A 72089-nucleotide genomic window follows, 5' to 3' on the forward strand; every position below is an offset into this window, starting at 1 on the left:
ACATACCCACCCACACACCAAAACAACAAAACACAAACAAGGTTGAACAAGTTAAGGTAACACTTTATTTGGATAGACCATCTGTAGATGTGACTATCAGAAACATTTCAACTAACTATCTACTAACCCTAGCCCTAACCTTAACCCTTATCCTAACCCTAAACTTATCCCTTACCTTAACCCTAGCCCTAACTCTAACCCTTATTCTAAACCTAACCTTGGCAAGCAGTTGTTTATCAACAGATAGTTTGTTGGTAGTATGACCATCTGTAGAGCATCTACAGATGGACTTTCCAGACTATCCAAATAAAGTTTGACCCAAGTTAAACATTTGATGGCACACTTCATGGGATTCTAAGAAAAGTGAGAGGGATATAAACAACTCCAGTCTAAGAAAAGTAAGAGGGATATAAATAACTCCAGTTTCCAAACCCAAAGACATTTGCGGCTGTTAAATTCTCTGTGTTCAGGTAAAAAGTGTTGTGTTATATCTGAGTGTTGATTCTAGTGGAGTTAACACCAGTGGGATTGAAATTGATGCCACTTGTGGTGAATAAATGAAGTGTTAACCAGGTGGTTGGTGTTGTTACTCGACTGTGTTCAGTTAAATTCTGTTAAACTCTCAGCTTGAAAAAGACATGGGAGGGGTCTCATTATCATACTTCCCAGCATGCTTTGTTGGAAGTTGCTTTTTAGAATAGTTTGTTTCAGTATCTAACTTTCTGCATGCACATTGATTGATTAATTGAACGTATACTACACAAAGTAAGATAAATAACATAAATGTTTATAAATTAATCCAATCTGTAAGTGGTTGGACTAAGTTGAGATAGTTGTTCCAGTTTAGATGGTTTAGGTAGTCTCATTTACCAATCTTCCCTACCTTGGCAGTCATTCTAACTGCACATTGTGGGTGATTTTCAAAGTTCCAACTTTGGCTGGATTCCAATAGGAATTATATAACACGTGGAAAGCCAGCATAATACGACTGGCTGATGTGTCCTGCAAACCAGGAGTTTCAGACCACTATGTTAGGGTAAAACTAGGCTGTCGAAGTATGGTATTGTAATAATTATATTTTTATGATAAAATATTATCTTAGGCAGTCGACTACAGGACTGAAAGCCATCGAATACAACAATCATGTCTGTCACTAGCAAACACAGTCATGGGTGGTACTGGTACCTCTATAATTCACTCGAAAGGCCCCCTGGGAAATATACACTGCTCAAAAAAATAGAGGGAACACTTAAACAACACATCCTAGATCTGAATGAATGAAATAATCTTATTAAATACTTTTTTTTTTACATAGTTGAATGTGCTGACAACAAAATCACACAAAAATTATCAATGGAAATCAAATTTATCAACCCATGGAGGTCTGGATTTGGAGTCACCCTCAAAATTAAAGTGGAAAACCACACTACAGGCTGATCCAACTTTGATGTAATGTCCTTAAAACAAGTCAAAATGAGGCTCAGTAGTGTGTGTGGCCTCCATGTGCCTGTATGACCTCCCTACAATGCCTGGGCATGCTCCTGATGAGGTGGTGGATGGTCTCCTGAGGGATCTCCTCCCAGACCTGGACTAAAGCATCCGCCAACTCCTGGACAGTCTGTGGTGCAACGTGGCGTTGGTGGATGGAGCGAGACATGATGTCCCAGATGTGCTCAATTGGATTCAGGTCTGGGGAACGGGCGGGCCAGTCCATAGCATCAATGCCTTCCTCTTGCAGGAACTGCTGACACACTCCAGCCACATGAGGTCTAGCATTGTCTTGCATTAGGAGGAATCCAGGGCCAACCGCACCAGCATATGGTCTCACATGGGGTCTGAGGATCTCATCTCGGTACCTAATGGCAGTCAGGCTACCTCTGGCGAGCACATGGAGGGCTGTGCGGCCCCCCAAAGAAATGCCACCCCACACCATGACTGACCCACCGCCAAACCGGTCATGCTGGAGGATGTTGCAGGCAGCAGAACGTTCTCCACGGCGTCTCCAGACTCTGTCACATCTGTCACATGTGCTCAGTGTGAACCTGCTTTCATCTGTGAAGAGCACAGGGTGCCAGTGGCGAATTTGCCAATCTTGGTGTTCTCTGGCAAATGCCAAACGTCCTGCACGGTGTTGGGCTGTAAGCACAACCCCCACTTGTGGACGTCGGGCCCTCATACCACCCTCATGGAGTCTGTTTCTGACCTTTTGAGCAGACTCCTGCACATTTGTGGCCTGCTGGAGGTCATTTTGCAGGGCTCTGGCAGTGCTCCTCCTGCTCCTCCTTGCACAAAGGCGGAGGTAGCGGTCCTGCTGCTGGGTTGTTGCCCTCTTACGGCCTCCTCCACGTCTCCTGATGTACTGGCCTGTCTCCTGGTAGCGCCTCCATGCTCTGGACACTACGCTGACAGACACAGCAAACCTTCTTGCCACAGCTCGCATTGATGTGCCATCCTGGGTGAGCTGCACTACCTGAGCCACTTGTGTGGGTTGTAGACTCCGTCTCATGCTACCACTAGAGTGAAAGCACCGCCAGCATTCAAAAGTGACCAAAACATCAGCTAGGAAGCATAGGAACTGAGAAGTGGTCTGTGGTCACCACCTGCAGAACCACTTCTTTATTGGGGGTGTCTTGCTAATTGCCTATAATTTCCACCTGTTGTTTATTCCATTTGCACAACAGCATGTGAAATGTATTGTCAATCAGTGTTGCTTCCTAAGTGGACAGTTTGATTTCACAGAAGTGTGATTGACTTGGAGTTACATTGTGTTCCCTTTATTTTTTTGAGCAGTGTATATGCAAATAAGGTTTTATACCCTACAGTGTTAAAACAACACCCAAAAACGAGTTACTGTAACACCAAATGTGTTAATTCCCTAACACTGAGAAAGTGTAACAGCATCAGCTCTAATTATGTGTTAATTTGAGTTGGAATTTGCAACATTGGGGTGTTAGTTTATCAACACTTTGATTAGCTTAACACTATTTTGGTGGGTCACATATACACACTTAGAAAGTCTTACATTTAACACAGTGGTTGTCAAAATTTTGATCTGTGAGGAAGGTAAACCAGGCAGGCCCAATCACTCATTCACCAGTAAGCAATTTGGCCACAGCCAGTGTCTTAAACCTGGGATTTACAGTAGGTCATTTTCCCACCTGGTTCGTTTGAAATGAGATTATGCCAACTCTTGTTTTGTTTAGTCCCCATTGTGAAAATGTTATTTTTTTAAAAAATTCAGGTCCACACCAGAGAAATGGTTTCCATGATTGTTTGAACAAGGGGTTCTTGTGTCTGCTTCAAATGGACTATGATTTGATTCAATTGGGGTCTCCACTTTTTAAATGTAATCTGCTCCAATTCCCAAAATAAGTGTTTCAGCATCCCCCCCCCCCAAACATTTTATCTCTGCAGTTCTTTTATTTGAAGGAAATGTTGGTTTAATTGACCCTGGTCAGTCAATCAACTGCTCTTCCCTCTCCCAGCCTCAAGTTGGCATGATGGAAGATCCATCAATTCTAGTTCAACTTCTTGTTTTCATTTCAACAATTGTCTACTTGTGATGTACTAGACACCCTGCTTAAGATTGATATTTTAAAAAATCCACTGGGGCTGATTTGCTTGATCCGTTCTTGCTGAAGCTTTCTGCTCCCTTAATTGTGCACATATTTTTTACCTGACAATTTCTCTCTCTCTCTACTGCAGCAGTCAGTTAAAATTGCACATATCCATGACCTGTGACAATCAGATCCGAGCCAATGAACCATGTGTGAAAACAACCTAAAACATGCCGGTCTGTTCACACACACACACACACACACACACACACACACACACACACACACACACACACACACACACACACACACACACACACACACACACACACACGCACTCCCTTTGCGTTGTTTTGTGATCACCAAACGTCTGTAGCTGTCTTAGGTCAAGCCACATCTCTGTGAGTTGACATGTGGATGGGGGGGACGTGTTCAGAACTGCCTGGTTTTGTTTTCTTTCTGTACACAAACAACATCTAACTTTCATCACTTCCTTCCTCATCCTGAGCAGGGGTCCTCTGAGAGTGGAGTGTCTGTTTTGGCCTCAAATGAGGCCCCATCACTTCTACAGGAGTGCAGGGATCTGAGGGTGTGTTGTATACTCTTCCAGTCAAGAGGTTGACAGTTTCCTGTTATCCAGACTTACGGTAAGTAGCGACAAGAACAGGAGTCAGGTTCTCCACCAAATGGCCTCATTGTGTAGGCCTATTAATACAGCCCCTCATGAGGAGAAGGCTGTGAGTGTTACTTTAGTACAACTGATCAAATGTCATATGTAAATGGTCAGCCACAAAACGTTTACAGTCCAGGTGAAGTTAAAGGTGCTTCTTGCTTCCTAGCAGACGTGGCACATGGTTTTAACCCTCCCTTCATGTGACATTATGTTCCGATTACACCCTGACTGACATAGCAGAACTTTCTCCCTGACGTTACTTTACGGCTGGTAGTCAATCTCTCACTCTATAAACCCACTGTGCTGCAAATGTGTGTGTATCTGCAAGTGTTTTCTCACAGGTTATCACTTTCGCCTCCATTTCCCAGCTGTAATTTAAGCCACTCTAATAATGGCTTTTAAAGGTCTCTAACCAAGTAATAAGCAGATGTAATCTCAGTCTTAAAATCATCTCAGGTGGGCTTTCTGTTTCTACTACCTAAACCTCACCTGAAGGTCTTGTTCCCACCCCTTATCTATGCATCACCTGATATTCCTGGCTCCTCCCTTCTACCATGAACTTCACCTAAGAATTATGTCCCTGCTCACATTTGTAGACTTTGTCCCCGTCATCATCATCTCACATCATCCTCACTCTGACACTACTGCTCACCAGTTAAGTATCTCGTCAGGCCCTTAACACATTCCCTCCCCTAACCTGTTCTTTACCTAAGAGTCCCGTCTCTCTCCTGTGCAATCCTTACCCTCAAACCTACAACATCTGAGAACCTAAACCCTGAATCCCCCCCCCCCACACACACACACCTCTTAGTCTCACCTGTACCCTACTTGGAAGACAGCTACCTCCAAATTTCTCACCTGACAGGTACATTAACGTAACGGTTCACTGAGCCGCTGTCAGGTGTCGTCTCCAAAGAGGATTAATGGCAGAAATGATTTAACAAATTGACCCGCCGCCAGCCATGAATGCTCCTGGGAGGCCACAATTCATCCTTGTTTTGGTTTATGTATGATATTCAGCCTGTAGGTTCTCTGTGGAATAAATGCTGACACTGTGTGAAGAAAATGTATTGCAGGTCAATGGATTCAGCACATTTCACCTTGGATGTGGAGTGACTAGTCTTCGCCAACACTTTATTAAGCAAAGTTAGATTTTCTACACCTCTAAATGTCTGGGAAGTTGAGCAGCCTCCCCTCTTAACCCTCTCCAGATGTGTGGGTCAGTAGGAGAGTGAAGAGAATAGCGGGGGTGAACACACCATTAGAGAAGAGAGGAGAGATGTGAAGCCATAGTGAAAAGAGAGGGAGATGGAAAGAGCAGTGGGAGAAGGAGAGAACAAGGGATGAGTAAGGGGAAGGAGGTTTTCACTCCCTGCAGTGTTGAGGTACAGTAGGAGGGCCGGAGGTGAGAGAGACGGGGGTCTCCACTGTCTGGATGGTGGTGGGACCACAGGGACTGAGAGCTGTAGGAGCATCTAAGAGGAAATAATAGTGTAGTAGTAATGGTAGTGTAGACAGAGACCCCTAAAGCGCTGGAAAACTGTCTAGACAAGCAATACATTTGGGTAAAACAACCTGTGACCCACCGAATGAAGAAAACCAATGTTTCTAACCATGTCCCAGACTCTATACACACGCCGTAAGGAATTTGTTGCAAACCACAAATTGGGAAACACTGGGAGTAAATTACTGAGATTTAAAGAAGATGTTCTGGATATTGAATCAGAGTGGTCTCGGGCTGAGCTGCAATTCCTCATACCTCTGTTTTCCCACAACACAAACACACAAGCCTGCCCAAAGAAATACCATACAGGTACAGTACAGATACAGATCTAGATATACAGATAATATACAGAGATCAGATACAGATCTAATTTAAAAACAAACACAACAACAACAATGCCTGAATGTCAGCCCCGTTCTCAGTGTATTTAGAAACCATACTTTTTCATTCATCAGCCCTGTTCCGGCCTGGTTTGTTGTTGTTGATACTAGGATCTCTGACTCTGTGTGGGTGGCTTATGTGTCTGTTGGGTTCTGGGTTTCCTGAGATGTGTTGACTAACAGATGGAACAGGCAGCATCGAACAGTCAGCGCTCTCAAACTCAATACCTCCACCGGCTAACCCATTCATCCACTCCTTTAGCTGCCCTGAGACATCTGAGAGGGAAGGAATGAATGGCATGGACAAGACAAAGAGACAAGAGGGAAGAGCCTTTGAAGAATCCTGTTCATACAGTATGTCACGGTCAGGAGTCTTCTGCCAAAACAAACTGGAACCCTGAGCAACACTGACAAACTTGACAAACGTCCCAAACATCCTCGAAAACCCTCATTACAAGGCCAAGGAGAGAAATTAAGCAGTTTTTCTCTTGAATTGTGTGAGACAGCGAAGACAGTTATATGGCTTCCTTTTCTCCCTGCTTCTTGGCTTTAGCAACCACAGACGAGAGTGTTGGCATGTGTTACTCAGGATTACAAACAGAAACATTATGGGAAAGTGGGGACACAATTAGGAAAATGTAAGAAAACTGGGAATCAATGCTCTGGCGGGTAGGAGCGTGGGGCAAGTAACCGAAAGGTTGCTGGATCGAATCCCCGAGCTGACAAGGTACAAATCTGTAATTCTGCCCCTGAGCAAGGCAGTTAACCCACTGTTCCCTTGGTGCCGTGGATGTCGATTAAGGCAGCCCTCCGTACCTCTCTGATTCAGAGGGGTTGGGTTAAATGGGGAAGACACATTTCAGTTGAATGCATTCAGTTGTACAACTGACTAGGTATCTCCCTCTCCCTTTCTTTTCCTTCCCTTAAGTGGGTAATAATTTTTTTGTGGTCTGCTTGTCTGGGCGTAGAGATTGAAATGTCTGTATCACAGCAGGCAAGAGCTAGTTGTTTGCCTAATGTAGTTTTCATGTCCCTGAATGACTCAGTATTAATGAAGATAAATTAGTTTGCTAATGCATCTTGCCCTGCCATCAGGAAATAACTTATGACATTATCTTCGCTTTGTCACTACCGTTATACTGCCACACAGAAGAGGCTTTCCAGGATCAGCCTGAGAGCTACTAGCATCAACAGATTGCATGTTACACAAGGTTTTTGGTAAACACACTCCATCTCGAAGGGGTACCAGTCTGCATTTGAAAATGTCAAGTTTTTTTGCCTATCTTTTGGTTTGAGGCATACAGTGCCTTGCAAAAGTATTCATCCCCCTTGGCGTTTTTCCTATTTTGTTGCATTACAACCTGTAATTTAAATGGATTTTTATTTGGATTTCATGTAATGGACATACACAAAATAGTCAAAATTGGTGAAGTGGAATTAAAAAAATAACTTGTTTCAAAAAATTCAAAAAAATGAATAACGGAAAAGGGGTGCGTGCATATGTATTCACCCCCTTTGCTATGATGCCCCTAAATAAGATCTGGTGCAACCAATTACCTTCAGAAGTCAGATAATTAGTTAAATAAAGTCCACCTGTGTGCAATCTAAGTGTCACATGATCTGTCACATGATCTCAGTCTATATACACCTGTTCTGAAAGGCCCCAGAGTCTGCAACACCACTAAGCAAGGGACACCACCAAGCAAGCGGCACCATGAAGACCAAGGAGCTCTCCAAACAGGTCAGGGACAAAATTGTGGAGAAGTTCAGATCATAGTTGGGTTATAAAAAAAGAAAAAAAAGAAATCAGAAACTTTGAACATCCCACGGAGCACCATTAAATCCATTATTACCAGGCAAGGAAAGCATTAATCAGAGAGGCAACAAAGACACCAAAGATAACCCTGAAGGAGCTGCAAAGCTCCACAGCGGATCTTGGAGTATCTGTCCATAAGACCACTTTAAGCCGTACACTCCACAGAGCTGGGCTTTACAGAAGAGTGGCCAGAAAAAAACCATTGCTTAAAGAAAAAAATAAGCAAACACGTTTGGTGTTCGCCAAAAGGCATGTGGGAGACTCCCCAAACATATGGAAGAAGGTACTCTGATAAAATGAGACTAAAATTGAGATTTTTGGCCATCAAGGAAAACGCTATGTCTGGCTCAAACCCAACACCTCTCATCACCCTGAGAACACCATCCCCATGGCATGGTGCCTGGTGGTGGCAGCATCATGCTGTGGGGATGTTTTTCATCGGCAGGGACTGGGAAACTGGTCAGAATTGAAGGAATGATGGATGGCGCTAAATACAGGGAATTTCTTGAGGGAAACCTGTTTCAGTCTTCCAGAGATTTGAGACTGGGACGGAGGTTCATCTTCCAGCAGGACAATGACCCTAAGCATACTGCTAAAGCAACACTCGAGTGGTTTAAGGGGAAATGTCTTGGAATGGCCTAGTCAAAGCCCAGACCTCAATCCAATTGAGAATCTGTTGTATGACTTAAAGATTGCTGTACACCAGCGGAACCCATCCAACTTGAATGAGCTGGAGCAGTTTTGCCTTGAAGAATGGGCAAAAATCCCAGTGGCTAGATGTGCCAAGCTTATAGAGACATACCCCAAGAGACTTGCAGCTGTAATTGCTGCACAAGGTGGCTCCACAAAGTATTGACTTTGGGGGTTTTCTGTTTTTTTGTCTTATTTCTTGTTTGTTTTACAACAAAAAATATTTTGCATCTTCAAAGTGGTAGGCATGTTGTGTAAATCAAATGATAAACCCCCCCCAAAAATCAATTTTAATTCCAGGTTGTTAGGCAACAAAATAGGAAAAATGCCAAGGGGGGTGAATACTTTCGCAAGCCACTGTACTTAGCTCCTGGAAGGAGGTACTGAAAATAGTTAAGGAATGGTTCCTCCCTTGTGCCAAGTGCTTTGCAGAGACATGAAGTTGTGCCCCATCCAGTATTTGTACAAAGTCGTCAGTTGGTTTAACGAAGCATTTAAAAAAGTGATGGCTTGGGCAAAGCTTGTTAGGGAGAAATGCCCAAAATGATCCGTGACATTGCAAGTTAAGCCATATTGTACCACAACTACACACATAGAGTGGGGAGAACAAGTATTTGATACACTGCCGATTTTGCAGGTTTTCCTACTTACAAAGCATGTAGAGGTCTGTAATTTTTATCATAGGTACACTTCAACTGTGAGAGACGGAATCTAAAACAAAAATCCAGAAAATCACATTGTATGATTTTTAAGTAATTAATTTGCATTTTATTGCATGACATAAGTATTTGATCACCTACCAACCAGTAAGAATTCCGGCTCTCACAGACCTGTTCGTTTTTCTTTAAGAAGCCCTCCTGTTCTCCACTCATTACCTGTATTAACTGCACCTGTTTGAACTCGTTACCTGTATAAAAGACACCTGTCCACACACTCAAACAGACTCCAACCTCTCCACAATGGCCAAGACCAGAGAGCTGTGTAAGGACATTAGGGATAAAATTGTAAACCTGCACAAGGCTGGGATGGGCTACAGGACAATAGGCAAGCAGCTTGGTGAGAAGGCAACAACTGTTGGCGCAATTATTCGAAAATGGAAGAAGTTCAAGATGACGGTCAATCACCCTCGGTCTGGGGCTCCATGCAAGATCTTACCTCGTGGGGCATCAATGATCATGAGGAAGGTGAGGGATCAGCCCAGAACTACACGGCAGGACCTGGTCAATGACCTGAAGAGAGCTGGGACCACAGTCTCAAAGAAAACCATTAGTAACACACTACACCGTCATGGATTAAAATCCTGCAGCGTACGCAAGGTCCCCCTGCTCAAGCCAGCGCATGTCCAGGCCCGTCTGAAGTTTCCCAATGACCATCTGGATGATCCAGAGGAGGAATGGGAGAAGGTCATGTGGTCTGATGAGACAAAAATAGAGCTTTTTGGTCTAAACTCCACTCGCCGTGTTTGGAGGAAGAAGAAGGATGAGTACAACCCCAAGAACACCATCCCAACCGTGAAGCATGGAGGTGGAAACATCATTCTTTGGGGATGCTTTTCTGCAAAGGGGACAGGACGACTGCACCGTATTGAGGGGAGGATGGATGGGGCCATGTATCGCGAGATCTTGGCCAACAACCTCCTTCACTCAGTAAGAGCATTGAAGATGGGTCGTGGCTGGGTCTTCCAGCATGACAACGACCCGAAACACACAGCCAGGGCAACTAAGGAGTGGCTCCGTAAGAAGCATCTCAAGGTCCTGGAGTGGCCTAGCCAGTCTCCAGACCTGAACCCAATAGAACATCTTTGGAGGGAGCTGAAAGTCCTTATTGCCCAGCGACAGCCCCGAAACCTGAAGGATCTGGAGAAGGTCTGTATGGAGGAGTGGGCCAAAATCCCTGCTGCAGTGTGTGCAAACCTGGTCAAGACCTACAGGAAACGTATGATCTCTGTAATTGCAAACAAAGGTTTCTGTACCAAATATTAAGTTCTTCTTTTCTGATGTATCAAATACTTATGTCATGCAATAATATGCAAATTAATTACTTAAAAATCATACAATGTGATTCTGTCTCTCACAGTTGAAGTGTACCTATGATAAAAATTACAGACCTCTACATGCTTTGTAAGTAGGAAAACCTGCAAAATCGGCAGTGTATCAAATACTTGTTCTCCCCACTGTATACAACCTGTTTTTTGGGGAGAAAAAAATTAACGGAGTAAACGTCATTGCATGAGACAAGCATGAAGTTTGTGGATATCCGTGAAAAATAATGTTTCTGCTCCTTGCCACACATGCAACGGTATCCTTTGCATTTTAAAAAGCATGTACAACATAATATAAACTGATGGTCAACAAAACTCTCAACAAAATAGCTGGAGGGGGGCTGAGACCATTCATCCGAGACTATTATCTTTAGCCATCTCAAAAGTAATATTATTATTTTTTTACAGGTGACCACCGGGGCACTATGAAGGAGAGGTAATTGAATTTCCAGCCGGGACTGCGTATAGAGCAGCTCACTCTGCTTGGAGCAGATCCTCCAGGATCCCCTGCCAGGATGTAAAGATCACAGGCCTGTATGGACGCTCTGCTGGGACCACAGGATGGGGTAGCCCCGAAAACAAAGAGGCCCTGTTCTGTATACCAACCCAGGGGTCCATACAACCTCCGAAAACCTCTATGTATGTATGTAAACTTCCCATATGTGCATGTCTTAATAAGTCAATAGGGACTCAATATAGGATATTGCTATTTTCTTTGTCATTCGGCACATGGGTGGGAATCAGCCATATCTTGCGAGTGAGGTAAGATAATTATACCCCTGTGTAAGACAAAAGATAATTCCTTAGAAAAAGTGTTAACAGGTCAATCGGCCAATAGACTTTTACTATATAAAAACATGAAGCAAAAGTTATTAATTACAGCACTGGGTATAACTAACAATCACTCCATTGTGAAAGACACACCCTTAGGCTCCATGGTTTGACTGGCAGTTGGTTTGATTGCATTCTGGCCAAAGTCCCAGGGAAATGTTCAGGGATTGCCTATATCTGTTTGGGTTAGGGGTTGACTCTGGCTTGTCCTATAGAATTAACGCCTGGACAGACACTTTCCAAAAGTGAGACCTATGAACAGCAAGGGGATTGTAGGAGACTGGAGGTTTACTGCAGGGCCAGCTGCAGCTGTGACGCTATGGGGAAGCGGTAATCACACCTACTATGGGGACTCACTAACGCAACAGAGAGTCTGATTCAGGACCCAAAGGCAGATGTTTACAACTGGATGCTAAGGTTGATCAATTCCTCTTCATACACAATGGATGTGTAAAAGTGGCTTTACAAAACGTACCAAGGGGAACACCCAGCTAACAATTCTAGGGAGAGTAAAAAAAAAAGTGTAATGTTACCTGTAATGTTCCCCTAATGTTCGAGTGTCCATTTTTCCGTTAGTTAGGGGAACATTCTATGTTAACAAAAACCTTCTGAGAACCTTTTTAGCATGTTCCCTTAATGTCAAGCAGAACTTATGTACATTTTACATTTTAGTCATTTAGCAGACGCTCTTATCCAGAGCAACTTACAATTAGTGAGTGCATACATTTTCATACTTTTTCATACTGGCCCCCCGTGGGAAACGAACCCACAACCCTGGCATTGCAAGCGCCATGATCTACCAACTGAGCTACACGAGGCTAGAACGTGGTTACAATGTTCTCAGAATATACAACAATATACAAAGCATTTTATGGGACATTGCAAGAACATTCATGTGTCCAGTTTACCGAGGGTTAGGAAAATATTCCATCAATGTTCCAACAAACACACACAGAACTTGGTTGCCATGTTCTCACAATATTAGATATTAATGTTCTAGACACGTTTCATGAGAACATTGCAAGAACATTCCTGTGTCCAGTTTTCTGAGGTTAGGAGAATATTCCATCAATGTCCCACCAAACATACAGAATATGGTTGCCATTTTCTCAGAATGTAAGATATGAATATTCTTGACATGTTTCATGGAAACGTTGCAAGAACATTTCTGTGTAACAGTTGTCAAGACGTCACCTGACGGTCCCAAAGAAACGTTCTCCCCCCCCAAAATGTCAATACACCTTGTTACTGTTGCCAAGTCCATCAAGACCCTGATTGGTGAAACGCTGATCCATTCAACGCTCTTTTTCTCTGTTGGCAAGGTTAGAGATACTCACACACAATGCTTTTAACATACAGTGTTTTCAACATACATATTTGACACACTTTGACATACATGATAAAATTGTGCATGTTCATTTATACAGTAATTGCTCATCATCATGTCCTCAACTGGGATTTAAACTCACAACGCCACCATGTCTGTGTCAGTTATCAAGTAGTTTGAATATTCTCTTATCATTGATTTGATTGCCTTACAGTATTTCAACAATTTAAGGGCTTTCTGTATAGTTGTCTAATGTTGGTGGGGCATATTAACCTGTTTTAATGATACTCCTGAATCATTATGATCTATAAAATATTTTATTGAGTGTACTTTTAACAGAGCTGAGATTTACTTCAAAGTGCATTCACCCTATTGCTTACACCTATCAAGTTATTTCAGATCTACACAAGTGCCTAGTGAAAAGGGGTTAGGTTTCTTGACAGGGCCTAACTATACTGGTCCAATACACACATCCCCTAGAGATGTCCCTTATTGGGAAAGGGTGTTCATCATTGGTGCTGGTGGCCTGGGGTCGAGACCCGCTATGGTGAATCACCCTACCCGCACAGTCTTAGCAATATATGTTAATGTCATTATTTGGCAACAGTTACAACACACCTATCTGATCTAATTAACATTTGTTTATCATTGAAGGATGGGAATCGGTAGAATTGTAGATAGCTGAGCATCTCAAAGATAACTCTCTGATGTCTTTTTGAAATCCACACCACATATACAACGTAGAACCAAGCTCTCGTCATTGCATTTATATCTGTAACATTCCTAATTTGTTGCTGAAACATGGCCCAGGTGGTAGTGTTGCTTCTGATAGAAACACACCCAAAACATGGTTGACATTTTCTCAGAATATCGGAAATGTGTATATTTGAAGAGTTTCATTCCAAAACGCTATGTATACATTTTCGGAAATGTTGGTAAATTAGCTTCTATTGTTTAAAGAATTTATGAAAGAGATTGGTGTGCTTTTTCACTATCTAATCATGGCATGGGGTTGTTCAATGACAGACATGTATTTGCTTGAAATCTATCACGCGATGGTTTCATTTCAGAAAGACAAATAATGATGTTTTTTTGCAAAACGCTATATATCTGCCTCTCTCAGAGAAGTAGTAGCACTGCTAGATTTTACACAGTCAAATGTAACAAATAACTACATTTTTAATAAAGAACTGCACAAATTATACATTTGTGACATCAATATATACAGTACCAGTCAAAAGTTTGGACACACCTACTAATTCAAGGGTTTTTCTTTATTTTTACTATTTTCTACATTGTAGAATAATAATGAAGACATCTTCATGTAGTAACCAAAAAATCGTTAAACAAATCAAAATATATTTGAGATTCTTCAAGTTAGCCAGCCTTTGCCTTGATGACAGCTTTGCACACTCTTGGCATTCTCTCAACCAGCTTTACCTTGAATGCTTTTCTAACAGTCTTGAAGGAGTTCCCACATATGCTGAGCACTTTTTGGCTGCTTTTCCTTCACTCTGCCGTCCGACTCATCCCAAACCATCTCAATTGGGTTGAGGTCGGGGGATTGTGGAGGCCAGGTCATCTGATGCAGCACTCTATCACTCTCCTTCTTGGTAAAATAGCCCTTACACAGCCTGGAGGTGTGTTGGGTCATTGTCCTGTTGAAAAACAAATGATAGTCCCACTAAGCCCAAACCAGATGGGATGGTGTATCTCTACAGAATGCTGTGGTAGCCATGCTGGTTAAGTGTGCCTTGAATTCTAAATAAATCACAGACAATGTCACCAGCAAAGCTCCCCACACCATGACACCTCCTCCTCCATGCTTTACGGTGGGAACTACACATGCGGAGATCATCCGTTCACCCACACCGCGTCTCACAAAGACACGGCGGTTGGAACCAAAAATCTCAAATTTGGACTCCAGACCAAAGGACATATTGCCACCGGTCTAATGTCCATCGCTCATGTTTCTTGGCCCAAGCAGGTCTCTTCTTATTATTGGTGTCCTTTAGTAGTGGTTTCTTTGCAGCAATTCGACCATGAAGGCCTGATTCACACAGTCCCCTCTGAACAGTTGATTTTGAGATGTGTCTGTTACTTGAACTCTGTGAAGCATTTATTTGGGCAGCAATTTCTGAGGCTGGTAACTCTAATGAACTTATCCTCTGCAGCAGAGGTAACTCTGGGTCTTCCATTCCTGTGGTGGTCCTCACGAGAGCCAGTTTCATCATAGTGCTTGATGGTTTTTGTGACTGCACTTGAAGAAACGTTCAAAGTTCTTGAAATGTTCCGTATTGACTGACCTTCATGTCTTAAAGTAATGATGGACTGTTCTACAAACACCCTAACCCTGTCCCAATAATGGATATCGCTGAGGCATTTGCTTATTGGGCCAGTATAGTTACAGTGGCTTGCGAAAGTATTCTCCCCCCTTGGCATTTTTCCTATTTTGTTGCCTTACAACCTGGAATTAAAATTGTTTTTTTTTGGGGGGGGGGGGGTTTATCATTTGATTTACACAACATGCTTACCACTTTGAAGATGCAAAATAAAAAATTTTGTGAAACAAACTAGAAATATGACAAAAAACTGAAAACTTGAGCATGCATAACTATTCATGCTATTCATGCTTCACTGTGGGGATGGTGTTCTCAGGGTGATGAGAGGTGTTGGGTTTGCGCCAGACATAGCGTTTTCCTTGATGGCCAAAAAGCTCAATTTTAGTCTCATCTGACCAGAGTACCTTCTTCCATATGTTTGGGTAGTCTCCCACATGCCTTTTGGTGAACACCAAACGTTTTGCTTATTTTTTTCTTTAAGCAATGGCTTTTTTCTGGCCACTCTTCCGTAAAGCCCAGCTCTGTGGAGTGTACGGCTTAAAGTGGTCCTATGGACAGATACTCCAGTCTCCGCTGTGGAGCTTTGCAGCTCCTTCAGGGTTATCTTTGCTGTTTTTGTTGCCTCTCTGATTAATGCCCTCCTTTCCTGCTCCATGAGTTTTGGTGGGCGGCCCTCTCTTGGCAGGTTTGTTGTGGTGCCATATTCTTTCAATTTTTTAATAATGGATTGAATGGTGCTCCGTGGGATGTTCAAACTTTCTGATATTTTTTTATAACCCAACCCTGATCTGTACTTCTCCACAACTTTGTCCCTGGCCTGTTTGGAGAGCTCATTGGTCTTCATGGTGCCGCTTGCTTGGTGGTGCCCCTTGCTTAGTGGTGTTGCAGACTCTGGGGCCTTTCAGAACAGGTGTATATAGACTGAGATCATGTGACAGATCATGTGACACTTAGATTGCACACAGGTGGACTTTATTTAACTAATTATCTGACTTCTGAAGGTAATTGGTTGCAGCAGATCTTATTTAGGGGCATCATAGGAAAGGGGGTGAATACATATGCACGCACCACTTTTCCGTTATTCATTTTTTCGAATTTTTTGAAACAAGTTATTTTTTAAATTCCTCTTCACCAATTTGGACTATTTTGTGTATGTCCATTACATGAAATCCAAATAAAAATCTATTTAAATTACAGGTTGTAATGCAACAAAATAGGAAAAACGCCAAGGGGGATGAATACTTTTGCAAGGCACTGTAGGCCCTGTCCAGAAAAAATCCTAAACCCTCCTTCCTAGGCACTTGTGTAGATCTGAAACAACTTGATAGGTGTAAGCAATAGGGTGAATGCACTTTGAAGTAAATCTGAGCTCTGTTGAAAGTATACTCAATAACATATTTTATTGATCATAGTTGTTCTGGAGTATCATTAAAACAGGTTAATATGCCCCACCAACATTAGACAACTATACAGAAAGCCCTTCAATCGCTGAAATAAGTCAATAAAATCAATGTTGAGAATAGTCAGATTAACTGATACCTGACATGGTGGCATAGCAGGAAAATCAGAGTACTGTGCACCATGCGGTTGTAAGTTCAAATCTCAGGTGAGGACATGGTTAATAATTATTACTGTCTACATGCCTAATGTAAACAGGTCAAATATGTAATTTGAGAACACTATGTGTGAGTATCCCTAACCTTGCCAACAGACAAAGAGCTGTGAATGGATCAGTAGTTCACCAATCAGGGCCTTGATTGGCTTGGTAATGAGATGTGAACAGTAATGAAGTTTTCTTTAGACAAATAAATGTTCTTGCAAAGTTCCCATGAAATGTGTCTAGAACGTTAATATCTTAAGTTCTGAGAACATGGTAACCACTTTTCTGGGTAAGTCCTATTTGACATTATGGGAATGGTCTCTTGGAAACATTCCTTGCACATCACAGGAACATTCCTATGAAAACTTTAGTTAATGTTTAGTTGTTGTTAGCAGGGCACTTGTTTACTCCAGATCACAATACAGTACAGCTGGAAAGCATAACTGAAATAAACTGATACTGTTGGGAAGTGATCCTTATTTTTCAAATAAGAAGGATCATGCAAATTGGCGAGGTTAAGGTTGGTATTTGTTATCTCACCCTAGTCATATTATTAAGAGAGGATCAGGTGTAGAAGCGTGGGGCAATATGGGTGATTGGTAGTTTAGACAAAAAAAGAGACAATTCCTGACCTGATATTGCTTCAGAGCCTTCTGTTATTGGATGGATGGAGTAGCAGAAGAGGCTTAATGTCACGCCCTGACCTGTAAATGCCTGTTGTTTCTCGTTGGTTTGGTCAGGGTGTGAGTTTCTGTGTATATCTATGTGTCAGTGGCGGCTGGCCGATAGAGGGCGCTAGGGCGCCGCCCCCTTAAATAAAATTATTTAAACAAATAAAATGAAAAATAAATAAAAATAATAATAATAATAATAAAAACATCAGTATGTCAATATTTGTGTGTTTGAAATATGGAATGCACACAGTAATATGTGTAAGATATGATAGAAAATCATATTCGCAACCTTTCCTCTGCCTGTCAAACGCCTCGTCAGCTCTGGGCGATACAGAAAGTGCCCCGAGGAGGCGGGTCTACGTAGCAGTTAAGCCAATTGCTAATTTAAGATATGAATGTATGACATAAAATGTAGCCAATCAGCGATCTTAAATCGAATCCAAGGAGGGCGATTATTTTATCGCCCCAAGCTCGCCCCTGATAAAATAAGGACCGGGCTCCAGTGGCGCCATTTTTACTAGACGACAATGGCGAGCGCAAACGTTACTCCTCCAAGACCCAACCCTAACTCGGTGAAATCTCTCCTCCAAGATCCGTTTGAGAGGAGAACTTTGTCAGAGAAAGTTCGGGTGAAAGAGCTGGGCCCAGATCAACCTGACCTCTCAATCAGACAGCAGGCTAGCGAGAAAGGGAAGCAGTATATGCGCGGCTTCTCCCGTAGCTGGTACACCAGGAAGGCTTGGCTAGCTGGGTGCACTGATGCTAATGCTTTATTTTGCTTTCCGTGCTTGCTTTTTAAAACGACGGGGTCAGATTCAGCATGGACAGGTACCGGAGTGAGGGATATGAAGCACCTGTCAGAGAAGGTAAAGAAACATGAGAACACCAGGGCACACATGGACAACTCTGTAAAGCTAGCTGTATTAGGAAGGGTGAACATTGCTACGCAGCTGGATGACGGCCACAGGATTGCGGTGAGGAAACACAATGAGGAGGTGGATAAAAACAGGCACATTCTATCCAAAATTATCGATTGTGTGAAGTTCTGTGGGGCTTTTGAGTTGGCCTTGCGTGGGCACGAGGAGACTGACTCCTCGGACAACCCCGGCATTTTCCGGGGCTTAGTGGATTTTGTTGCCTCCCTCGACAGTGTGCTGGAGGAGCACCTGAAGACAGCTACCGTTTTTAAGGGCACGTCAAAGACGATACAGAACGAGCTGTTGGACTGTATGCTGTCAGTGCTTAAGGATTACATCCTGGAGGAAGTAAAGAGTGCTGATTTTATCGCCATTCAAGCTGACGAGACGACTGACGTTTCCACCCACTGCCAGTTGGTGCTTGTGATACGCTACATCGATGCTAAAAGTAACGTCCAAGAGCGTTTTTTCGAGTTCATTTTGATCGAGAACGCAACCGCCGACACCATCGCTACAGCGCTGCTGGAGAGGCTCAGCACCATACTCTCACATGGACAAAAGGCCAAACTTATTGCCCAGGCTTACGACGGAGCAAGTGTGATGAGGGGAGCCACCGGCGGAGTGCAGCGTAAAATAGTGGATGTGTACGAAAATGCGCACTACGTCCACTGCTATGCACATCAGCTGAACCTCATCATGCAGCAGGCTACTTCACGCATCCCCAGGATCGGCACTTTCTTTTCCGACCTTGCAGGATTTTCTGCTTTCTTCTCCAGGTCTCCCAAGCGAACCACCGTGCTTGACGAAGTGGTTGCGCATAGACTCCCCAGAGCCTCTACAACACGGTGGAACTTCCACAGTCGCGCTGTAAACACTGTGTACGAGTACAGGGATGACCTCCTAACGTGTTTCCAGACCATCAGAGACTCTGGGAACTTTGATGCCCCGACTGTCAGAGAGGCGTGGGGCTTTGTGAGGATGCTCGAAGACGAGGCTTTCTGTTTTTTCCTGGCACTGTTCCACAAGATCATGCCAAATGTGGACATGCTTTTCAGCCAGCTGCAGAAGAGGAACATCGACCCTGTCTTCATTAAAGCACTTGTCCAGAGGTTCACAGACAGCATGCTAACAATCAGGTAAATAACTATATTTACTATTGGCTGATAAAGATGTTGTTAGAAAGATGAATAGTTCACTTACAACAGTTTAAAAGCCTAAATGTGTCTGGTCATCAAAGTGAGTGATTATCATAGAGCCGTCACAATTATATTTGTTTTAGTATTTTAAAAGGAAAGAGAAGACACAATCAGACGTTGATAATAATGCAGGAAAGTACTACACAGTTTGTAATAATTATTCAGGTGTCCACCAGGTCAATTTCTAGAAGAGGCCTAGTTGTTATTGAAGATTAACTTTATTGCTAAGTGCACAGCAGAACAAAATGATGTTGCATCCCTCTCACAAATGTAATAGAAAAAGGCTTTAAAACGTAATAACATCAGTTAATTATGTACATCACAGGTTAAAAGCAGTTACTAGACATAGTTTGTGTGTATATACACACTATCTGTCTGTCTGTCTGTCTGTCTGTCTATATATATATATATATATATATATATATATATATATATATATATATATATATATATATAAAGTCACTGGTTGTGTGTTGAGGGGGAATTACAGTGAGTTAAGAAGTCTGATTGCAAGTTATCAAATTAAACTTTATTTTTTGGACCCAGGGCCTCAATTCCCTCTTTGTGTGGGGACAGCGCATCTGACGAGCAGCAACAGCCCATCAAGCGACGGAGGATGCTGGGACCAGGAGAACAACAGAGGTTGGCTATAGAGGTAAGTTGTGATGTAATTGTCAGTGTTTCCCCCTATAACTTTTTTCAGGCCTGGTAGTATGTAGCCAAAACCCTGAACAATCAGCACCTTGGTAATCATATACTTGAGTTGGACATAGGCATGTGTCAGTCAGGATCACTTGCATCAAAATAGCTTAATTGCAAATTAAAGCTGATGATGTATCTTTTACAGGTATGTGATACCATCCTGAGTCATGCCAAAGAGAGGTTCTCCTTCACCCAGCACCTCATCAGCGCAACACTATTGCACGGAGAGTTGTTCCCACAACACAGTCTGAAGTTCCCCGATACAGCGCTTGAAACAACCGTGGAGGCGTACCCCATGTTGAACAAGGCCAAGCTCAAAACCGAACTGTCCCTCATCTATGAGAACAGTGAGTTCAAGGCTTGTAGTGGTGCAGTGCCCCTGTACCAGTTCTTCATGGAGAACAACCTTCAGAGCACTTTCACAGAGACTGCCAGCCTCCTCAAGATCCTCATCACCACACCCATGACAACTGCTGAGTCAGAAAGGTGCTTCTCTACACTGAAAAGGATCAAGACCTTCCTGAGAAACAGCATGACACAGGATCGCCTGAACGCTCTGGCCATGCTCTCCATGGAGAAGAAACTTGTCAGGGACATTCCTGACTTTAATCAAAGGGTCATTGAGAGGTTTGCCACTCAGAAGGACAGACGGGCAAAATTCCTGTACAAATAAGATGACAGACACACACACACAGAGCAGCTCTGGCCGCATGTTTCTTTGTATATAGTTGACCTTAGCATAAAAAATCCAGTTATATATGGTACTCTAGAAAGTCTTAATAGTGTCTTTGCTAATATTACTGTATATATGTTGTTTTGTATCAATTAATTGTTGCAGTTCTGGAGCACATTAACAATTAGTCACATTTAGTATGATCATAAAATACTGTATGCTATTCTTCCAGTCAAAGGTTTGAGTTCATCCACTTGATATCCATTTCTATATTATACATCCTTTTATACAGTGTAAGATTTCCTATAAACTTTATAATAATTTCATGTTATTGTCCACTTTCCACTCTGTTCTGACAGCATGCCTGTTGCGTTGCCTGTTTACTACCAATGGTGAAAAGTTCACTTTAAATGCAAATGAAAGGCTTGGGTTTGTGTAATATGTTTTTGTGTAAGAATGCCTCAACTTTTTAATATTGGCATTAAATAATTACTGAATGTTTCACTGAGCACTGCTGTCCTGCAGTTTGTGTTAAAATATATCGCGATGGTTACAGGAAAAAAAAAGTATGGCACAGCCCCACCGAGAATATTTTTCACCAGCCGCCACTGCTATGTGTATGATCTAGAATGTGTAGATCTATGTTGGCCGGGTGTGGTTCCCAATCAGAGGCAGCTGTCGATCGTTGTCTCTGATTGGGGACCATACTTAGGCAGCCATTTTGCCTACCTTAGTTGTGGGATCTTGACTCTTGTTTGGCTTGTGTAGCAATTGTGAGCGTCACGTTACTTTTGTCATATGTTTACTTTATAAATAAACATGTATGCATTCCACGCTGCACCTTGGTCCAATCCTGTACTCAACGAACGTGACACTTAAATTGTATGGGCCTATTCTATTATTAGTGCCATGCAAACTCTATACCTCCCTTCGCTGAACACAACTGCCTTGGGGTATACAGATATTACTTCAGGGAAAAAACTCTTAGCAAGCAGACAGGTAATACTGTCTGCACCTATCGAGACTGGAGGGAGTCTGGTATCTGGATTTTAACTGCGATGTACAAGGCCCAAGCGTAAGAGTTTAACATGGTTTTCTGGATGATGACAGAGGTATGTCTCTGTCAGTGGTTGCGCCGATGGTGCTAAAGATATGTCTGCTTTACATTACTGCACCTCCCAAGGTTTCCCCTGCTGCATATTTGACATACAGACCCATAATCAGAGCCATATTTCAGCTGCAGGGAGGTGGGGTGGGGTCTGGTCAGAGATAGGAGGACCAGCGAATGATTTGGCTATCACATTGTGGCGAGGGATTATTCTGTACTGTATCAAAGGTGTCCTCTGGACTCTGCATGGCGTGCAAAGTATAGCACATCTTTAGCAGGTTCACCTTCATAAAAAACCCCCTTTTGAAAGCAACTGTCTCTCAATGGCATGGGAAGAAGGTATATGTTAGCTCGTTGTCGTTTAGGAGTTGCCTTAACCTAACTCTGACATGTCTTTGGATCTTAGCTCCTTTAGCCTTCTTCCAATGTGTCTGTGAATGAAGGCGTGGTATATAGTCTCTTGTTGCATGATGCAGAGGGTTTCACAGTTGCCATGAATAAATACATTTACAGCACACAAGTTCTCACAGAGATCTTCTTCAGACCAAATATCTGGAGATTTCCTGAAGATCAGTCGTAGATTAGATGCAGTAGAAGGCTTTTTGTTGCTCGCTGGACCTCAGTGGCTCTGAGGGTTTCTGACAGCTCCAAACAGCTGTCTCCTTTGTATGTGTGATGCCTTTCCCACTGTGTGTTCCTTTGGCAATGATCTGATAGGATCCAGCTGCAGCTAGGGATAATATTTTTTCAATCAGCTGCTCCCATATCCTTGAACATGCAGAACTCGAGATCGATTCAAACTTTCAGTCCATCCAGACTACGTGTTTAGCGCTATCTGGGGAACAGTAAATCTAAAAAGAAACCATCCCCACGTCTAGTCTGCTTTTGATGGTTCCATGGGTTACATTTTATTGCAGGTTTATACTTCAAGCGTGAATAGCTACATTTTCATTTTCGCAACAGTTTTTTACCCCAAGATCAGAAGCATGGTCTTCTTCTTTAAGAGTGCATTCACTACAGCCTGTGTTTCATTGACATTTCCCATCCTGACGCTTATATGGGAGATCACACTGTTAAGTAGGGGTTCTGTGTTAAGAGTAGACACATTTGAGGACTGACGCTAAGTGGGTGGATGATTATAGGTGCAGACCAAGCAATCCCCCCTCCACAAACACACAGGCTCCCCAACAGCTGTGAGGTCACAGACATTAAAGCGCCGAGGGCACCCTGATCTCATAAATGGGAGCAGTAGAAGACCCTTCGATGTGTTTTAAGGTTGTCTTTCCCAAACACCAAACATATGGGAGAGGCTACCGACAGGGTCCATATGAGATCTGAGCTTTTCTTTCCAACAGCTAAGAGGCCTTTGTGCTTTTTCCCCTGGTATACTGCTGGCTTACCTCTCTCTCTTTATCTCTTTCGCTTAAGAAAAAAAAAAAACTTCCTGTTTCTGTTCCTCGTTTATGAAATACAGACAAGTTGTTTTGCATCATATCTTATTGCTTTTTTGTTGTTCATTTTAGTTTTAATATCATCTTTATTTATTTTGTATATATAAGTATCTATTTTCAGTCAATAATGAATCAAATTCATTTTTTTTTATACACATTGTATAAAATATGAGACATAATCACTTGAACATTTCATACATTTAGAATATTAGTTGGCAGACCAATACTGACGGAGCTGGATGTGTCTAGTCTAGGGGCAGAGGAGGGTAGCCACCAGGGAGGTGGGAGGCAGCCAGAGTACTGGCAAGGTTTGGTGGGTCGTCACCATTCTGCTGTCATCAGGGAGGGGAGAGTCTTGGGATGGCTCTTCACTGGCGGAATCAAAACTGTCATCGTTCTCCTCGTCACTCTTGTTCTCTGGTGTGCTGTCAGTCTGACGACAAGACTGGCTGTAGGACTGGCAGTTGCTCTCGGGTTTGTGTTGTTTCTCCTCTTCACCTTTCTCTACTGACTTGTCCTCCTCTTCCTCACCTCTCTGCCGCTCATCTTGTTTGGGGACATGCTGTGGGATCTGGGGCTATTCAGGCTCATCTGCTGGCTGTGTTGGTTGTTGCGCTTCAGGTTCTGCTCCCATTCCACCGTCTTTGCTCTGTTGCTGTAGGCTTGTGGACAGTTGAAGTAGGTGTGCCCATCACCATTGCAGTGTGCACTTGCTTTCACTCGCGCACTCTCTGGACTTGTGGCCGAACTCACTGCACCTCCAGAACTTGACCGTTATAGTCTTCTTGTCCACGTTGAATGGGGACTCCACTTCCCAGTCACTCCATTTCTGCTCATGTGCATTTGCATTGCGGTGCTCAAAACTAGCGTAGTGGGTTGGCTGAGAAAAAACACATTTCATATTCTTGAACGGTTTGGGAAGACTATGTAAGAGCAGTAGGTTTTCTGGCACATACTCTCTACGAGGCACCTCTCCTTCCCCAACAAAACACAGCCTTACCCAGAGTTGCTGAGGTCGGGCTGCATAGCTCCCAAGATTAGGTGCCATGACGGAAAATTTGCTCAGTTGTGTTAAGGGAGGGGGACCACGGCACCTAGACCGCGTCCTGACATTGTGTATTCACTAGTTGAGTTCAAGTGAATGAATTGTGCCAACTGAAAAATTATCTCTCTTCCCAGTGCTGTGCATGAGTGTCCACTGTGGGCTCCCAAGGCTTGGGATCATTTCACTAACCACAGCTGGATAGATACTCTCTAAAACAGTGCAGCGTAGTGAAGAAATCTCTCACAAATATCTGGAGCCAGCGGCATGAGTTTGAGGCCATAACGTATGATTGAATAAGATCAGCCTTTGGCAATGCCTCTCAGACTTGACACTTCCCTTCAAGCATAATGCTGTTTCCTGAGATCTTGAATGCTAAGTAGGTTTCCGAAATTATCATCACCATGGTGGTTGTGAGCTACAGGGGATTTATTCGATATACAAACCTTTAAAGTAATCAGAGTCTAGGGAGTATACAGAACAGCCCTGGAAACCATGCAGAGGAATGAGCCATGCCTCACTCACAGGTTCGTAAGTTAAAAGATAAGATAATAACAAACAGTATTTATAAAAGATTGTTGCTATTATCAGTGAACTGCATTAGCCATACGTAAAAATGTATGCACACATGACTGTAAGTCGCTTTGGATAAAAGCGTCTGCTAACTGGCATATTATTATTATATTATTATTCATAATAATATTGAGCCAATTTATTTATTTTACAGCATCTCTCATTTGTGTTTCTTTTATGGGAATTAATGTGATCTTTCACATTCAGACAGATGTTTAGTATTGAGCCTTTTCCAAGTCTATTGGCAAAAAAAATATTTAAAGTTAAGCGTCCGTTTCTATCAGAACCTAAAATGAACCTAACTTCAACATCTGGAAAAAATACGTTGTTAAAGACGTCTTCAACCTCATTTTGCTTACTGGAACTATTCTAGTTTCGTGGGGGTATCGGAGGAGGGCGGCAGAACGGCCATGACTGGGCCTGGTTTTAAAGGTTCATGGATGCCTGCCTGGTGGATGTGAGTGGGTGGGGGGAGTCCAGGTCCAGATCTGCTTCTTTTGTTTTTTCCTGTCTTTTGTCAGAGTAAATTTCTCCTAATTAGTCTAATGTTTCAGACAAGAAGCTCTTGACTGACTGCAGTTCACTGTACAGCTCCCCACTCAACAAATACCCAAGGCAAGAAGGGAGGGGAAGAAACACAGAAATAAGTGTTTTTATTGTCCTTGGTCAAGGAAAACGCTTTGGACATGGTGAAGAAAGACAGTCTTAAGTTGTTATTATGAATGACCCCCAACTGGGAGAGGAACAGGGCTGGAGACAAAGATCACATCGGTGGAATGGTCTTCACTGAGAACTATTCAGAGAGGATGTCTAAAAACCCTAAGAACAATAACCCACATGGACAAAAATGTAGAATTCTTCACTTTCTTCACAAAGTATTGTAGACTTGAGAGAGAAAAAGTAATTTATTCCCTGTTTATATTTCAAAGTTGAAAGGGGCTAATGCAGTTCACTGGTAATAGCAACAATCTTTTATAAATACTGTATGTTATTATCTTATCTTTTAACTTACGAACCTGTGAGTGAGGCATGGCTCATTCCTCTGCATGGTTTCCAGGGCTGTTCTGTATACTCCCTAGACTCTGATTACTTTAAAGGTTTGTATATATTTCAATAAGGAGGGCTATACTTGATCTGGACCATGAAAAATAAAGACTACATCTGCTTTTATCAAAGGTATGGCTATAAATGCAAGTGACCTCAGTAATATCCAGTTGACTTTCTTTCCACACTGTCTGCTATGTTTGGACTTGCTCCAGTTCTGCAGGCCAGGGTGTGTAGAACATCTCAACAGGGATAAAGGCAGTCTGATAGTAACCTAATGTAGTAGGCATAGAAAGACGCCTGAACGGAGTCCCCTCTTCCAATTTTCAGGGGAGAAAGTTAAGTTGAAAATGGTGTCTCCCTGAAAACCGACGACATAGATCGGACTCTGACATTGCTCGTTCTGATATTTCTTAATTTCTTTCTTAACATTTTTGGGATTTATGTGTATTGTTTTGTATAGTTAGGTATACTGCACTGTTGGAGCTAGAAATTTCGCTACACCTGCGATAACATCAGCAAAATATGTGTACACGACCAATAACATTAGATTTGATTTGACTCCACGGAGAGTGGTCTGATGGTGTCCATTGAGTGAAACAGCAACTGAGATTCACCACTTCCCCATGCTGGGCTGAACGTAAAACACACCTGTTCATAACACCTACAGTGCCTTAAGAAAGTTTTCACACCCCTTGAAAATTTCCACATTTGGTTGTTACAGCCTGAATTTAAAATGTATTCAATTGAGATTTTGTGTCTGTCACGAACGTCATACACAGAGGAGGAGGACCAAGGCGCAGCGTTGAATGTGAACATATTATTTATTTGAATGATCACCCGATCAAAACAACAAAACAACGACGTGACAGTCGACGGTCAATACACAACCAAACACCCACAACACCCACAGGAAAACATACAGATTAAATATGGCTCCCAATCAGAGATAACGAGCCGACAGCTGACACTCGTTACCTCCGATTGGGAGTCATTGACCAAACATAGAAATGCACCCAACAGAAATACAAACATAGAAATACACCCAAATAATGAACACACCCTGGCTCACTATACAGAGTCCCGGAGCCAGAGCGTGACAGTACCCCCCCCTAAAGGCGCGGACTGCGACCGCGCCTCAATACGGGCTAAACAAGGGAGGGCTGGGTGGGCACACCTCCTCGGCGGTGGCTCTGGCTCCGTCCTTGATCCCCACCTCCTCTCCAACCCCCCAAAGTACCCCTGGTCCTGTCCAGCCCCGCTGGCCGGAGCCGGACTGACGACACGCGCCCCTGGCCTGATGCGTGGAGGAGGAACGGGCCGGACCGGGCTGACGACGCGCACCACTGACCTGGTGCGGGGAGCTTGGATGGGCCGAACTGGGCTGGCGACGCGCACCACAGACTTGGTGCGGAGAGCAGGAACGGGCCGGACCGGGCTGGCGACGCGCACCACAGACCTGGTGCGGAGAGCAGGAACGGGCAGAGCCGGGCTGACGAGACGCACCACAGACTTGATGCGGGGAGCAGGAATGGGCCGGACTGGGCTGGCGACGCGCACCACAGACCTGGTGCGGAGAGCAGGAACGGGCAGAGCCGGGCTGACGAGACGCACCACAGACTTGACGCGGGGAGCAGGAACGGGCCGGACTGGACTGACGACGCACACCACTGGCTTGGTGCGGGAAGCTTGGATGGGCCGGACTGTACTGGGGACACACACCACTGGCCCCACACCGGGATCTGGAACGGGCCGGACCGGACTGGCAACACACGCCAGTACCTCTCGCCGTGCCTCCACTTCCTCCATCCCCTCTTTGACCAGTGGCCCCCGTAACCCGGCGGCCTTCTCCAGCAACCCACTGGGCCGCTCTATCGCGGCTTCCTGCTGGTCCGACGTCTCGAGCCCCCCCCTAAAAATTTTCGGGGCGTCTCTCCTACCCGTGGACCAGGTCTCCATAGACCTCGCCAGCCTCTCGCCCTTCTGCCATAGCGTCAAGCCCTTCTCCTCCTCACTCGGCTTGACCCAGTCCAGGAGGCGAAGGAGATCTGTGAGGGATCTCCCTGGCGACGGCTCCTGGACACGCTGCTTGGTCCCATCTTGGTGGGTTTTTCTGTCACGAACGTCATACATAGAGGAGGAGGACCAAGGCGCAGCGTTGAATGTGAACATATTATTTATTTGAATGATCACCCGATCAAAACAACGACGTGACGGTCAATACACAACCAAACACGAACAAAAACCCACAACACCCACAGGAAAACATACAGATTAAATATGGCTCCCAATCAGAGATAACGAGCCGACAGCTGACACTCGTTACCTCCGATTGGGAGTCATTGACCAAACATAGAAATGCACCCAACAGAAATACAAACATAGAAATACACCCAAATAATGAACACACCCTGGCTCACTATACAGAGTCCCGGAGCCAGAGCGTGACAGTGTCACTGGCCTACACACAATACACCATAATGTCAAACTGGAATAATGTTTTTAGAAATGTTTACAAATTAATTAAAAATGAAAAGCTGAAATGTCTTGAGTCAATAAGTATTCAACCCCTTTGTTATGGCAAGCCTAAATAAGTTCAGGAGTAAAAAATCAGTCACATAATAAGTTGCATGGACTCACTCTGTGTGCAATAATAGTATTTAACATGATTTTTGAATAACTACCTCATCTCTGTACCCCTCAGTCGAGCAGTGAATTTCAAACACAGATTAAATCACAAGACCAGGGAAGTTTTCCAATGCCTCACAAAGAAGGGCACTTATTGGTAGATGGCAACAAAAATAAGCAGACATTGAATAGCCCTTTGAGCATGGTGAAGTTATTACTTACACTTTGGATGGTGTATCAATACACCCAGTCACTACAAAAACACAGGTGTCCTTCCTAACTCAGTTGCAGGATAGAAAGGAAACCGCTCAGGGAAATGGTGACTTAAAAAAAAAGTTTAATGGCTGTGATAGGAGAAAACTCAACAACATTGTAGTTTCTCCACAATACTAACCTAAATGACGGAGTGAAAAGAAGAAAGCCTGTACAGAATTCTAAAAAATCCTAAACATGCATCCTGTTTGCAATAAGACACTAAAGTAAAATTGCAAAAAATATCCTGAATAAGAAGCGTTATGTTTGTGGCAAATCCAACACAACACACCCACTGTAGTAAGTAGCCTTGCACGAGCCTTGGCGGGTGCGTGCCGGAATGGCTCATAGGAGCAGGAGCCTGTTTCTGTAGCGTGAAGCTTGATGCATAGGTACACCCCCTGGACAGGACACTAGTCTATCGCAGGGCTTTACCCCCATTCTATCTCCTTAATGCTGAGTGCCAAGCAGAGATGCACCGGATCCCATTTTTACAGTCTTTGGTATGACTCGTCCGGGGATCCAACTCCCAACCTTTCAATTTCAGAGCTGACACTCTAACCACAAGGCAACAAAGTTGGTTTATTTAGGCTTCTGCTCAATTAGGTCCATGAGAGGCACTTGGTGTGCGATAGTTACGTTTCCCAAGGCAGTGAGCAGAGACCTTTGTCAAACTGAAAATGTCACTTATGATGACTCATGTCTCGATGGTCTACCTCCACATTGACAATCCACTCCCACCTCCGCATTCTGACCACTCAGAGGATTATTGAGACTCATAGGACTCTAAAGGGCCATCCCAACACAAAATGGTAGAATCACTCATGCTCCATCGAGCAAGACTTTGTCATATAGGCAATACTGCAAGCTAAAAGGCAGTAATCCTGGATATCCCCACTGTGCTGAGAGAGATTAAAGTGCCAGTTCCTGTATGTTTAATGGCACTGGTCAGCGCTGAGGTCACATGACCACCTGTGGGCAGCTTTCACCACTGAGGAGATCTGTGGCAGGAAACCATCTGGTCTGCGTGAGAATGCCGCTCTGGGCACCTCTGCAACGCACAAGGAGGAAGTGAACAGCAAAGGGACAACAGTGGTGGTGGGAATCTAATCTGGGCAGTGCTTCACAGACCTGCACAGCATGAGAAACTCTGACATCGTACTAGAGACCTCTTGCAACTTAATTGAATCATCGGTTATGTTTGTTGTCCCTGAAACCATTTGGTGGAGATGTAGTGGCGGTCCTGTGCTAGGTCGATGCGATAGTGATGCACTGATCTTTGATGAAGCTTGATTGTTATTCCATCCTGGGCAGCCCTCCTACTGAAATCTAATCAAGTCTCAGCAGAGGCACGAACTTAAACTAAATACACTACACAAATAGACACAAGAACATTTGGATACACAAGCACTTCGGTTCAGCCAATAAGGAAACGTTTTATCTTTGTATACCTCAGGCTCTTAATAATATTTTCCTTTTTACAAAACTTGGTCTTCTCACTGGCCGCCTCCCGGGGGTGACCCTTTTAAAGGTCAGACAAACACAACTCAACCGAAGAATAATACTGACCTCAGGAGGTACTCCAGAAGCTCCAAACTAAAACTAAAACGCACCCCCAGAGGGGAAAAACTGCAGGAAGAGTTTAAATATTTTCTAACATTTAAATGAGAGCTCTCGGGAGCCTATAGCGTCATTGTATCACAGGCGATGTGTCCTGCATGGATTTACATTAATGGACCCAGGGGCTAAGGGGCTGGCCACTGGTGGCACGCAAAGCACATAGTGTGTGTTTGTGTGTGAGATAATTTGTATTTGTGTGTTTGCGTGCCTGTGTGCATGTCTGTGTGTGAAACAAAGGCGACAGTGGAGTACGTGAGGATGGAAGCTGGCGCTCTGGAAGAGCCAAGCGGAGAGGGAAGGAGAGGATAAGTACCTCTCCAAAGAGCATTGATTTTTCACAGGCCCCTCCATTTGGCAGACAAGGGTATGGGAGGGGCGCTTGGCTAGGCAGAGAGAGGGGGAGAAAGACAGTGAAAGGGGGGGTACCCTTGTTGATGCTCGGATGGGTGAAGTTTCACGTCGCTGGCACAGCAAGGCACCGCCTGGCATCACATCAAAAGAAGAGCGATGAACGCACACTGTGGATATCGTGAATGTCATCATTCAGTCATGTCTCTCTCTTTCAGGCTGGACTTGGAGAGGACTGCTGTTCTAGTAAATCTGTGTCTCTGTCTGTGTGCTTTGCTAGTTTTATTTCTCACTTCATTTTACAGAAAGGGGCCTTTTTGCAAAGCCCCTTTTCTCCAAATAGGCTAATTGTGTCCAGTTGACTTAATTGGATGCAACAGCCCTTACAAGTTACTCACCCTGGAAAGCCTCTTAGTGACAGCTACACCTTAACTGCATACCAGACTGTGCCCATCAATTTGGAGAATGGCAAATCCAGACATTCCAACTGCATGGGAATGAAAGAAACTAGCTTCCCAGCTAACAAAATTACGTTCCAGGACGTGACCACAAAGTTATTTTAGTCCCCACATAAGTCATAATAATGTTATTGTGAAACTTACAGACGATGTTCAAAAATGTATTTCTATCATTCCGATTGTAACGTCATATGAAGACCATAGCTCTAAATGTAACGTTATGAAATGTTCCTAGGATATCTCCAAAATAACATGATATTCATAACCTTTCATGGACTACCAAGTAACGTTTTTAATGTTCCCATGATGTCTGTATAGCGACCTGATATTTATAACCTCTATAATACTTATTAGAAACGTTATGAATGTGCGTATAATGTCCCAAACGGGCTATGACATTCAGTACCTCTGGAAGACTTAAGGGGAATGTTACAAATGTCTCAGTTACGTTCCTTGTTAGCTGGGTTGGCCGTGCTTCATGTACGAGATAGGATCATGAGCATTGATGACATGGTTCGATTTTAAGGACATAGACATGGACCCAGTAATTTATTCTTGGAGTCTTGCCAATCTCTTATATTCTTGGATTCTTCCCTGGGGTAACTGCCTAGAGGTCCATCCAACAGATCGTCCCCATTGGCAAAACATTGATTGCAAAACAAACTATTATGCTATGTCTTCACACAATGACATTAAGTAGTGGCGGGGGATCACGAAGCAGGGTTGCGTGTGACGTCATCCTCTCTATTTTGGTTCATCTGACCACTTCATGCTGTGCTTAGCAGTTTTTCCAGAGGAGCAGGGTTAGGAAGCTAACTTTTCCACACAGCCATAACTTCCCACCATGACATTAAACCAGGGAAGGGCAACTGGTACCCCCTTTTGAAGTCCCCCCACCCCCAAATGTGTAAAACAGCTATTTTCTCTCCGCCCCATAGCAAAATGAGTAGAATTGCATGAAATGAGTTAGAAAATTGCTACAAAAATTATCCAGCCCATGCCAAAACGTGTAGAATTGCCGAAAACTTGCTTTAAAACGGAACAATTTTCTCTACACCCCATGGCAAAATGTGTAGAATTGCATGAAATTAACTCTAAAATTAAATAAATGTATCTCTGCTATCAAGAAGGGGGGCCACTAAAATGTTGATTTACTCCCTGTTCCTCTGCCGAGGCGCCTGTTTGTATAGCACTGTGTTTCATTTGAATATCAAAGCCCACGAGAAGGTACCCAGACACTTTAAATGCCATTTTTTTGGGCGTCTTTCAAGGAATGTGACTGATTAAGTGTCCACGACGAAAGGAGAGGGTCACCGAGACAATGCCTGCTTTGTCAGTACAGGTCCATAGTAATCTCTGTCTTTCAACCCTCCACACCATTGATGAGACGATTACCGGAAAATGCGCATTTGCATCTCAGTATACAGCTCTTTTTAGGTTCCGCCATTGGGATTAAATGAAATTGCTTGAATTTCTGGATAACGGACCACTAGAGTTTGTGCAACAAAGCTGTGAGTGTTAACATGCCGCTGAAGCCTCCTTGTCCCATTCCAGCACATTCAGTCTCCAAACTGTTCTTCCTGTCAAAATGTACAGGGTGACTATGGGAAATACTGAGGAGAGAGAGAGACACACTGGAGCCCCTAGTGACAGTTTTGTCACAATGCAAAAAGAGAAATGGTTGAAAAAAGTATTGTAAATTATTCAGGAAACAAAACATTAAATGCTCTGTTTGACAAATGGGTGACTTGTCCTTGTTGAATCCTTTATCTCAAGGAGTAAGCTAGATTCCAATGTTGTGACCAATGCTCTGCCTCAATCCAATATCAATGAAAAACCAGGAATTCATCCATCCAGGTTTTGTCATCTCAATCAATGCATTAAATGAATCATAATAATTGATTGGATTTATATAGCGCCCTTCCACCTACAGTAGGTGCTCAAAGCGCTTTACCTAGTAAGGGGGAAACTCACTTCTTCCACCACCAATGTGTAGCACCCACTTGCGTGATGCACGGCAACCATTTTGTGCCAAAATGCTCACCACACATCAGCTATCATGGTGGAGAGGTGAGGACTGATATATATCAATTGGGAATCATTGGGTGGTCATGATACAGGGGTTAACACCCTTACTTTCACAATAATTGCCATGAGATTTTTACACCCATTTAACATCTCATCCGAAAGACAGCATCCTACACGGGCAAATTCCCTTTCACTGCCTTGGGCATTAAGATCTCCTTAGACCAGAGTGCCCACTACTGGCCTTCCAACACCACTTCCATCAGCATCTGGTCTCCCATGTAGGGACTGACCAGGACTGACCCTGCTTAACTTCAGAGACATTATCTCCAGTAAAATGGAGAAAGGCATTGCTATTGTCCAAGTAACAACTTCATCCTGGAATTTCTTTCTTTCCTCTATTTGTGTTATGTTGACCTCTCTGAGGCGGATCCTGAAAATTAGGGATACCTGTAAATCATGTGAGAACGCCCTAAATTTTACAAGGGGCTCCAGGCCATATCAATGGTTTCCCTTTCACAAATTCCCAAATGAATAATTCTACTGAAGGTGTCAAAAAACAAAGGGATGGTAAAACCAAGGGGCAGGGGTGTAGAGGCCAAGAATATTATTATTGGATTTATGCATTTGTACTTGCACAGAAGAGGTGACCACCCCATCCCTCCCCTTCCACTGAGAAAATACTTGAGTAAATCAGCAGTGTCTATACAATTTTATGTAGTTGTTAAACTAAGTTGGCTGAGAGCATTGAGTTCATTCAGACCCCTGACAACAAAATACCTCTAGCCTATAAGCAGATCTTACCACAATGAATGGCTTCTTTCATGCCAGTGACAGAACCCATCTAAATCCGGAATGAAAGAAAACAAAAACATAACAGTTCTGTTCTATGGCCTTTATTCTTCTTTAATGAATCTCTGTGCGGTTACTGTGACGTTTATCATCAACCTGCTTTTATGCTCTTTGTCCTCTGCTTATGTAGGAGGAGGCAGAGGCATGCAATGGTCTGATAACACTATCAAGCATCAGCTGAGTCTCTTTATCTGGCTGTCTGGGCTTAACAAATCCACCTGTATCTTAGTTTTTTTGCAACAAAGTCAGGACATGTTCCTGCATTGTCTTTCTCAATACCTCATTCTTTCATCTGACAATGAGCTAGAGCATAGCAACGATATCTACATCCCTGTCCTTGCCGACACAATGTCAATCTTAACAACAGCAACGGGAGAAACCAAATACGTTGAGAACTTTGTGGTCCAAGAGACATGTTATATGTTCGTATACATTACAGAACTATACCTTGCAAGGGCACATGCTGATATATTTGGACTTACATCCTCACATGGGTACAAATCACAGCATACATGTGCTGCACACATCTGGAAATGCTGTGCTTCCTTTACATGACCGATCGTAAATTCAGAGGGATGTGAAGTGGGGCAGGAAGTCTTAGCTCATGCTGAAAGAGTAACATGATTTGAGTACATGCAAGACCCTGTCCCACTTCAAGCCTATGTATGGCATTTCATCAGAGGTTATATTCCCCTTCAAGAGGTATCTGCGTATAGAACTTAGTAATAAAAGTGGCCTTTTAAATAGTCTACTTGAAAAAAGATTTGGCAAAGTCGGCTGTCCTTACTGAATAGTAAAAAACCATGACAAAAGTTCCATAAACTGAAATATTGTGGTGTGGGGGTAGAGGTGTTATTTTCCTGCCTGGTCTTAAATAGATAAATTAAATAATAAAAAATGTATATCACTGAGCAATTTTTCGTGGTCACTGATTCCATTTCAAGGTATCATCACAGAGTAGCCTATTCAGGCCTCAAGAATGGCACCCATCTCCCGCTCATTGTTTCTCTGCATCACCATGGCACCCATCTCCAGCTTCCGGCTCAGTACCTGTAGGGACCCAAAACCCAATCCAGGGGACAGCAACAGGGGCTCTAATTGTCTCTCTCAGTGGGGTGTTAGTCAAAGGGTGGCTGGAGGCTTCGTTTAGTCTAAGAGGGAGATCAACTTCACTAAGGGGTTGTCCTGGTCTCTCTACTGGGAGAAATGAACAAGGCTGCAATAGATTACGGTGAAAAACCCTCTCCCTCTCCTTGCCCTGGTTTGAACACATTGACAGGCAGTTCTGGGTCAGATTGTTTTACTACCACATGAGGGAGCTGCTCCCACTTGTCTGCAAGCTCACCCCTCGCTCTCATGTCTCTCACGAGTCTCCGCTCCCCAGGCAGCAGAGGGTATTCTTCAGCATTTCGGACGTAGTGCTCTTTCTGTCTGGACGTCTCATTGTCTCTGTGCTTCCCTGCATGCCTCAGACGTTTGTGGTGGCACTTGACCCAGTCCTCTACTGAAGCACAGCCAGGCTGGTCTGGTATGCCAATGAGCCGAACCTGAGGGAGGAAACCATGCCTTCAAAACAGCAGGTAGTAAGGTGTATATCCTGTGGTGCTGTGCACTGTGTTGTTGTATACCTGAATAATTTCGTGCAGGTGGTTATGTCAACGCCGTCTCTCCTCTCCAAGGGGCCCCAGCAAACCCATTATCATTTTATTACATCTTTCACACCCGCCGTTCCCTCACGGATGATAAGGAGTAGTGTGACTTTTGGTTATTCCATACAATCGACGTAGATCCTTTATAAAGTGATATTCAAAATGTGCGCCCTGATCAGCCAATAAGCGCCAGGGGGCCACAGTGCCTTTGCAGTCGTAGTCTCCGTCTGGGCCCAAGTAGAAGTGGCCCAAGTATATTTAGTGAAATAATCTACCATTACCAACACATTGTGATGAGGGTCATCTGGATGGCCTATGCTCAGGTAGTCTATAGACATTAGTTCAAGAGGGGCTGACGTTTTGATTGGTACTAAAGGTGCTTGTTTTGGATAAGCTGGGGCTTTCGATAGACACAAGGCTGACAAGTAGCACACCAATTTGATATGTCCCTGGCTAGGTTTGGCCAATAGAATCTGGCATAGATAATCACTGTGGTCTTTTCTGCCCCCCAGTGGCCTGCCCTCCCATGATACAGTTCCCAGTTGTCTCTCACCAGTAGGGACAACCAGCTGAACAATCGGCTCTACTTCTTTGGAGTCCTGTAATGTCCGACACAGCACACCCTCTTCCCACGTGAGGTGATTCCATTACCGGAGCACATCTAGGGCCTCCTTCGACTCTCGTTCCTGTCTGTCAGGTGGTTGCCTTCAGAGGAAGTGAATCACTTGCTTCAGTGTAGTATCACTTTCTTGAAGGCTCTTCCACTGAGCCAATGTTCTCTCTGGTATGAGTGGCATGCCGTGTCCTTCTCCGGCTCGTTTGTCCTCCACCCTGCCCCCACACACAGGGCCTTTACCACTTCGGGTTGCATCTTCTGGAATGCCGGGATCTCCAGCCCATCTCAATCCTCCAGCTTGTTTGGGACTGGGTTTTCTGGATGGAAATGAGACAAGGCATCTGCACTCTGGTTATTACGTCCTAGACAATACTTGCCAATTTAGCTGAGTTTAGATGTACCAGAATATTATTGTCCGTATAATCCACAAAAGGTGAGGCAACATTTTCAGTAATGGCCCACTTCAGTGCAAGGAATTCTAGTTTAAATGAGCTATAGTTACTGTAATTTCTTTCTGAGGGATGGAGGCTTCTACTTGCAAATGAGATTACCCGTTATTTACCCTCTTGTACCTGGGCTAGAACTGCCCCCAAGTAGTTCAGGTAAGGGGGCTGGCAATCTGGCAAAGTCCTTTACAAATCTACGGTAGTATCCTGCTAAGCCTAGAAATGACCGTTTTAGGGGTGGGCCAGTCCTGCACACACTTCACCTTCTCCGGGTCTGATGATAATCCTTCAGCAGACACCCGATGCCCCAAGTATTGTACTTCTTGCTTCAGGAAGATGCATTTGTTTGGTTTCAGTTTGAGTCCATGCTTAGCTAGTCTGCTGAACACAAAATCCAAGTGATTTAGATGGGATGATTTAGATCTTTAGAAAATACAATAACGTCATCCAGATAGATCAAAATAGATTATAGATTTTGCTCTCCTAAACATGTTTGCATCAATCTTTGGAATGTAGAAGGCCAGTTGCATAACCCCAAATGCCATCTGGTCAAACTCGAACAAACCCATTGGAGTTGTAAAGGCAGTCTTTTCCATAATCTGCTGGAGACATCTGGACTTGCCAATAGCCACTAGCAAGGTCTAAAGTCGAGAAGTACTTGGCTTTGGTCAAATTGGCTAGAGATTCCTCTATACGAGGGAGTGGGTAAGCATCCTTGTGTTTAGCTTAGCTTACGATAGTCCACACAAAATCTCAATGTGCCATCCTTCTTTCTAACCAAAACGATAGGGGCTGCCCATGGGCTAGCGCTTGGGTTAACAATTCCTGAGTTCAACATAACTTGAATCAATGTTTTCACTTCTTGGTACATCTTCGGTGGTATTTGTCTGTGGTGCTCTCTGACTGGGGCTGCATCTCCAGTGGAGATCACATGCTGGACTATGGTTGTCTTTCCATAATCTTTACCATGGTCAGCGAATGTAGCCTGGTGCTTTTGTAACAGTGCTTGCATTTTCAGTCTCTGTTCAGGGGAAATGTCTACACCTGTCAGGTCAACTAGTATAGGCTGTTATGCAGTTGGTTGTTGTGCATGCGTTAAACTGTCTTGCACAGCCTGTTCACGCAACCTGGATATACTCACATCATTATCCTGTATGACGTCTGCAGGGTTCACTATGAAGGCCATGTCAAGTTTTTGGTGTTGACGTAGATAGCCAGGGCAGCCTCCGATGTTACTCACTCGGACAGGCAGCCTTCCCTGCTGGACTCTGGACACAGCTTGGTTGATGAGCAACTCATTCTCAAAGATGGGCTCCACCAGACACTGTTAGTCCTTGCCTTCCACTCCCGCTCTGGTCTGGCCCCACACAAGCATTTTACTTTGACCTGGAATCTTCAGACGATAGCGATTAATGGTACGTACATACCCTGTAAACCCATCGGTGGCTGCAAACTTTGGTGCACACCTTCATGGCCTTTACCACACCTGCTGCTGGAAGTGTCCACTAGAAAGGCACAGTGAAATTGTCTTTTGTCAAGGTGTCCTAGCAGTTTTTGATTATGTTTGTTCCCACTAGGCCATCTGTATTGGCCAAACAATGGTCTTGGACAACCACAATACCACAATCAGGAACGAGCACATCACCCATTTTCACATCCAACAGTACATACCACAAATATGGAATGTTCAATTCATTAGCTGCTTTTAGGGCTAACCATGCTGAAGGGTCTTCCAGTAGTGTGCCCTGCTGGCCAAAGTGTTTCTTGGGATGCTGTATCCGATAGACAACAGATAGGTACCCCTTTAAAGGTCGACTTTGGTCAAAAACACATAAATAACGGCTTTAAACTGTATAACTGATCAATGCACTATCATACAAATGACTGATGATTGGCTGAGATACATTTATGATAAAAAGATTGTGGGGGCTCTCCAACATAATCCAGGTAGAATCATAAATTTCCCAGGGCAGCTGTCTAGGCCCCTTAATTTTTTCAATCTTTACTAACGACATGCCACTGGCTTTGAGTTAAAGCCAGTGTGCCTATGTATGTGGATGACTCAACACTATACACGTCAGCTACTACAGCGACTGAAATGACTGCAACACTTAACAAAGGGCTGTAGTTAGTTTCAGAATGGGTGGCAAGGAATGAGTTAGTCCTAAATATTTCAAAAACTAAAAGCATTGTATTTGGGACAAATCATTCACTAAACGCTAAACCTCAACTAAGTCTTGTAATGAATAATGTGGAAATTTAGCAAGTTGAGGTGACTAAACTGCTTGGAGTAACTCTGCCTTCTTACAGTTTTTTCCAACTGCTTACACACGTTTTCAAAACTATGTCTCCTTTTTTCAAAACTCTACACACAATTCCCAAAATTGGTTCAAAAAAGAGTTGAACCAGCACACCTGCTTTTACACTATGATTTGACTATTAGATGTTCAATGATTCTTTTGATTTATTTTTTATTTTTTAAGGAAAAGTTTCACCAACAGGGTTGACCTTAAAATGAGGGACAGGTTGTTGTTGTTTTTTTACCTTAAAATGAATCACTAAATCACATGAAATAAATAATAATCTTCAGAAATAACTTTGTCAAAGCAACAAAATAACTAGGGCTTTACAATGATGGTGAAATGTTAGGGTTGTCACGATCGTCGAGGAGTGAAGGAGACCAAGGCGCAGCGTGTGAAACGAACATGGTACTTTATTAAGTTAAAGCACGACAAAACAACAAATCAAAGCGACGAATGTGAAGTCCAATAGTGACAAAGACTAAACAGGAACAAGGAAACAAAAACCCACCAAACCAAGGTGAAACCCCACAGTATAAATATGGCTCCCAATCAGAGATAACGAGCCGACAGCTGTCACTCGTTACCTCCGATTGGGAGTCACCTGAATAAACACTAACAATCACCACACATAGAAATGAAACAACCAGAATACCCAACATAGAAATACACCCAACCAAGGAAAATGAACAACCCTGGCTCAATAATAAAGTCCATGGAGCCAGAGTGTCACAGTACCCCCCCCTAAAGGTGCGCACTCCGGGCGCACCAGCATACAGTCTAGGGGAGGGTCTGGGTGGGCGTCTGTCCATGGTGGCGGCTCTGGCCCAGGTCGTGGTCCCCACCCCACCTTAGTCACTATCCGCTTCCGTAGCCCCTTCCGCATGACCACCCCCCAACTAAACCCCACTGGATTAAGGGGCGGCACCGGACTAAGGGGCAGCACCGGACTAAGGGGCAGCCCTGGACTAAGGGGCCGCACCGGGCTAAGGGACAGTACCTGACTAGCTGGCTCTGGCGGATCCTGGCTGGACGGCTCTGGCGGATCCTGGCTGGACGGCTCTGGCGGATCCTGGCTGGACGGCTCTGGCGGATCCTGGCTGGCGGAAGGCTCTGGCTGATCCTGTCTGGCAGAAGGCTCTGGCTGATCCTGTCTGGCAGAAGGCTCTGGCTGATCCTGTCTGGCGGAAGGCTCTGGCTGATCCTGTCTGGCGGAAGGCTCTGGCTGATCCTGTCTGGCGGAAGGCTCTGGCTGATCCTGTCTGGCGGAAGGCTCTGGCTGATCCTGTCTGGCGGAAGGCTCTGGCTGATCCTGTCTGGCGGAAGGCTTTGCAGGCTCAGTACCGACGGGCAGCTCCTGCGGCGCTTGGCAGACGGACAGTTCAGACGGCGTTGGGCAGACGGGCAGTTCAGGCGCCGTTGGGCAGACGGGCAGTTCAGACGGCGTTGGGCAGACGGACAGTTCAGGCCCCGTTGGGCAGACGGCAGACTCTGGCCGTCTGAGGCGCATCGTAGGCCTGGTGCGTGGTGCCGGAACAGGAGGTACCGGCCTGAGGACACGCATCTCAGGGCTAGTGCGGGGAGAAGCAACAGGGCATGCTTGGCCCTGGGGACGCACCGTAGGCCTGATGCGTGGTGCCGGAACTGGAGGTACCGGGCTGAGGACACGCATCTCAGGGCTAGTGCGGGAAGCAGCAACAGGGTATGCTGGACCCTGGGGACGCACATAAGGGCTAGTGCGGAGAGCCGGAACAGGGCATGCTGGACCCTGGGGACTCTCATAATGTCTAGTGCGGAGAGCAGCAACAGGGTATGCTGGACCCTGGGGACGCACATAAGGGCTAGTGCGGAGAGCCGGAACAGGGCATGCTGGACCCTGGGGACTCTCATAAGGCCTAGTGCGGGGAGCAGGAACAGGCCGGGCTGGGCTGGCGACGCGCACCGTCTCCCTGGTGCGGGTGGCCGGAACAGGCCGGGCCGGGCTGGCGAAGCGCACCGTATCCCTGGTGCGTGGAGCAGGAATAGGCCGGGCTGGGCTGGCGAAGCGCACCGTATCCCTGGTGCGTGGAGCAGGAACAGGCCGAACCGGGCTGTGGAGACGGATAGGAGGCCTGGAGTGAATAGCGGCCACCACCCGTCCTGGCTGAATGCCTACCCTCACACACTCTGTGTGAGGCATCCGCACAGGACGTACAGGGCGGTGTACCCCTGGCCTGGTGGCCTCCTGAATCCGCCCCCTTTTCTCCTCCTTCAGCCCTCTGGCAGCCTCCTGCTGCCCAGTCGCCCAAGCCATGTGCCCCCCCCTAAAAAATTTCTGGGGTTGACTCACGACCCTCCGACGATGAACCTGCTGCCGCCGATGCTCCTCTCTCGCCAGGGCCTTGATCTTCCCCCAAGGTCCCTTGCCTCCGAGCATGTCCTCCCAGGACCACGCTGTGCCCACCTGGGCCATCGCCAGCCTCTCCATCTCCTTGCCCGGCGCCTCCTCCCATGTCCAGTCACCTTGCTCCTGGACACGCTGCTTGGTCTTTCTTTGGTGGGTTTTTCTGTCACGATCGTCGAGGAGTGAAGGAGACCAAGGCGCAGCGTGTGAAACGAACATGGTACTTTATTAAGTTAAAGCACGACAAAACAACAAATCAAAGCGACGAATGTGAAGTCCAATAGTGACAAAGACTAAACAGGAACAAGGAAACAAAAACCCACCAAACCAAGGTGAAACCCCACAGTATAAATATGGCTCCCAATCAGAGATAACGAGCCGACAGCTGTCACTCGTTACCTCCGATTGGGAGTCACCTGAATAAACACTAACAATCACCACACATAGAAATGAAACAACCAGAATACCCAACATAGAAATACACCCAACCAAGGAAAATGAACAACCCTGGCTCAATAATAAAGTCCATGGAGCCAGAGTGTCACAAGGGTTAAGTGGATTAATATCTTCCTAGAAGTCACAGTGGGTACAGAGGGCCGAATATATTGATACAAGTCACCTTGTCTGAGAGATATTTACATGGTTATCAAAACATCATGCCAGGGTAAGCCTTTATTTTAAGTGTTTCTAAAATCCCATATGGGAAAAATGTATGGTGAAAAAATGATTGGAACCATTTCCCTGTTTGACCGCTAGGTTTTATGGGTATTATGAAACCTCCACTGTGGGGCTCTATGGTAGTTGAGACACCACAGCCCATTAAGAATGCTTGTTGCCAGTCAAGAGAACCGGATACGATGCGTGTTAAAAAGGTGAATTTTGTGGCGTTCATTGCCACAGTTATAAACTGGACATAATTGTGGCTGTGGCAGGAAAGTTTTGGGGCCTGCAAGAGTACACAACGGAAGATCTACAACCACTGCCTACAACTGGGGTACTGGCATCGGAAGATATCCCGTCCTCCCAGGTAATGTTTGTTACACTGGTTTGTTCCTGTTTTTGGGACCCATAGATTGCATATATACTGAAAAAACTTTTAAAACAACTTTAAAAACACAGATACCTTTTTTTAAAAGGTAGGGGCGTGGATAAAAAAACAGTCAGTATCTGCTGTGACCACCATTTGCCTCCACACATCTCCTTTGCATTGAGTTGGTCAGGCGGTTGATTGTGGCCTGTGGAATGTTGTCCCACTCTTCAATTGCTGTGCGAATTTGCTGGATATTGGCGGGAACTGGAACACGCTGTCGTACACGTTGATCCAGATCATCCCAAACATGCTCAATGGGTGACATGTCTGGTGGGTATGCAGGCCATGGAAGAAGTGGGGCATTTCCAGCTTCCAGGAATTGTGTACAGATCCTTGCGACATGGGGCCATGCGTTATCATGCTGAAACATGAGGAGATGGTGGCGGATGAATCACATGATAATGGGCCTCAGGATCTCGTCACGGTATCCCTGTGCATTCAAATTGGCATCGATAAAATGTAATTGTGTTCGTTGTCCGTAGCTTATGCCTGCCTATACCATAACCCCACCGCCACCATGGGCACTCTGTTCACAACGTTGACATCGGCAAAGCGCTCGGCCACACAACGCCATACACGTGGCCTGCGGTTGTGAGGCCGGTTGGACGTACTGCAAATTTTCTAAGACGACATTATGGCTTATGGTAGAGAAATTAACATTCAATTCTCTGGCAACAGCTCTGGTGGACATACCTGCAGTCAGCATGCCAATTGCACGCTCCCTCAAAACTTGAGACATCTGTGGCATTGTGTTGTGTGACAAAACTGCACATTTTAGTGGCCTTTTATTGTCCCGAGCACAAGGTGCACCTGTGTAATGATCATGCTGTTTAATCAGCTTCTTGATATGCTACACCTGTCAGGTATCTTGGCAAAGGAGAAATGCTCATTAACAGGGGTGTAAACAAATTTGTGCACAACATTTGAGAGAAATAAGCTGTTTGTGCATATGGAAAATGTCTGGCATCTTTCATTTCAGTTCATAAAACACTTCACATTTATATTTTTGTTCATTATATTTATGACAATAGCATACTTGGACAGCCTTATTTTACCCTAAGACAGTGGTCTGAAATTCCATGGGACCAGCACTTTACATGTTGCGTTCATATTTTTGTTGTTATAGTTGGGACCTTTTTGTTTTCACCCCGCACAGTAGCTGGCAGCAATACAACTTTTTGTGTGTAGGCTGCCAATAAACCTCAGCGAAGAAGAAGAAGAAGAAGAAGAAGCAGGAAGAAGAGAAGGTCACAATTCCAAGATGGCAGCGCGCTGTGTGCTGGGGTCCATCTGGACTTCTCTATCTGGTGTTAAATGTGTGGCTAGCAGCAGCAATATGAGTGCCTTTCAGAGTATAACCAGTTGCCCTCAACTCTCGGTTTTTGGAAATATTCAAAGCAGAGGAATTCGATATGGTGAGATTCTCCTTGAATCCTGTTGTAGCCATATGACAGCTCACGCTGCTAGCGTTGGCTATGCTAGCAGTAGCGCATCCATTCAGTAAGCTTTGTCCTTCGATAAGGATTATTTTAGGAATTAAAGACAACTGATTATAAGAATTCGATTATTTGAACGACCATGTTGCAGTTGCATTTATTTTTTCAACGAACTAGAAGCACAAGCTAAGGTAGATTGCCGGTTTGTTATGAAACAGGGCTTGACTGACGGCCTGGAATTGTACTAAGTGGCAATTTTGTCTGTGTTTACAGTCGTGGAAAAGAAAGAAGGCAAAACAACAATAGTAAGTGACAAGCTTGCTAACCTGTTGGTTCTTCATTGCACACTACTCATTTTGTGGTTTCTGTGTTGTGATGTGTTGCGTTTCTCTAGCTATGTCGATTTATTGCATTTAACTAAATAGTACTAGTCAATATGGTATCCACACAAGATATAAGACAATCTCTATACCATGTTACCTATAAACACTTTATCTAGCTAGTAAATGTCTACAGTAGATTGGAAGTATTTTGCGCGGTAGTCATTGACTGTCATTACATTATTTGTCAGATTGAGGGGTTAACACAGGATACTCCAGCCGGACCACATCCACCCAACCCCACAGCCCAGTGCCCCATCTACCGATGGAACCTGCAGAATAAATACAACTACACAGTAAGTGTTTCACTGACACCTGACTGAATACTTAGTTACTGCCTCTCGACTGCTCAGCAGAAATATCATAGTGAACGTGATCAGTGCTGGTCCACACACTCACATCTGCTACGTGTCTCATGCATTTTATATCAGTATGTGTGCCTGTGTATCAGTATTTGTGCCTATCAGTATGTGTGCCTGTTCTATGAGCTCAGACGTACAGTAATTCCCTGTGTTTTTCTTTGTCAGGATGTCCTGTTGCTCAGTCAGTTCATCAGGTCTGATGGAGGAATGCTGCCTCGTAGAGTCACTGGTCTCTGTGCCCAAGAGCACCGCAAGATCGCCATCTGTGTGCAAATGGCACACAGAGCAGGTACGATACTCGGTGTGTGTCAGCTCTGGATACTCAACTATTGTGAAGTGTATTCTCTTCAAGATGGTAAACATACTCTTTTCTATTCCAGGTCTTCTCCCCGATCACAAACCACCTCTCCCAGAGGGACACGTACCAAAGAAGCCCAAGCCACAGCTCAACAGGTAACTAGTGTGTGTGTGTTTGACTCCTGCAGTGTCTCAGTGTATATACCCTCTCACTCCTGTATTGTTGCTTGTTAGACCTCTCATCACATTACCTTTCAACACTAACTATTGTGCGTCGACTTTCGCTAACCTTCTGCTGTATCGTTGTCTCTGGCCAACTCACACCTGTGTCGTTTCATCACACAGATACCTGACTCGCTGGTCCATTGATTCGGTGAAGCCCATCTATAGGGCGGGGCTGAAGTGGTGTAAAAATCGCATCTCTGTCGGCCACCCAGCTCTTAGAAACAACGTACAATACGGCAAGAAAATCCTCTACCTGAAACATTGAAGACTTGCAGCAATTCTATTGGATGTCTGTCCCCATGGTACTGCTTCCTCATTTGGGACTCGTCCATTGACTTTGAAAACGAGCCTTTTGAACAGCTGAGGGAGCATCTGAATTGGTCCAGCCTATTTATTGACCTTTAGTGGCTGTTTCACATTGGAACAAGTCATTCGGAGCAGTACCCAGAAGCAACACCCATTCTGTAATTTGGCCTTTGAAGATGCCCTGAAAATTAACTAAAAACCTCCACATTTACCGCAAGAGCAATTGGATCAGTGTAACACTGTTTCGATGTAGGTAGTATGTTGACATTGTGTACTTCAAGACAGCCCAGATGTGCAAATAAAACTTATCTGCTTACTCTCCCTCCACTATCTGTTTACTGTGTATGTTTGCATGAGTGTGGGAGTAAGCATTTACTGGGCCTATTAGCAGAAGTAGCCAAGTGCATGTGGAAGTAAATCACAAAGTGAATGATTTTTGTTTCTGTTTATTTATGTTAAATAACAGGAAAGAAACATCTCTTGCATAAATATAACTCAGTTTTGGCTGCATTCAGGGTGGGTGGGGATGAAACTGCTGTGCTCAGATGAGTGGTTGATGGGGATTTTCAGTGTCTCACTGGCTCTTTAAAGCATGAAGGGCAGGTCCAGGTTATTGAGTCCGTCGCCCATGTAGATGTATCCCTGCTGGGGGGTCATGGGTTCTTTTGAAGGTGGTCATGCCCAGCCACGGCATGCTGCTGATCACACACACAGTGCTGTGGCGCTCAAACTGCAAGCTCCACAACCCTATACACACACACACACACACACTGATGGGTGTTATAAAGACTATCACACCATCTGCTGCTCCTCAAATGGCAGAATCCATGACCCTTCATAAATCGAGACCATGTACGGGTCTCACATTACTCCCTTTACTGATTCCGCTATTCCCAATGGGGGGAATTCGGGCCCAAGATACCCAGGTGTAAATTTAACTTTTTCCTTTTTCATGCACTTTTCTCACAGTGCGCATTCTGACCTTGAACTTAAGCATGAGGAAACACATGCCAGCCAGCTATTCGTTTAGGGTGGAGATCACAGAAATGGAGGTGTGGCAGAGGTGTGTCGACAGATATACGTATTCTGACCTTGACTTAATTCCACCATCTTTACGCTCGAGGAAACCATGAATAAGGTTGAGTGAATCTGTCTGTTCCAAGTGGAAAAACCTCTACTTTCTATTTTCAGATAGAAATAACAGCATTCTCCATGCACTGTAATGTATAAATTGATAAGAGCTATTAATAAGAGCTAGGTACATGAGCAATCCGTTTGGATAAAGGGATTGTACATACAGTGCCTTGCAAAAGTATTCATCCCCTTTGGCGTCCTTCCTATTTTGTTGTATTACAACCTGTAATTTAAATAGATTTTTATTTGGATTTAATGTAATGGAAAATAGTCCATATTGGTGAAGTGAAATGAAAAAAAAAAGAAAAAAAATTCTAGAAAATAAGTGGTGCGTGCATATGTATTCACCCGCTTTGCTATGAAGCCCCTAAATAAGATCTGGTGCAACCAAAAAATTCAAAAAAATAGGTTGTGCGTGCATATGTATTCACCCCCTTTGCTATGAAGCCCTGAAATAAGATCTGGTGCAACCAATTACCTTCGGAAGTCAGATAATTAGTTAGATTGCACACAGGTGGACTTTATTTAGGTGTCACATGATCTGTCACATGACCTCAGTATATATACACCTGTTCTGAAAGGCCCCAGAGTCTGCAACACCACTAAGCAAGCGGCACCATGAAGACCAAGGAGCTCTCCAAACAGGTCAGGGACAAAGTTGTGGAGAAGTACAGATCAGGGTTGGGTTATAAAAAAATATCAGAAACTATGAACATCCCACAGAGCACCATTAAATCCATTATAAAAAAATTGAAAGAATATGGCACCACAACAAACCTGCCAAAAGAGGGCTGCACACCAAAACTCACGGACCAGGCAAGGAGGGCATTAATCAGAGTGGCAACAAAGTGACCAAAGATAACCCTGAAGGAGCTGCAAAGCTCCACAGCGGAGATTGGAGTATCTGACCATAGGACCACTTTAAGCCGTACACTCCACAGAGCTGGGCTTTACAGAAGAGTGGCCAGAAAAAAGCCATTGCTTAAAGAAAAAAATAAGCAAACACGTTTGGTGTTCGCCAAAAGGCATGTGGGAGACTCCCCAAACATATGGAAGAAGGTACTCTGGTAAAATGAGACTAAAATTGAGCTTTTTGGCCATCAAGGAAAACGCTATGGCGCAAACCCAACACCTCTCATCACCCTGAGAACAGAGAAGAGCTTGGACTGGGCTGAGCAGGAGCTGCCCTCCCGTAGGGGTGGGAGGGCAGCTCCTGCTCCAGACCATGGTACTTGAGCAGGAGCTGCCCTTGAGGAGCTGCCCTACTCAGGTTGGGGTGTAGGGTTTGAGCATAACCTGAAGATAAGGAGGGACAGTTCCTCTTGCTGCTCCGTAGGCAAGTACCATGGTCTTGTAGTGGATGTGAGCATCAACTGGAAGCCAGTGGAGTGTGCGGAGGAGCGGGGTGACATGGGAGAACTTGGGAAGGTTGAACATCAGGCGGGCTTCGGCGTTCTGGATAAATTGCAGGGTTTTGATGGCACAAGCGGGGAGCCCAGCCAACAGCGAGTTGCAGTAGTCCAGACGGGAGATGACACGTGCCTGGATTAGGACCTGTGCCGCTTCCTGTGTGAGGTATGGTTGTACTCTACAGATGTTGTAATGTGGAGCATGAACCTGCTCTCTGCCAGAGCTATCTATGAACAGCTATTCCAGTAAATTGGGTCTGTTGTTCTGTTGATAATATACTTATCAAGTATTGCAGTTTCACAATGCTCTTTGTCTATGGGGTGGGATTCATCTTCCATGACCAAAAGACACTCTCCAGCCAGGTTGATGTGATTTCATCAGAGTTCAGTTTGAGTCAAGGGCCAAACATTCTTATTGATTACAGCTTTTTTCAGAGAAACCGCTCAGCGATGGTGTCTACTTTCCACAGGTGGTTTCAAACTCACACATGGTGTTGGAAGCATGTGGATGTCCCATACTCGAGGCATAGGGAGGAACCTAGTCGGAGGACAGGCATGGCAGGTGTATTAGCATAAATGAGGAGTCGATAACAGCAACTTGCCACATACTTCCAGGCAAGTCTAGAGGATCTCTTTGGTGAGAGGGGGAGCTTTACTCAAGGATCCCAGAGGAAAGTACCTGTCTTTTGGTGGAGATCTACCACGTTGTCCCTAGAAACTGTCTTTAGTCTGGGTCTCTCTCTCTCCCATTCAGCAAAGCTGGAGGTCTGGCCATTAACGAGTTCTCAGTGAGGGTGATACTGTCACTGGGCACAGATGTCAGTTCAATGTCTAGTTTTGATTTTCATTTGGTTAAGTTGTCAACTAACGTGAATTCAATGTGAAATCTCCCCTCCCCCCAAATAATGACCATGTTAGGTTAAATGTTAGTTGAAAAAATACGAAATGCCTTTATGTTGATTACTTTTTGCAAATCCAATCAGTTTTCCACGTTGATTCAATGTCATCACATAGATTTTTGGGGTTGAAATGACGTGGAAACAACGTTGATTCAACAATTTTTTTCCCAGTGGGGTGTAATGTATATTAAGCTGGTTTGGGAAAGCTATACACACATGCAGTGACAACCTGTCATTCAGAGCCCCACCTGTTTTGAGCCCCACCTGTTTAGCAACTATAATAATCATAATATATATATATTTTTGTTGTTGTTGCCTGTTTTGTTTGTTATTTTTGCATTAATACGTGTCACATATCAGTTTGCAAACAATGTAAAAAAATTAAAGAATAACAATTGAGTTAATAAAGCCGCATACAAACATGGTCTCTTTTTTGCTTTCTTGAGTAAGGCAGCTCTAAAATGCAGGTGTTTCAGTCTAGCTCAGTGCTTTATGTGGTGGTGGTGCAGCCAGCAGAAAATACAGAGCATAGGGGTTGGTAATATTCTCTAGTTGTGCCATGATTGGCTCAGTGTTCTGTCACTCATGGGGACACTACGTCACTGCAAAATCTACAGGGAGAGCAAAACCATTCAAGCCCCTTGGGTGCTGCCATAGAGTTACATTAGAAGTGCCCATCCAAGAAGGCTCAAGGTCATTGGCCACAGATAAAATGACGTCAAATCACGTTATAAATCAAATCAAATCAAATTGTATTTGTCACATGCGCCAAATACAACAGGTGTAGACCTTACAGTGAAATGCTTACTTACAAGCCCTTAACCAACAATGCAGTTTTAAGAAAAAATAAATAATAATAATTAAAGAGCAGCAGTAAAATAACAGTAGCGAGGCTATATACAGGGGGTACCGGTACAGAGTCAATGTGCGGGGGCACTGGTTAGTCAAGGTAATTGAGGTAATATGTACATGTAGGTAGAGTTAAAGTGACTATGCATAGATAATAAACAGAGAGTGGCAGCACCGTAAAAGAGGGGGTGGGGGGACAATGCAAATAGTCCAGGTAGCCATTTGATTAGCTGTTCAGGAGTCTTATGGCTTGGGGGTAGAAGCTGTTAAGAAGCCTTTTGGACCTAGACTTGGCGCTCCAGAACCGCTTGCCGTGCGGTAGCAGAGAGAACAGTCTATGACTACGGTGGCTGGAGTCTTTGACAATTTTTAGGGCCTTCCTCTGACACAGCCTGGTATAGAGGTCCTGGATGGCAGGAAGCTTGGCCCCAGTGATGTACTGGGCAGTACGCACTATATCTACCGTAGCGTTGATTGGACTGATCATGTCAACGCCATATTTTCAAAATCTTAGCTAGCAAGCTAGCAGTCATCATCATGAATGAAGTCGACAATCTAATGGCAAATCCTTTTCAATCTTTGTCATATGAAGAGAATTATGAAGAGAAATTATAGATAAAACGTATCGGTGCTCATTGACCTCCGACTGGGAAAATACGTTTGAATGGTCATCCAACTCGGAATTCCAAGTCGGGAACTCGGGACTCTTTCTAGAGCTCTGACCTGAAGATAACTAATGTCATGATTCAACCTATTTTTTTTCGGAGTTTCCAGTTGTCTTGAAAGCACCATAAATCCAGAGAATACCAGACTTTAATGACAAAGTTGATGACAAAATTTGACCACGAAGGACCGCCGCACCACCTTCCTGTTCAAGTGAGCACAGCACAACAAGGTGAGTCTAAAAATGTCTTGTGTGCTGCTGCATAAATTATGTAATATGCCAGGGAGATATGTACAGTGGGGAAAAAAGTATTTAGTCAGCCACCAATTGTGCAAGTTCTCCCACTTAAAAAGATGAGAGAGGCCTGTAATTTTCATCATAGGTACACGTCAACTATGACAGACAAAATGAGATTTTTTTTTCCAGAAAATCACATTGTAGGATCTTTAATGAATGTATTTGCAAATTATGGTGGAAAATAAGTATTTGGTCAATAATAAAAGTTTCTCAATACTTTGTTATATACCCTTTGTTGGCAATGACACAGGTCAAACGTTTTCTGTAAGTCTTCACAAGGTTTTCACACACTGTTGCTGGTATTTTGGCCCATTCCTCCATGCAGATCTCCTCTAGAGCAGTGATGTTTTGGGGCTGTCGCTGGGCAACACAGACTTTCAACTCCCTCCAAAGATTTTCTATGGGGTTGAGATCTGGAGACTGGCTAGGCCACTCCAGGACCTTGAAATGCTTCTTACGAAGCCACTCCTTCGTTGCCCGGGCGGTGTGTTTGGGATCATTGTCATGCTGAAAGACCCAGCCACGTTTCATCTTCAATGCCCTTGCTGATGGAAGGAGGTTTTCACTCAAAATCTCACGATACATGGCCCCATTCATTCTTTCCTTTACACGGATCAGTCGTCCTGGTCCCTTTGCAGAAAAACAGCCCCAAAGCATGATGTTTCCACCCCCATGCTTCACAGTAGGTATGGTGTTCTTTGGATGCAACTCAGCATTCTTTGTCCTCCAAACACGACGAGTTGAGTTTTTACCAAAAAGTTCTATTTTGGTTTCATCTGACCATATGACATTCTCCCAATCCTCTTCTGGATCATCCAAATGCACTCTAGCAAACTTCAGTTGGGCCTGGACATGTACTGGCTTAAGCAGGGGGACACATCTGGCACTGCAGGATTTGAGTCCCTGGCGGCGTAGTGTGTTACTGATGGTAGGCTTTGTTACTTTGGTCCCAGTTCTCTGCAGGTCATTCACTAGGTCCCCCCGTGTGGTTCTGGGATTTTTGCTCACCGTTCTTGTGATCATTTTGACCCCACGGGGTGAGATCTTGCGTGGAGCCCCAGATCAAGGGAGATTATCAGTGGTCTTGTATGTCTTCCATTTCCTAATAATTGCTCCCACAGTTGATTTCTTCAAACCAAGCTGCTTACCTATTGCAGATTCAGTCTTCTCAGCCTGGTGCAGGTCTACAATTTTGTTTCTGGTGTCCTTTGACAGCTCTTTGGTCTTGGCCATAGTGGAGTTTGGAGTGTGACTGTTTGAGGTTGTGGACAGGTGTCTTTTATACTGATAACAAGTTCAAACAGGTGCCATTAATACAGGTAACGCGTGGAGGACAGAAGAGCCTCTTAAAGAAGAAGTTACAGGTCTGTGAGAGCCAGAAATCTTGCTTGTTTGTAGGTGACCAAATACTTATTTTCCACCATAATTTGCAAATAAATTCATTAAAAATCCTACAATGTGATTTTCTGGAAAACATTTTCTCCATTTGTCTGTCATAGTTGAAGTGTACCTATGATGAAAATTACAGACCTCTCTCATCTTTTTAAGTGGGAGAACTTGCACAATTGGTGGCTGACTAAATACTTTTTTTCCCCACTGTATACTGTAGCTAAGAAAGTAATACTAAGTGTATGTTGTGTAGTAAGCTGTTAGTAGCCCATGTGCCTCACCCTAATAATTTGGTCCCTTTTCCCCTCATAACTTAGCCTACTGTTCTGACTTGGTGGTGCACATGTAGCCTATAGCCTGTTTTAGAGAAAATGTAATCATTGAATATTGTAAGAGCTTTCATTGTCTGCTTATATGCCCCCTTTATTTATCCTACGGTTCTGACTTGGTGTACAGGGAGAATACTGTAAGAACGGCCCATGTTCTGAATTCTGCTGCTGTACATTTCAAAAGTGCTGAACAAATAGTTATATTGACTACATCCATCCTAGCTCGCTCATTGATGTTTTAATCGAAATTACGGATTGCCTCTTATCCGCTCGTCGTCCCCTTATGCCATAGTTTGTACATCTCAATTGTCAGTAGAAACCACATTTGTTTAAGCAAGTCAGCCATATCAGCTATGTTGTTTTTAAAAGGCAGTAAATGAGGCTGAATGAACTATTTCGCTGCCAGACAAGGCTCCGCTGATAGCCAGGTGTCACAGTGATAAGGTGTTGGGACAGCTTTATGTAGGCCCTAACAGTTTGTGGGCTCCGTTTGTCACCATTATAGTCCAATTCATGTATTGTTTAGTGTTGTGTTGTGTAGTGGCTTTGCTGGCATGCATAAAACATTTTTGGGGGGAGTTTGCCACATCAAGATTTACATTCTAAAGTCGCCACTGCACACATGCACACACCACAGAGATGCTCATCCCTGTTAAATGAACAGCTGTGATATGTTTTAGACACAGGCTCTGGACACACACACAGCATTACCTATCACTTGTCCATAGCAATCATCCTGTTGAGCACACCACAAACATGTTTAGACTAACTATATCCAGATTTAGTACTGTATTACATTTATCCCTGGCCCTCTGTTTTGGCTTCTGGTTGAATCCTGTTGGCTTCCCTTGTGAAAAATATGGTGACTGTGAATAATGTTGTCTGCAATTTAATCGTTCTAAAACTCAAGGCTAGACTGACAGTGGGTGGTGGGCCCAAGGCTTGGCCTGACATTTTGCAACATAACTATCTAAAGGGAAAGGCTGCCAGCTTTCTTTCAATTCCATCCCAGATTGAGCACTGAAGAGCCATTTGAATACTACCCAGGGAATTATTTAACCATGTTCTAGAATCTGTATTCCATCTGGTGAAGATCCATGATCAGCAGAGCAAGGCAGCCATTGACCACTCATTGCCTTGCTCACGTCCTCGCTACTGACCCACGGCTGGAACTGCTGTCAGCAGATAGGCCTACAGCTGTTTTATATGATGGGTTAACCCAAACAGCCTGCTTTGCAGAGCAGAAAAATAAAATATGGAGTCAAGATCCAGAAGAGAATGCCTTGATAGTTTCCTCACAGAAAGACTGGGCTCTCAACTGCCAACCCAAATCATTGTCAGCGCCAATAACAAGGCTAGTTTAGTATAATAGTGCATGGCCACCAGAGCATGTCCAACAGAAGTAACCTCATGTTCATATTACATTTTGTCTCCCACAAATACTATTTTTCAAGGGCTTTTCAAGGAACTCATGGAACTGGATCTATTTCTAAAGACAGACAATTTGTGGGAAGGAAACTCCTCCCATGGGGGGAAAGGTAGACTGACTGTACCTGTTAGAATGGCCCTGGTAAAGGAGTGGTGTAGTGAGAGATTTGGCACTCTGTTACCTTTGGGGATATCCTCACTCAGAGGGTCCAGGAAGTTGATGGAGGGGTCGAGGTCAGCCATCTCCAGGATGGATTTCTTCTTCAGGTTTTGCGGCTCAGTGAAGTGCAGGAAGCAGCTGAGTTTACCCGCCTCCGAGGAGGACTGACCTGCAGGATAGACAGAACACACAAAGACTCACTCATTCCCTCACCCAGTCACTGACAGCATGATATGATTCTGTCCATGTATGAGAGTGAAAACACAGAAAAGCATATGTGTGTACACTACAGACCCACATGCACAATGTGCAGTGTGTGATATATGATGGGCTGGATTCTAGTTCCAACTTCCAACACAGTCGGAGCTAAAAACTACACAGCTAAGTCATCATCTCCAGGCAGTAACACACATAGCTGTGTCCCATCTCCCCACAGACAGACCACATTCTCAACTGGTAACCACCACACTCTATGTGGAGCCATACATTTCATTAATTACTTTGAACAGTAGCTTTACCCTCAAAGCTGCGGTTGGTCTGCACCAGGCCGTGGGGACTCTTAATGAAGGTGCCGCACGGGACCACAGACACCTCCTTATCAATGGTGTGGACAGTGGTGGGCAGCCTCTTCTCCTCATTCACCTTGATCTGCAACGCAAACCAAACAACAACCATTACCAAACATCCGTCACAACATCCATTACTCATCACTCTGCAATAATACCACACACAGTCACGAGGGTCACGAGTTACTGCACATTTATCTCTTAGTAATAAGCAAAACACCATTAGCCTAGTTCAACGTTTAAACAACATCATTCGTCACACTTGTTCCCATCATGACGTCCTCCTCCATAGCCTCGTCCCCCTCCCTTTGTCTCTGTGTGCTCATACTCATGTGAGGGGTCTCCCACGATGCGACCTTTTGCTGCAGAAGTAACCACCGCTAGCATTGCCTCAGTGTGGCAGGGGGAAGCAGGTGCCAGTCCACACAATTGAAACTGGAGTGGGGAGAGGATACAAACACATACATACATACATACATACATACATACATACATACATACATACATACATACATACATACATACATACATACAGAGAGAGAGAGAGAGAGAGAGAGAGAGAGAGAGAGAGAGAGAGAGAGAGAGAGAGAGAGAGAGAGAGAGAGAGAGAGAGAGAGAGAGAGAGAGAGAGAGAGAGAGAGAGAGAGAGAGAGAGAGAGAGAGAGAGAGAGAGAGAGAGAGAGAGAGAGAACATCTGATTAGGAGAATGGTTCACAACTCCAAAGCGACAAGAGTGACTTGCTAAAAGCAAGCTATAAATATTGTTGTGGAAGAGGTTCTAAACTATTTCCTTTGCACCCCTTACCTGTAAAGGCTCTTTTTATCACTCATCTCATCCTCTGAAACCCCCTGTGCAATGAAATAGTCACCCTGTATGCACAGAATCTTGCCCCAAAATAAGACATGGTTGAATGTGTAGCTAGTTCCTCCTCAGGTTGACCAGGGAAGTCTGCAGGGCAGCTTTTTTGCTCACTGCTCATAGTTAAACCGTTGCCAGAAACGAGGTCCAGAGAGTAGTATAACGTCTTGGAGTCCATTGAATATATAAAGTCTGTATCACTGAAAAGTAAATACTTTTATTTCTATAAAATAAAGAAGGCAAAATGTTAGCAAGTTATCTGAGGACAGCTGCTAAGCAGGTCCAGTTGCCAATGTAAACAAATCTCCTTAGTTACGTGTAGTCATAGCAACTGCTGGCCGCTCCCCAAAAAATAGGCCGAGTTCCAGACCGTGTACAAAGCATTCACCATAGAGATCCTAATTCCTAACCCTTTAAAGTTCAAGAATGGTCCGAAAATCGCAGCCATTGTGGTCACGGAGAAATCCAAACCAGTCTAATTGGAATGAATGGCAGTAGAGGCATCGGTGATCATATCCTGCTTTTACTTATTCAGAAAAATAAAAGTAAGGCATGTGATATATCAGAAATTGTGTAATAGAATTATTGTTAACCTACAATTATAAATACAGTTTATATGGGTTTTATACCAATTATCTGAATAAATAGCCTCTAAAATATATGTGAACAGACCATAAATGTATACATTTTTGTTTTCTTTTAAAGCTGTGAATGTTATTATTGTCACGCCCTGGCTCTGGGGACACTGTTATGTTGAGCCAGGGTGTGTAATTCTATGTTTGTATTTCTATGTTGGCCTGAGTGACTCCCAATCAGAGGCAATGAGTGTCAGCTGGTTGTCTCTGATTGGGAGCCATATTTAACTGTCTGTCTTTCACTTTGTGTTTGTGGTTTCTTGTTCTTATTTGGTTTGTGTTCAAACCGTAGACATCACGTTTTCGTCTGTTGTTTTGATCGTGTGATCATTCTAATAAATATAATGTTCGCATTCAACGCTGCGCCTTGGTCTCTCCCTGACGATTGTGACAGAAGAAACCACCAAAACCAGACCAAGCAGCGTGTCCAGGAGCCATCGCTAGCAGATCTCCGTGGCAACCTCGACTGGGTCAAGCCTAGTGAGGAGCAGAGAGGGTGGACTTGGGAACAGTTGAGGAAGAGCTTCGACTGGGTCAAGCCCATTGAGGAGCTGAATAGCGGGAGTTGGAGACAGAAGAGCGAGAGTTGGGCGAGAACGATAGAGGCCTGGCCCACGGGGAGGAGAGACCCCCAGAAAATTTTTAGGGGGGGGCTCACGACGTCGGGGCAGCAGGAGGCCGCGATAGAGCGGTCCAGCGGGTTGGCAGAGGAGGCCGCCAGGTTACGGGGGCCACTGGTCGAAGAGGGGATGGAAGGTGGAGAGGCACGGCGAGAGGTACTGGGGTGTGTTACCAGTCCGGTCCGGCCCGTTCCAGATCCCGATGTAGGGCCAGTGGTGTGTGTCCCCAGTACGGTCCGGTCTGTTCCTGCTCCCCGCACCAAGTCAGTGGTGCGCTTCGTCAGCCCTGTCCGGCCCGTTCCTGCTCTCCGCACCAAGTCTGTGGTGCGTTTCGTCAGCCCTGTCCGGCCCGTTCCTGCTCTCCGCACCAAGGCTGTGGTGCGCGTCGCCAGCCCAGTCCGGCCCATTCCTGCTCCCCGCACCAAGTCTGTGGTGCGTTTCGTCAGCCCGGCTCGTCCCGTTCCTGCTCCCCGCACCAAGTCTACGGTGCGTGTCACCAGCTCGGCCCGGCCTGCTCCCCGCACCAAGTCAGTGGTGCGTTTCGTCAGCCCTGTCCGGCCCGCTCCTGCTCCCCACACCAAGCCAGTGGTGTGCGTCGTCAGTCCAGCACGGCCCGTGCCTGTTCCACTGGTGCCTGGTCCGGCACCGGTCAGATGCGTTACGCCGGAGCTAGAGCAATCCGCTCCATCAGTGTGCAGTCCAGCTCCGGCCAGCGGGGCCAGACCGGACCAGGGGTACTTTGGGGGGTTGGAGAGGGAGTGGGGATCAGGCCCGGAGCCGGATCCGCCGCCAAGGCGGAGTGCCCACCCGGTCCCTCCCCTGTGGTATTTAGTTGGCGCGGTCGGAGTCCGCGCCTTTAGGGGGGGGTACTGTCACGCCCTGGCTCTGGGGACACTGTTATGTTGAGCCAGGGTGTGTAATTCTATGTTTGTATTTCTATGTTGGCCTGAGTGACTCCCAATCAGAGGCAACGAGTGTCAGCTGGTTGTCTCTGATTGGGAGCCATATTTAACTGTCTGTCTTTCACTTTGTGTTTGTGGTTTCTTGTTCTTATTTGGTTTGTGTTCAAACCGTAGACATCACGTTTTCGTCTGTTGTTTTGATCGTGTGATCATTCTAATAAATATAATGTTCGCATTCAACGCTGCGCCTTGGTCTCTCCCTGACGATCGTGACAATTATATGATACCATATCAGTACTTTTGCATTTACAACTTGTCTATTCCTATCATCAACTGATTTCAGACAGTGTATGGATGTATTGTTTGAATGGAATGTTGGCATATTCAGACAGGAAATGCCACGTATTCATTTAACCAATTATTAGAAGATTACATGCAGTACATTAGTCTTGGCGCTAGGCTCTGCTCCTTTGGGGTAGTTCACTGCCAGAGCATACATCATGTAAAATACAATACTAACAGGCAGAGAACAACGTATGCTATATTTTTATTTTACCTTTATTTAACTAGGCAAATCAGTTAAGAACAAATTCTTATTTACAATGAAGGCCTACCCCGGACATACCCGGATGACGCTGGGCCAATTGTGCACCGCCCTATGGGACTCCCAATAACGGCTTCTCATCTCTGTGTTAGGCTAAGTGAATAACGTAATACGCATCCGCCTGTAATATTAGATTTTGATTTATATGGGCAGGGTCAAGTTTACCAGTCGGGCTCTGGTGAAGAAGCAGTGTTGGAGGCCAAACTGTCCTGCTCCTCTGCTGTTCCTATGGGGGGCGCTCTGCAGGAATGTCTGCCCTATGATGGGGTGTGTGAGGTTTTCATCCTGACATTGACTGACACTGAATTGATTATGACAGAGCTCTCTCCGGAGCCTGGAGAGGGGAGTGTGTGCTCCGACCCTTTCCCCAGGCTTGGAGAGAAAAGGGTAGGGGTGTGTGGCGAAGATGCTCTATAGGCACGTCTCTCTCCACTATTGCACACTGACTCCCGCCTATTTGTGTGCATTTGTTTCATTGTGCCAATTGTTTGTCAGTGTTTATCAATGCCCCATGAAATATATATTCATCAGTGAAGTACTGTTAATCGCAACATATTCCCCCATTAATTTAGAATGTTGGGTTCCGGAAATTTTGATAATTAATTCAAAATAATATACATGTCACGATCGTTTACGGACGAGACGGACCAAGGCGCAGCGTGATAAGCATACATGTTTATTAAGCGAATAAACACACGACAAAAACAACAAACGAAACGAAACATGAAGTCCAAGGTAACATACAAACAACATACCTTACACGGAACAAGATCCCACAACCCACTAGTGCCAACCGGCTACCTAAGTATGTTACCCAATCAGAGACAACGAGCTACAGCTGCCTCTGATTGGGAACTACCCTGGCCAACATAGATCTAAACGATCTAGAAACTAAACATAGAAAACCCAACATAGCAACACACAACACGGAAATACACACCCTGACTCAACAAATACAAGTCCTCAGAGTCAGGGTGTGACATTACCCCCCCCCCAAAGGTGCGGACTCCGACCGCGCCACATAAACATAACAGGGTAGGTGCCGGGTGGGCATTCCGCCTCGGAGGCGGATCCGGCTCCGGGTGTGACCACCACTTACTCTCCACCTCCCCGTTGCGCCCCTGGTCTGGTCTGGACCTCAGCGCGCTGCTTCCCTTCTCCTTCCTCCCATGAAGTACCAAGCCCTGTCTGGACCCTGGTGTGGGAGACCCTGAAGCTGGAGAGGGGCTGACGTCTGGGTCTGGACTGGAACCGCTGACTGGAGCTGGACCCGACGACGGTGGATCGAACTGCTCTGGCTCCGGAGTGGAGCCGCTGACCGGAACTGGATCAGGCACCGTTGGAGCGGACTGCTCTGGCTCCGGAGTGGAGCCGCTGACCGGAGCTGAACTGGACCCCGGTGGAGCGGATTGCTCTGGCTCCGGAACAGGCACGTGGAACAGGCACGGGCCGTGCCGGACTGGACACACGCACCACTGGCTTGGTGCGGGGAGCAGGCACGGGCCGGACTGGGCTGACGACGCGCACCCCTGGCTTGGTGCGGGGAGCAGGAACGGGCCGGACTGGGCTGACGACGCGCACCACTGCCTTGGTGCGGGGAGCAGGCACGGGCCCGACTGGGCTGACGACGCGCACCCCTGGCTTGGTGCGGGGAGCAGGAACAGGCCGGACTGGGCTGACGACGCGCACCACTGGCTTGGTGCGAGGGGCAGGAACGGGCCGAACCGTACTGGGAACACGTACCACTGGCTTAGTGCGGGGAGCAGGAACGGGCTGGACCGGACTGGCGACACGCACCACTTGATTGGTGCGAGGAGCGGGACTGGGTTCCTTCATTAACCCCCGCTCCTTCTGCTGCCTAACCAGCTCCTCTCGCTGTGCCTCTACACTTTCCTTCTGCTCCCTCTGAACCAATGGCCCCCCTAATCTGGTGGCGTCCTCTGCTAACCAGCGGAACCGCCCTGTCGCGGCCTCCTGCTGCCTCGTCGTCCACGGCGTGAGCCCCCCCCCCCCCCCCCCCAATTTGTTTGGGTCTTGTCTCTCCACTGTGATCAGGGCCTCCATACTTCTTGCCAGCCTCTCCCTCATCTCCTCCCAAGTCCATCCTCTCTCCTCATCACGCTGCTTGATCCAGGATTGGTGGGATCTTCTGTGACGATCGTTTACGGACGAGACGGACCAAGGCGCAGCGTGATAAGCATACATGTTTATTAAGCGAATAAACACACGACAAAAACAACAAACGAAACGTGAAGTCCAAGGTAACATACAAACAACATACCTTACACGGAACAAGATCCCACAACCCACTAGTGCCAACCGGCTACCTAAGTATGGTCCCCAATCAGAGACAACGAGCTACAGCTGCCTCTGATTGGGAACCACCCTGGCCAACATAGATCTAAACGATCTAGAAACTAAACATAGAAAACCCAACATAGCAACACACAACACGGAAATACACACCCTGACTCAACAAATACAAGTCCTCAGAGTCAGGGCGTGACAATACATTCATACCATTCTCATTCTCCAAGTGGAAACGCTCACAAACTGCACATTACTTGTGATAAAGAACTTTTGGTTTATTTATTTTGGTGCATTTACCAGTTTAGGCCTTCTGTCAATTTCTACTGACAGCTTCTCATCCTCTCACGCCTGAGTCTGTCTGAGACCTCATGAGAGCAGGATTTGGGACCGGAAAGAGAGCAGAGAGGATTCAACAGAAAGGTGGAAGAGAAAGATGCTCACATTCCCCCATCACTTCCATTCAGTGTTAGCTTGTGGTGGCTAAAGTTAGCTGAAGTTTGTAGTGGCTGTTTAAAGAGAACTGAACCATGGATTACAGTTTCTCCTGGCCCATAGACTACTTTCAGTGTGAGGAACCATCTAACATCAAGTTGTAAAATAGTGAACTACTCCTTTAAGGCCCAGTAGGTAACCCTGTTCGCTTAAATCCTGCTCTGTATTCTCTTTCCATTCTGTCCTGGCTGGCTATTCCCATGCCTTCCGCCAGGGCACCAGATCTCTACCGTTTCCAGGGCTCTGTTCGTTTGGTGTAATTGCAGCGGTCCGGAATCACATGCTACTGAGACTTCAGCCCCCTCACTCATCCTCCGTCCTTCATCCTACCTCCCTCCCCTCCCTTCCCTTGGCCTTGACTGCAGCCAGAGAACACAAAGAGACCGAGTGGGGTGACTTTTCCTGTGCATACACACTCTCTCACATACACATATACAAACATATACACAGGTGCAGCTCATGTTCACATTCTGCATACTGTACATACACATGAGCATGTACTCACACACAGTCATACTGAAACACACTAATGCTCTAACACTTTCAACAAATGTCTCCCTATTACACCCACAGAAGGCTTTGGCACCCCCCACCCCCCTGAGGTTGGAGTTGGTGGGCTGTGGTCCCAGTCCTCTGGGAACCTCACCTCCCAGGCGACCAGCGTTGCCAAGGAACTAATCCTGATGGACAAAAGTTGGAAACGGTGTGGAATACGATGCCTTCATAGCAGGGATCATCAACTAGATTAAGCTGCGGATGGTCAGGGGGCCGTAACATAATTACAAATAATTTTTTAGACTGCAATTTGACAGCAAGAAGCCCAAACAGATATAATATTTTACTAAAACATAATCATTTCAAACCTTGCTTACATTTGTATACGATCACATATATCTATCTATTATACTTTGGAACAGATTTCCAAAATTAAAATCACTTGGAGCTGATTTGTTGGTGTTATTACAGTATTTTATGTCCAACAATAAAAAAGAATTGCTCAGAAAACTTGGGGGGCCAAATAAAATAATAATATGCCATTTAGCAGACGCTTTTATCCAAAGCGACTTACAGTCATGCGTGCATACATTTTTTTTTTTTTGTGTGTATGGGTGGTCCCGGGGATCGAACCCACTACCTTAGCGTTACAAGCGCCGTGCTCTACCAGCTGAGCTAATCACAGGGGAACCCTTCTCTATAGCATCTGATTAGTTGGCATTGGGCCACACAATCGCTTGATTGGCTGGAACTACATTTTAATACAAACGCACAGGGTCAGAGGTCAGATCCATCGATCATGGCGGTGACATGGAGGAAGGGTGAATCCCCCATGGAACTCAAACATGATTTATACCAATGATGTGTTTAAACCCTGGATGACTGACAGGGGGGCTGTGTTGAAGCCACCACACAGCCGTCTTGGTACTCCTCCATTGTAAAAATATTTTGGAAGCTATAGAAATGCATTGACACGTTTATTCTATTACAGACACCTTAATGCATGCTTTTAAATTATATTAAGTGAGCTAAAAATACAAATGAAAAATGAAAAATTATATAGAAAGATTTTCCCAAAAGTTTCTTTTTTTAGAGTACTGTTAATGTCCCCACTACAACAACAAAAATACTTAAATACATGTAATTTTGTCCTTGGAAAATGTAATTGAAATACTGTAGAATTCCATTAATTCCTATGGAGGACTGCTCCTACTGGGGAGTGCCAATATGACCGACCGGTGGCTTCATAGCCTCTTAATGGCCAATACATAGCATTGGCAATCCAGGGTTTATATACATAATTGGTAACCCATTCAACACACCACACACACACACCACCCCTTCATCTTGTGTTAGGCCATGGGTAAGTTGTTTGCACTGAGCTGAGAGTAGACAGAAAGATCAAGAAAAGAGAAAGAGGGAGAGAGATGACTTCATAGAGAAGTGTCTGTGGTGTAATGAAGCACTGAGACACAATGCCAAGAATGTGGTGAGAGCCCTGGGTTCGATGGGTTTCTCTCACACACACACGTTCATAGTGTGTGAATGTACACACACATGCTTGCACGTACGTGCATACACACACTCCTTGCAGCAATGAAGTCTGGATTAGCAGTGGATAAATGTCTTGATCCAGACTAGGACTGCAGCCCAGTCTCAACTGATCCGTGATCCCCTTTACATGGTGAATGATACTGCCTTGCCCAAGACCTACATATTCAACACAGCAATGGGCTGTGTCTCAATACTCTAAATCAATGGCTTCCTTTCCTTCATTTCCAAATGATTGTGTGTGGGTGTAGGAGTCTTTTGACTCAGTGCATTCGTCCATATCCCACTTCATTATGATCGGCTAATATATTGAAACTCTCATACATTTTCTCACACCCATCCACTGCAGCCCAAACCCAATTGGGTCATAACCGATCCACTGTGTTTGCAGTCTGACTGCTGGTCAGGTCGGGGTCAGGCCTCACTGTGAGGTTTGAACTGCTTCTCGACTGCTGGGTTTGGAGTAGGCAGGTTCCCAGGCTCCTTTGCTCCTAACTCCAGATAAATCCTGCTCTGCTGAGCTGGCAACAAACCGGTGCTCTTCCCTCTGCTCACCAGCAATGCTGACTATCACACACACACACAAATACACTGAGTATATCAAACATTAGGAACACCTTCCTAATATTGAGAACAACCTCATTTCGTCGGGGCATGGACTCTACAAGGTGTCGAAAGCGTTCCACAGGGACACTGGCCCATATTGACTCCAATGCTTCCCACATTTGTGTCAAGTTGTCAAGTTCTCCACACCGATCTCAACAAACCATTTCTGTATGGACCTCGCTTTGTGCACGGGGGCATTGTCATGCTGAAACAGGAAAAGGCCTTCCCCAAACTGTTGCCACAAAGTTGGAAGCACAGAATCGTCTAGAATGTCATTGTACAGTCGTGGTCAAAAGTTTTGAGAATGACACAAATATTAATTTTCACAAAGTCTGCTGCCTCATTTTTTATGATGGCAATTTGCATATACTCCAGAATGTTATGAAGAGTGATCAGATGAATTGCAATTAATTGCAAAGTCCCTCTTTGCCATGAAAATGAACTTAATCCCCAAAAAACATTTCCACTGCATATCAGCCCTGCCACAAAAGGACCAGCTGACATCATGTCAGTGATTCTCTCGTTAACACAGATGAGAGTGTTGACGAGGACAAGGCTGGAGATCACTCTGTCATGCTGATTGAGTTAGAATAACAGACTGGAATCTTTAAAAGGAGGGTGGTGCTTGAAATCATTGTTCTTCCTCTGTTAACCATGGTTACCTGCAAGGAAACACGTGCCGTCATCATGGCTTTGCACAAAAAGGGCTTCACAGGCAAGGATATTGCTGCTAGTAAGATTGCACCTAAATCAACCATTTATCGGATCATCAAGAACTTCAAGGAGAGAGGTTCAATTGTTGTGAAGAAGGCTTCAGGGCACCCAAGAAAGTCCAGCAAGCGCCAGGACGGTCTCCTAAAGTTGATTCAGCTGCGGGATCGGGGCACCACCAGTGCAGAGCTTGCTCAGGAATGGCAGCAGGCAGGTGTGAGTGCATCTGCACGCACAGTGAGGCGAATACTTTTGGAGGATGGCCTGGTGTCAAGAAGGGCAGCGAGGAAGCGACTTCTCTCCAGGAAAAACATCAGGGACAGACTGATATTCTGCAAAAGGTACAGGGATTGGACTGCTGAGGACTGGGGTAAAGTCATTTTCTCTGATGAATCCCTTTTCCGATTGTTTGGGGCATCCGGAAAAAAGCTTGTCCGGAGAAGACAAGGTGAGCGCTACCATCAGTCCTGTGTCATGCCAACAGTAAAGCATCCTGAGACCATTCATGTGTGGGGTTGCTTCTCAGCCAAGGGAGTGGACTCACTCACAATTTTGCCTAAGAACACAGCCATGAATAAAGAATGGTACCAACACATCCTCCGAGAGCAAATTCTCCCAACCATCCAAGAATAGTTTGGTGACGAACAATGCCTTTTCCAGCATGATGGAGAACCTTGCCATGAGGCAAAAGTGATAACTAAGTGGCTCGGGGAACAAAACATCGAAATGTTGGATCCATGGCCAGGAAACTCCCCAGACCTTAATCCCATTGAGAACTTGTGGTCAATCCTCAAGAGGCGGGGTGGACAAACAAAAACCCACAAATTCTGACAAACTCCAAGCATTGATTATGCAAGAATGGGCTGCCATCAGTCAGGATGTGGCCCAGAAGTTAATTGACAGCATGCCAGGGCGGATTGCAGAGGTCTTGAAAAAGAAGGGTCAACACTGCAAATATTGACTCTTTGCATAAACGTAATGTAATTGTCAATAAAAGCCTTTGACACTAATGGAATGCTTGTAATTATACTTCAGTATACCATAGTAACATCTGACAAAAATATCTAAAAACGTTGAAGCAGCAAACTTTGTGAAGACCAATACTTGTGTCATTCTCAAAACGTTTGACCACGACTGTATGCTGTAGTGTTCAGATTTCCCTTCACTGGAACTTAGGAGCCTGAACCATGAACAACAGCCTCAGACCAGTGGAGGCTGCTGAGGGGAGGACGGCTCATACTAATGGTTGGAATAGAGCAGGGTTCTTCAATTCCGGTCCTGGAGGGCCGAAACACTTCTGTTTTTTATTTCTACCTGGTAGTTAATTGCACTCACCTGGTGTCCCAGGTCTGAATTAGCCCCTGATTAGAAGGAGAGGATGAAAAACAGAGGTGTTTCGGCCCTCCGGGACCGGAATTGAAGAACCCTGGAATAGAGTGAATAGAATGGCATCAAACTCATGGAACCCATGTGTTTGATGTATTTGATACCATTCCACTCATTCCCCTCCAGCCATTACCACGAGCCCGTTCTCCCCAATTAAGGTGTCACCAACCTCCTGTGCCCCAGACCATTATTCCTCCTCCACCAAACTTGACAGTTGACACTATCCATTTGGGCAGGTAGCGTTCTCCAGGCATCCGCCAAACCCAGATTTGTCCGTCGGACTGCCAGATGGTGTAGCGTAATTCATCACTCCAAAGAACGCGTTTCCACTGCTCCAGAGTGCAATGGCGGCGAGCTTTACACCGCTCCAGCCGACGCTTGGCATTGTGCATGGTGATCTTAAGCTTGTGTGCGGCTGTTTGGCCATGGAAACTCATTTCACGAAGCTCCCGACGAACAGTTCTTGTGCTGACGTTGCTTCCAGAGGCAGTTTGGAACTTGGTAGTGAGTGTTACAACCGAGGACAGACGATGTGTATGCGCTACGTGCTTCAGCACTCGCCGGTCCCGTTCTGTGAGCTTGTGTGGCCTACCACTTTGTGGCTGAGCCGTTGTTGCTCCTAGACGTTTCCACTTCACAATAACAGCACTAACAGTTGACTGGGGAAGCTCTAGCAGGGCAGAATTTTGACGAACTGACTTGTTGGAAAGGTGGCATCCTAAGACTGTGCCACGTTGAAAGTCACTGAACTCTTCAGTACGGCCCATTGTACTACTAATGTTTGTCTATGGAGATTGCATGGCTGTGTGCTCGATATTATACACCTGTCAGCAATGGGTGTGGCTGAAACAGACAAATCCACTAATTTGAAGGGGTGTCCACATACAAACATACACCAATTCCAACACCTCTTCAGGGAGAAAGACACACACCAGACAACAGGTGTCCCACTCACACACATCTCTTTCCCAACTTCTTTAGAGCTTCCACCATGCCTGCAAGCAATTAGAGCCCCCACAGACACTCTTTACTGTCTAACACTCTCATGTTTCCTTTGTGTGTGTGTGTGTGTGTGTGTGTGTGTGTGTGTGTGTGTGTGTGTGTGTGTGTGTGTGTGTGTGTGTGTTTGAGTGCGTGGAGATCTATGAATAATGGCGCCGGAGGAGATGGCCGCCGTTTTACGGGCTCCTAACCAATTGTGCTATTTTGTGTGTTTTATCGCGATATTTGTAACTTATTTTGTACATAATGTTTCTGCCATCGTCTCTTATGACCGAAAATAGCTTCTGGATATCAGAACAGTGTTTACTCACCTCAAACTGGACAAAGATTTTTCTTTAACGAGACGGACGTGAACGATTTACTCCAAATACCCGACCAGGCCCAAATACCCGTCATTCGCGTGAAGAGAAGACGCAGATACAGGGGACGCAGGTCCAGGTGCCTTGTGAGAATTTGTCGGCGAGTGGGTAACCCGCCTCTACCATGCGTCCTATTGGCCAACGTGCAATCATTGTAGAATAAACTGGATGAGCTCCGGTCAAGACTATCCTACCAACGGGACATTATAAACTGTACTATCTTATGTTACACCGAGTCGTGGCTGAACGACATGGATAATATACAGTTGGCTGGTTTTACGTGCATTGGCAAGACTGAACAGTTGCCTCCGGTAAGACAAGGGGTGGCGGTCTGTGTCTATTTGTTAATAACAGCTGGTGTGCAAAATCAAATATTAATGAAGTCTCAAGGTTTTGCTCACCTGAGGTAGAGTATCTCACATAAGCTATAGACCACACTATTTACCAAGACAGTTTTCATCTATATTTTTCGTGGCTGTTGTAGCTGTCTATTTACCACCACAAACTGATGCTGGCACTAAGACCGCACTCAACAAGCTGTATAAAGCCATAAGCAAACAAAAAAAATACACATCCAGAGGCAGCGCTCCTAGTGGCCGGGGACTTTAATGCAGGGAAATTTAAATCAGTTTTACCTCATTTCTACCAGCATGTTACATGTGCAACAAGAGGGAAAACAATTCTAGACCACCTTTACTCCACACACAGAGACACAAAGCTCTCCCTCGCCCTCCATCTGGAAAATCTGAGCATAATTCTATCCTCCTGATTCCTGCTTACAAGCAAAAACTAAAGCAGGAAGTACCAGTGACTCGCTCAATACGGAAGTGGTCAGATGACGCAGATGCTAAGCCACAGGACTGTTTTGCTAGCACAGACTGGAATATGTTCCGGGACTCATTCGATGGCATTGAGGAGTATACCACATCAGTCACCGGCTTCATCAATAAGTGCATCGATGACATTGTCCCCACAGTGACCGTACGTACATACCTGATAAAGAAATGTGTGAGTGAGATATGACTAAAATGTCACACCCTCAGTTAAACTAATAATTAATGACTAATTATTACACCCTGAAACTGTGTGAAATGTGTTAGAGTGTGTGAGCGTAGGGCAAGTTAAGAGTATGACATTGCGTTACCATTTAGCAATGCAAGTAGGAGTTAGACCAGATAACAAAGGACAAGGAGAAACCAAGATAAAGAGGCCTCCCAATTTAGGGAGGAGAGAAACCGTTAGGCTTGAAAGAGTGTGTGTGTGTGTGTATGTGTGTGTGTGTGTGTGTGTGTGTGTATGTGTGTGCGTGTGTGTGTGTGAGTGTGTGTGTGTGTGTGTGTGTGTGTGTGTGTGTGTGTGTGTGTTTGTGTGTGACCTGATGGTCAGGAGAGCAGTTTTCCAGTGGAAAACTACAGCCCGCCTAAAGAGGGTTTTTCCTCTGACGTGTGCATATAAAGATTTTGTACGACCATTTTGTTTCAGAACGTTCTCATGAATAAAGCCTGATGATTGTATGCTGGGCTGCTTGGTCTGATTATTAGAGATTTTCAACCTCTGGGATACAGACTGAGTAATAAGTTCATTTTTGAAACATTGGGATAGAAATTCTCGTAACAATGCCCCAACCAGAAGCCATGGATTACAGGCAAGATCCGCACTGAACTAAAGGGTAGAGCTGCCGCTTTCAATGAGCGGGACTCTAATAAGAAATCCCGCTATGCCATCAGACGAACCATCAAACAGGCAAAGCATCAATACAGGACTAAGATTGAATCCTACTACACCAGCTCCGACATTCATCGGATGTGGCAGGGCTTGCAAACTATGACGGACTACAAAGGGAAGCCCAGCCACGAGCTGCCCAGTGACACGAGCCTACCAGACGAGCTAAATTACTTCTATGCGCGCTTCGAGGCAAGCAAAACTGAAGCATGCATGAGAGCACCAGCTGTTCCGGACGACTGTGTGATCACGCTCGCCATAGCCGATGTGAGTAGGACATTTAAACAGGTCAACATTCACAAGGCCGCAGGGCCAGACGGATTACCAGGACGTGTACTCCGAGCATGCGCTGACCAACTGGCAAGTGTCTTCACTGACATTTTCAACCTGTCCCTGGCCGAGTCTGTAATACCTACATGTTTCAAGCAGACCACCATAGTCCCTGTGCCCAAGAACACCAAGGTAACCTGCCTAAATGACTACCGACCTGTAGCACTCACATCTGTAGCCATGAAGTGCTTTGAAAGGCTGGTCATGGCTCACATCAACATCATCATCCCAGAAACCCTAGACCCACTCCAATTTGCATACCGCCCCCAACAGATCCACAGATGACGCAATCTCTATTGCACTCAACACTGCCCTTTCCCACCTGGACAAAAGGAACACCTATGTGAGAATGCTGTTCATTGACTACAGCTAAGCGTTCAACAGCATAGTGCCTTCTAAGCTCATCACTAAGCTAAGTACCCTGGGACTAAACACCTCCCTCTGCAACTGGATCCTGGACTTCCTGACGGGCCGCCCCCAGGTGGTAAGGGTAGGCAACAACACATCTGCCATGCTGATCCTCAACACGGGGGCCCCTCTAGTCCCCTCCTGTACTCCCTGTTCACCCATGACTGCGTGGCCAAGCATGACTCTAACACTATCATTAAGTTTGCCGACAACACAACGGTGGTAGGCCTGATCACCAACAACGATGAGACAGCCTATAGGGAGGAGGTCAGAGACCTGGAAGTGTGGTGCCAGGACAACAACCTCTCCCTCAACGTGCTCAAGACAAAGGAGATGATCGTGGACTACAGGAAAAGGAGGGCCGAGCACGCCCCCATTCTCATCGACGGGCTGTAGTGGAACAGGTTGAGAGCTTCAAGTTCCTTGGTGTCCACATTACCAACAAACTATCATGGTTCAAACACACCAAGACAGTCACGAAGAGGGCACGACAACGCCTATTCCCCCTCAGGAGACTGAAAAGATTTGGCATGGGTCCTCAGATCCTCAAAAAGTTCTACAGCTGCATCATCGAGAGCATCCTGACTGGTTACATCACCGCCTGGTATGGCAACTGCTCGGCCTCCGACCGCAAGGCTCTACAGAGGATAGTGCGTACGGCCCAGTACATCACTGGGGCCAAGCTTCCTGCCATCCAGGACCTCTATACCAGGCAATGTCAGAGGAAGGCCCTAAAAATTGCCAAAGACTCCAGCCACCCTAGTCATAGACTGTTCTCTCTGCTAGCACACGGCAAGCGGTACCGGAGCATCAAGTCTAGGTCCAAAAGGTTTCTAAACAGCTTCTACCCCCAAGCCAAAAGACTGCTGAACAGCTAATCAAATGGCTACCCAGACTATTTGCATTGTCCCCCCCCCCCCCCCCCTTTGTTTTTATACTGCTGCTACTCTCTGTTTATTATCTATTATCTATGCATAGTCACTTTACCCCTACCTACATGTACATATTACCTCAATTACCTTGACTAACCTGTACCCCTGCACATTGACTCTGTACCGGTACCCCCTGTATATAGCCTCGTTATTGTTATTTTATTGTTACTTTTTATTATTTTTTACTTTACTTTATTTGGTAAATATTTTTTCTTAACTCTTATTTTTGTTAAAACGACATTGTTGGTTAAGGGCTTGTAAGTAAGCATTTCACGGTAAGGTCTACACCTGTTGTATTCGGCGCATGTGTCAAATACAATTTGATTTGATTTGAATAGTAGTTAGCACATTTGCCCTTATGAGTTGCTGCAGCAGATTATTGCCTGCAGTCTCAATGACTCTTTAATTGCTTTCTGGGTGTTCAGCTACCCAATTACCCAACACACACTCCAGGGAGGTACAGGCTAACAACAGTAATCCATTATGATGAAATCTACCATTTATTACCAGACCTCACGCACGCACACACACATACAGTGGGGAAAAAAAGTATTTAGTCAGTCACCAATTGTGCAAGTTCTCCCTCTTAAAAAGATGAGAGAGGCCTGTAATTTTCATCATAGGTACACGTCAACTATGACAGACAAAATGAGAAAAAAAAATCCAGAAAATCACATTGTAGGATTTTTAATGATTTTTTTTGCAAATTATGGTGGAAAATAAGTATTTGGTCAATAACAAAAGTTTCTCAATACTTTGTTATATACCCTTTGTCACAGGTCAAACGTTTTCTGTAAGTCTTCACAAGGTTTTCACACACTGTTGCTGGTATTTTGGCCCATTCATCCATGCAGATCTCCTCTAGAGCAGTGATGTTTTGGGGCTGTCGCTGGGCAACACGGACTTTCAACTCCCTCCAAAGATTTTCTATGGGGTTGAGATCTGGAGACTGGCTAGGCCACTCCAGGACCTTGAAATGCTTCTTACGAAGCCACTCCTTCGTTGCCCGGGCGGTGTGTTTGGGATCATTGTCATGCTGAAAGACCCAGCCACGTTTCATCTTCAATACCCTTGCTGATGGAAGGAGGTTTTCACTCAAAATCTCACGATACATGGCCCCATTCATTCTTTCCTTTACACGGATCAGTCGTCCTGGTCCCTTTGCAGAAAAACTGCCCCAAAGCATGATGTTTCCACCCCCATGCTTCACAGTAGGTAGGGTGTTCT

At 45.0% G+C, this 72089-nt stretch overlaps 1 protein-coding gene and 1 pseudogene across 2 annotated transcripts; one reads left to right on the top strand and one right to left on the bottom strand.

Moving 5' to 3' along the window:
* Positions 1-44033: 44033 nt before the first annotated feature.
* Positions 44034-46135, top strand: mrps18a (mitochondrial ribosomal protein S18A). Its single transcript, XM_084151513.1, has 6 exons — positions 44034-44223; positions 44518-44549; positions 44816-44920; positions 45152-45275; positions 45367-45439; positions 45629-46135. The coding sequence occupies exons 1-6, from the start codon at positions 44070-44072 to the stop codon at positions 45771-45773; spliced, it is 633 nt and encodes a 210-aa protein (XP_084007639.1). The 5' UTR covers positions 44034-44069; the 3' UTR covers positions 45774-46135.
* A 164-nt stretch (positions 46136-46299) lies between these two features.
* LOC311108765 (radial spoke head protein 9 homolog) lies at positions 46300-55975 on the bottom strand (annotated as a pseudogene). Its single transcript has 5 exons — positions 55744-55975; positions 55211-55373; positions 54891-55020; positions 54395-54541; positions 46300-46561 (listed from the first exon to the last, which is right to left on the bottom strand). The product of its transcript is annotated as a radial spoke head protein 9 homolog (transcript).
* Between the last annotated feature and the right edge of the window lie 16114 nt (positions 55976-72089).

This window comes from Coregonus lavaretus (genome assembly GCF_964263955.1).
Source record: "Coregonus lavaretus genome assembly, chromosome: 33".
Classification (NCBI taxonomy): domain Eukaryota; kingdom Metazoa; phylum Chordata; class Actinopteri; order Salmoniformes; family Salmonidae; genus Coregonus; species Coregonus lavaretus.

Excerpts from the sequence above, each read along its gene's own strand:
- mrps18a (XM_084151513.1), top strand. The coding sequence starts at position 44,070 with ATGGCAGCGCGCTGTGTGCTGGGGTCCATCTGGACTTCTCTATCTGGT. Across the intron at positions 44,224-44,517 it reads AAGCAGAGGAATTCGATATG|TCGTGGAAAAGAAAGAAGGC; the intron begins GTGAGATTCTCC and ends CTGTGTTTACAG. Across the intron at positions 44,921-45,151 it reads AGAATAAATACAACTACACA|GATGTCCTGTTGCTCAGTCA; the intron begins GTAAGTGTTTCA and ends TTTCTTTGTCAG.